Consider the following 72089-nt stretch of genomic DNA (forward strand, 5'->3'; position numbering starts at 1 on the left):
TGATCTCGAAATAGTAATGGATATGTCTACAGAAGAATTTATATTATGATTTCGAAGATTTATTCTCAAAGAGGCACCCATGTTCAAATATTGATTGACAATGCGTCACAATTTAAAGCTGCATGCTACTTTATTGAAAAAAATCTGGTGCAAAATGCTTCAAAGTGTAGAAGTACAAACATACGTAACAAACTCGAGTATAAATTGGAATTTCATTTCCGAAATTGCTCCATGGATGGGAGGTTTCTATGTAACACATGTGGATTTGGTAAAAAAAATGTATTCCGCAAAATTTTAGACCGACGCCTTCTAACATTAATTCAATTACAAACATTTGTTAAAAAGGGTGAAGCGGTTGTAAACTTCAGAACCCTAGTTTACGTCGGCGATGATGTCAATTTAAACATTGTATTAACTCAAAGTCATTTTTAACAATTTAACCCTAGTATCGGTATTCAAGAGTCGCATATAGATGTTAAAAATACATTTTTTATAACGCATTACAATCCAAATGATCGCTTTATGAATGTATGGAAAAAGATCGGAAATTACTCAACATGTTTTGGGTTATATCGCGCAAACTAGTTGTTAAATCTTTGTGAAAAAACTAAATAAAAAAAATTATAACGGGTCGAGTACAATCACGTATTGAGCCATGTGTTTGAAAAAGTATTACTAAAAGGGGATTACCCTAGGGGAAACTGAAAACTTGGGAAAATAGTAAATTTGATCCCAAGTCAAGATTGAAATGTACGCTAAGCAATTAGAAAATTAATATTATGAAGACGTAATCGAAGATGAAAGTACTTTCAGTTTGTTAGCTGATTAGAGATGGAAATCAAGACAAGACACAGTTTTTTAACACAATATTGCACTATGAAAAAAGCATTTAAACGTCCACTCAAACTTTTATTGTCTTCAAGTATGAATTATAAATTGACTCATAGTACTTAAAATGATAAATTAATTGAATACCACCAAATATCTTACCCGACCGGAAAACAGTAGAAAGTACTAAAATCTTAATAAAAAAAAACAACAAACAATTAAATTGCTAACGATTAGAAGTCGTTTAAGAATGTCACTTGCAAGATGTATTATGTATACATAAGTGGAACATACTTGCCAAAAAACATAAGTACATTGACAAAAGTTAAATGACTCAATTTTTATTGAATAAAACGTATGAAATTTTTAGTGCACATCTTTCAAATCTACTTCTTTGCCGCACGATTTTCACATGAATTTCATGTTGTAGTTTTCACTCTAATACTATGCTCTGCCGTTACAAATATTGCACATGAATTTTACCGTTAATATTTATGTCAAGAAAGGACATAAAAAAGCAAAAAATGCATGTGTGCTATTGCGATACATGCAATAAAAGTTATAAAAATATAAGAAATTTAAAAAGGCATATTAAAGAAAAGCATTCATTCTTAGAATATTGGAACTGTGCTGAAAAAGAGTGTTCGTCAAGATTTATTAGAAGGAGTTACCTTAGCAAACATCTGATCTTAAAACACAAATATGGAGCAGACTTGGCAAAGGATGCAGCGTTACGTGCAAAGAGAGGAGAAAAACAGGACAATGAATATGATGAAGACGTGGGCGAAGATGAGAGCATTTTCAGTTTGTTAGCTGATAGAGATGAAAATCTAGAAGAGATACAGTTTGCTAACACAATATTGGATTTTGATCTGACTCTTCTGCAAAGGGATGGACATTTTATCCTTTGTGATAAAGATGAAAAAGAAACACAAGTAAACGACTGTGAAAAGAATGAAAATGATAAAAATAAAGAAAGTGTTAATAATAAAATGATATACGAAGACGAAGACGTAAGTTATATACAGATCATTGTATGGGATAAAGATAAAAAAATACAAGTGGAAAAAAATGATGATGGAGAATGTGAATTTAACGTAGACTACTAGAGGATTGAGGACAGAATTGAACTGAAACAAGTTGGAACAAATGAAAATGACGAAATTGACATAAATGACTGTGAACAGGAAAGAGATTGCATTGATACGCAGCAAAGAAGTGAAGAAAGTGATCATGATTCTTTAGGTGACACCTTTAGTGCTAGTTAGATTTAAATTGTGACGTTGGTAAAAAAGACAAAAACAACAACGATTTTGATAGTTAAGTTAGAGATTTCATTTATAGTGAGAAAAATTGTAGGAAATGATGTAGTGATTCTAAGCAGTGATGATGAATGCACAAACGTAGTGTCATTTAAAGTAACAAAAGGACATAAACTTTGATATTAACTTTTACAAAGAAGACGACATACATTGGACAAAGCGAAATTGAGACACATATGGGTGCCGATCAAGAACACTATGATGTCTTTGTGTAACAAAAAACTTTGTTCAGGAATGTCGCGAAGACCGCGAAAATAAAATCATGGTTAATTTTATTTCTATCCGTCGACTTGGCACTGAATTGCCGCGGAATTATTGTAACCGCCGTGTTTGTCACCGGTTTATGTTTCATAATATGTACACAATTTTCATTTATTTAATTATTTTTACGAATATAAAAGGAATTGTTATCTTATATAGTTAGCTTAAAGTAAAATAAAATCAAACATATAAAAGTTTAAGAATAAGTAATAGAAAGAGCACCGAAACACGAGGGTATCTGATTTGTACGAGGGGGCGTAGCCCCCGAGTATAAATCAGATTGCCGAGTGTTTTGGTGTTCTTTCTCTTTTGTATCATAGTCAAACATAAAAACACGTTCCCTGTTGTCACAATTTTAAACCCCGGGAAAAAGTAACCAATGATCGAGCATCTGAATATAATATTTCTGCAGCTTTCCCTTTCTCTGCCGTCACAATATGTAAACCCCAGCAAAAATGAGCCAATCAACGGACTTGATCTGGAGTGCGGGTAACTGATACCTGCACTCCAGTTACCGCACTGTGCATGTATATGTATACGATTTAACTCTGACACCTTTTCAACAGAAAGGTCCCCAAACTATGATACAAAAGTTAATTTTAATTCCAGCGTAGTAAAGATTGCTACAAGAATTCCCGGAAGGTACTTAAAAATACAAAACATGTTAAAACATGTTAATCTTTGAAGACATTAACGGTAGAATATTTAAAGGTAATAATATTATGACAGTAAATATTCAAGATTAAAGAAATCAATTATATTGAAATATCACTATTACTGAGAATCGCTACGCATAGCTACATTTATATGAAATTTGTAGATAAAAAAGAAATAAACAAAACGAAGAGATTCAAGTGCATCTTTTAATTGTTTTTTCTTTAATAATGATGTTTCAGTACTCCGCCAAATTAACACGTTGAGCGTTATACTTTGAAAATTTAAAATCATTTTCTTGTGCCAATTTAAAAACTTTAATTTATTAATTTATTTAGGTTCTTTACTTTTGTGCAGATTGTCCTTTATCCTATGATACCGGTCATAAGGTATTCGAACAGTTGAACAAATTTCAACAAAATTTTATAAAAAAATGAACAACAGTAAATTAATTTAAATTTTCAGAATCAAAACCTTAATGCGATCTTTTCTGTCGATGATGAACCGGAACTTTACACATCCGGATCTAAACTTCTCGTTGTTGATGAAGCAAAATTTATTTGAGTTTTATTTAATGTATGACGGCCCTAATGGGCACTATAAGGAACTGAAAAATTGAGATCATAGGTCAAAAAAATACCTTAAAGTACACCTGTATGCAAAATTTAAACAAACTTTACTTTACAGAAATCTAGTTATGACCACTTTTCTGAACTGAAGCTATCTAGAGTGTTATGAGGGCCCTTTATCAAATGAGGAACCTTTAAATAATCTGCAATAACATCCTAATGAAAAACATTTTCCCATTAATTTTTGATAAGAAACAAAAAGTACCATTCAGCTTACAATCCATATAAACAAAATTATGGTGTCTACTCAAAAGTTTTGAAATATGTATCAAAATATAACCCTACCCCACCCATTGTTACACCTGTTTGACCATTTTCCTACGTACGGAGCCTTATTTTAAAAATCCATAAAAAAATTCTAAAATGGGTGCCTGTTTTCAATGTTTCCCATTTTTAAAGAAGGTTATTGGTTGATCTTGTTAAATTTTTATATTAAATACTTTTACCGTCTACTTTTGGTTTTAGTACAATTTGAAAATGCAAGGTACAATATTTGTTACTAGATTTAGCATTATTTAGCCAATACATACCTATATATCAAATAATCAAAAAGAAACACTATTTTCTTCCAAAAATGGATATGAGAGATACATAAATAATGCTAAAAGAAAAAAAGAAAGAAAAATAAAAGGTTGACCCATCTGGGGTTTGAACCCATGGCCCTCAGTTTCAATGTAGTTATCAGTGGTTCTAGCCTATTTGAATACTCTCAGGGCGGAGGTAGGGCATTAGGATGGTCATACCTTAATATCAAAAATAATTCCTGTTTTCATATTAAAAAGGCTGACAAAGAAATGTTTTTTAATAAAGATTTGGATTTATTAAATATTTCATCTAGTACATATTAATTCCTGTACTTCTCTGCAATTAAAATTAAACAGAAGTCTTATCAGCCAAAAATAGAAATTGGATCTATAATTTATGATTCAGCAAGGCAATTGTTTTACTAATGCTCGATATAGTACATCACCAAGGATTTTGTCTGTTGTTAGGCGCATTTCGAACATCAACAGTATAAAGTTTCATTGCTGAGGCAGGTAAACTTCCCCGTTATCTACGTGGAAAAACGCTTTAACTTCAAAATGCAGCTAGAGTATTATCGAATAGTAAATCTCTTGCTAGAAATCATATTTGTAAAACAAATTAAAGCGAAAAATGTTTGGACAAATCAAAATAAATTAAATATGCGACGTTACGCGGCAATATCAATAAAACAAAATACTCAAAATCACTTCAAAGCTTGAAATATAGAGAAACTTTATTCGTTTTATATGTAAGATAGGAATAAATTTTATTCGTGAACACCAGATTTTCTAATTGCTTATGGTGTTCACTCATTGAAATATATTTCAATCTTACAGACAAAACATAAAAATATCCTTTATGTATTGCATTAATTTACAAACGTCATAGCGAGATATTAGAAAAATTACATGAGTATAAATTTGCATCAAATGAAAAATATACTACTTTACTGATCAGGCTACCATTTACTTCACAAATCGGGGAAAGAATAGTAATAATTATTGTGTTCCGTTATGACATTAAGTTATTTATTGATAAAACGCCTATCAAAATGAGTAAAATATTATTTGAATTCTTTTGTTCGTTCAGAATTGGTAACGTGAACCAAATGCAGACATAAAACATGCCGACCAGACCTTGAACTGCAGCGGTTTTGTTATTGGCGTTACTAACGTCCTTTCTCATTCTCCCTTTTGTTATTAGCCGTCTTTGTATCCACAATCTGTTGACAAAATTTAATGATTCTAGTTTTAAACCAAACGACATATTTCTTAATTTATGCAATTGGCCACTGCTGCTCAAAAACTTTTTTGTTTAACAACTTGTTGTCCAAACGATGTAGAATTTCAGAAATGTCTGACATAATAATCAATTCACGCTGAACGATATATCCACATTTATTTAATGTGAAAATTTTATTTATTTTCAATGATTAATAAAGAGCACAAAGTTTGTGAAGGAGATATCAGTTCACCATAAAAGTAAAACTTACTTTAAGAGGTTAATACAACCTCTCGAGTAATGAAAACAAAGTTTGTGTTGATGAACCAAAGAAAAAGACAGCAACAGTTTTAAAAAGGTTGTTGCATAGTTGTCACAACATTGATACAACAGTTACCAAGTCCGGAGGAAATGGAAAATATCAAAGTGTTACAGCAAAAGCCCTAAAGTGGCCAGAAATCGAAAATAGTATGTTTATATAGTGTTTCAAGGTTGTAACAAGGTTGTTACAGCATTGTTAAAATTTCACGAAAGTGAGAATGAAATGAAAATTTCATAAAAAAAATGTTACATATGTTACAGAATGTTACATATGCTACAAGTCTATAAAATTGCCAGAAATTGGAATTAATAAGGTGTTATAGATGTTAAATGGTTGTTTCATCAGTTTTACAGCATTGTTACAAATGTTGCAAGAGTTGGGAGTGAAATGAAAATTTCGCAATAATTGTAACAAATGTTTCAGAGTGTTTAAAGTGCTACAGCATAAGCCTTCAAAATGGGCAAAATTCGGAATTAATAGTAACATAGTTGTTACAACATTGTTATAAACAAATGTTACATGAGTTGAGAGTGAAATGATAATTTCACTCATAATTGTTACAAATGTAACCGGTTACAAGATGTTACAATGTTGTAACATAGTTGTAACAGCATTGTTAAAGTTTTACTAGTCTAAGAGTTGTTACAAATGTTACAGGTTGTTACAAGCGTTACAGCAAAAGCTTTTAAAATTGACACACTTCGGAATAAATAGGGTTACATGGATGTAACAAGGTTGTTACATAATTGAAAGAGTATTGTTACAAATGTTACAAATGAAAATTTCACACATATTTGTTACAAATGTTACAAGTTGAAGCAAGTGTAACATCATAGGCCTGTAAAATGGTCAGAAAACGGAAATATATGGGTTCCATATATGTAGAAGGTTGTAACAAATGACAATTTCACTCATAATTGTTTCAAATATAACAGGTTGTAACAAGTGTAACAGCATAAGCCTTTAAAATGATAAGAATTCGTATTTTAAAAGGTTACATACATGTAAAAATGTCCTTTCATAGGTGTTTCAACATTGTTACAAATGTTACGGAATACGGGGCTGGAAATCATAATTTCACTCATAACTGTTACAGATGTTACATGTTGTTACAAGTGTTACAGCATAACCCTTTAAAATGGTCAGAAAATGGAATTAACAGGTTCACGTTGATGTTATAAGGTTGTTACATAGTTGTTACAGCATTTTTACAAATGTTACGAGAGTGAAATGATAATTTTACACATAATTGTTACAAATGTTACTAGAGTTGTAATCGAAATATATCAGAATCAGAAATCTGAATATATAGGGTGACATAGTGTTACAAGAGTGTTACATAGTTGTTACAACATTGTTACAAATGTAACGGGAGTTGAGAGTGAAATAGAAATTTGACACACAATTGTTTCAAATTTTACAGGTTGTTACAAGTGTTGCAGCATAAGCCTTTAAAATCGCAAAAATCGATATTAATAAGGATACATAGTTTTATAAGGTTGTTACATAGTTGTTACAACATTGTTACAAATGTTACGAGAATTGAGAGTGAAAAGATAATTTTACAGATAATTGTTAAAATTGTTACAAGTGTTGTAATCGAAATAGGATAAACAATGTGCTCAACATGCATGACAAGAAAATCAAGCAAAATGTTTACAAATGTTACTAAATTTATAAGCGTTACATATGTGTTACTAAGTGTTACGCTCGTAACAAATGGCAAGTGTTTCATTAAATTAAGCCTATTCTTGCCTACGTGTATATAAGAAGGTGATTTTTTGCTTTCCGGTTAGCTGTAGAATAGGTCAGGCGAAAAGTTATTGTTTAATTCAGCATTCCAATGTGTCGTCTGCTGAAAATCTCCCTCCCTGAAATATACATTGTCTGCTACAAATCTCTCCCTGAAATAAACACTGCCACGTGCTTCTGTTAACTACTGAAGGTTCATGACCTGTAATGATCACATGGCTCCTCTCAGGGAAATTCAATTTCAAATTTGACAGCCAGTACTTTTTTCCAGAAATACACTTAACAAAGTTATATTTTGAATAATTTGGTCAATCTTTATCAAAAATATCAATGCCTACAAACATGCCAAGTGTTGTTTTAATGCATTTGGTAATTAATCTTAAATCTTTGAAAAAGAGTCCCTGAAGTGAAGCATGCATAAAATTAATAAGAAACCTGCCCTAGCGTCATCTGCTGGCCAAAGAGCAGGACTTGCCTTTCAGCAAATTCTTTAAAAAAATAATTTCCAACACTGTAAAGCCGTTGTTTCTGGTGGGCGACCCAGGGCCATCATGGCCCTCTTGTTTCAAAATCCAGGAGAAACATGCCAATGGTATTTCAGTGTCATTAGGAGCTTACTTGTATCCTTTGTAAGTGTTAACAAATTATTATTATTATCATTATTAATTAAACTATATCTTTCTTAAATACATTTTTAATTATTTAGTTAATAAGATGCTTTTTCAGATGTCTGTTGATATTGTTAAAACCATTGTATGAAATATTGGCGATGAAAAATGTTGAATTGTATAAAGAGTGAAACCAGAAGATGCGTACTTATTTCTTACATCCACTTCCCAGAACGTTCGCCTGTAACATGAGTAACACATGGGAATTAGATGTCGTGCATAAGAGTCAGTTATTTCAAAATCCATCTTCTGTTCAAAATCAAAGTCAAACATAATGTTCTGAAAATAATTATTCCATGTTTTAATGGATGGACTTTGAAATAATAATGCTTAAATATACTGTTCATCAAGAATAAATGTCAATAAGCGGAGCGAGCAGTCCAAAGACAAGTTTAAAAGTGGTCATAATTCTATAATGAATTGATAGTCATATCAAGGCAATGTCTGTTTGCCATTTTATGATAATTTGACTTTTTAAAAAAAATTGTTGTGATTGATGTTTCCGAGGGATCACTCTGTTTCCAGATTGTTGTACTTCTTAAACGCAAGTGTCAAGTATCGTGTGGCAGCTGTAAAAAGCTGCCCCGTACTTCACTTCGGTGTTTTTATATTTTTTTGGTCCTTCGGGATCATGGATGACAGCACTATTGTTTTAACGGGGCTGGCCTCCAGATGACAGAAAAAAAAAGAAAATGCTCTCGTATTTGAGAGTTTTTGGTAATATTTATAAAGAAGGCTTTGAAACTATGATCCTGATCCTGAACACAGTAAAAGTATTGCTTCTAAGCTATAGCTTTCTCCCATTCAGAAAACATTCGTTTTATTTTTTGTTTTTACTACGTGTACATAATGAGAATCCCTGCCCCCGGGCGGGCCAATTTTTGACATTTGAACAACTTTGGTAGAGGACCTATAGATGATATTATATATCAAACATCAAAGCTCTATGCCTTGAACCTTCAGACAATTTTTTTTCACTATATGTACATAATGAAAATCATGACCCCGGGGCGGAACCAATTTTGACCCCAGGGCTATAATTTTAACAATCTTGCTAGAGGTTCACTACACAATGTTTCATGCAAACAATCTTAACTTTATCCTTTGTAAATTTAGAGAAGATGATTTTTTAAGTTTTAACTATATACATATAGGATAAACCTATGGCTCCCAGGGGCGGGGCTAATTTTGACACAAGAGGCAAAATTTGAACAACTTTGGTAGAGTACCTTTAGATGATATTATTTAACAAATATTAAAGCTCTAAGCCTTGTACCTTCAGACAATAAGATTTTGTTATTTTTTAATTATATGTATATATTGAAATCAATGACCCCCAGGCCGGGGGCAATTTTGACCCCAGGGCTATAATTTGAACAATCTTGCTAGAGTTTTACAACACAATGTTTCATGCAAAATATCTAACCTTTAGCATTTGTCAATTGCTAGAAGAACTTTTTTAAAGTTTTTACTATATACATTTAAGGAAAACCAATGACCCCTGGGGCGGGCCGATTTTGACCCCAGGGCTATAATTTGAACAATCTGGGTAGAGGTCTACCAGACAATGCCTTATGCAAATATCTAAGCTCTAAGCCTTTTGGGTCTTTACAAGAAGGTGTTTTAAGTTTTTACTATATGTACATATAGCGAAAATCAATGACCCCGGGGCGGGGCCGATTTTGACCCAAGGGCTATAATTTGAACAATTTTGGTAAGGGTCTACCAGATGATGCCTTATGCAAAATATCTAAGCTCTAGGCCTTTTGGGTTTTTACAAGAAGGTATTTTAAGTTTTTACTATATGTAAATAGTGAAAATCAATGACCCCCGGGGCGGGGCCAATTTTGACCTTTGATCTTGTTAGAGGTCTACCAGACAATGCCTTATACAAAATATCTAAGCTCTAGGCCTTTTGGGTCTTTACAAGAAGATTTTTTAAATTTATTCTTATAATTCCTTTTGGTTGCCATGGCAACCAGATTTCTGCATGGAATGAAATTCTTTGAAACAACTTTGGAAGCCCTTCCTCCAAGGAACAATCCTGCCAAGTTTGGTTGAAATTGGACTAGTGGTTTTTCACAAGAAGATTTTTTAAGTTCACTATGTAATCTATAACACACACACACACACACACACACGCACGCACACACGCACGCACGCACACACACACACACACACACCACACACACACACACACACACACACACACAGGTGAATCGCTATATGCATATGCCATCGCATCGCAGATGCTGCGGTGGCATAAAAATGTAACAATATTGAAGTGAACTTAAGTTTTAAAGGTGAACAAACAAATGTGCATCTGAGCAACAAAATACAAAATATCGTTAACAATATCTTTATCCAACACATATGTTAGCAATGTGGACACTCTTGACTAACACTTTAATGTCGAATTCATCAGATTTGAACGAAAGAAAATTTATTCCATTTCAATCATGTCAAGTGCTGAATGGCAAATGTAACATGTATTGTACTTAATTCCAGTGTTGTTATATTTGTATATGGAACTTTTTACGGGATAATCATATATATTTTGTATCAAATTTATTATTGAGCAGTGTTTAGTCCAGTTCTAGACTAACATGAGAGATGTTGCAGATTTCATTTACTGTCATGAATGAACGCAATAAAATGAGGCATAGAATATTCACAGTTTCATTTTAGTTTTGGAGTTCTCAGGGGATCCCTCTTTATTTGAGATTTATAATTAGATATTCAAAAACTGTTCCATGAACAATATGTGCTTTCAATTGTGTCGTACCTAAACACCAGACTGTGTACATTCTTACATACATTTTCCTTAAAATAACTAAGTGAAAAGAGATTTGAAAGTAAAGAAAAAAGATACTTGACTCAAACAGTGGATAGAGATTAAACTATGCAAAGGTAAATTACCTTGTTGTTTAAAAAAATGAAAGCCTTTCCTTCCTGTTAAGATTGACTGGATTTGAAACGAAATGCAGTGTTTGCATTTTTCTTTTTCTAAAAGAGAATTACCATGCAAGATTTAACACTTTAAGTTGAACGTGCTCTTATTTATTATTTGGTTAAGGTAATTATGTACAATGTTTATACCTTTAATTGTCTTTAAAACTTAACCAAACAATCATTCGGTGCTCATTCTGATAATTTAGTTTATTATGATTTTTTTGTACTAATATTACTGTTTCATTGACATTACTCGTATTATCTTCTTAATTTTAATATTTCCAGGTATCGGTTATTACGTGTTCTACATTGTTGCTTGGTTGTCTGTTTACTTTTCATGACAGAAACGTATTACGAAAGAAAAATGAAAAATAAATTAAAAGAAAACCCAGATTCAAATGAATTTATAGGACTGAACTCTTTACATGCATTGAAACAATTTAAAAAGAAAAAAGAAATTGCATTTCTTAAAATACCCAAAACGGGATCAAGTACACTGGCATGTCTTTTTGTAAGGTTTGGGATTCGGAACAACTTAAAAATGTACCTCCCTCGTTCTACCTCATTAAATGAATATCAGCAGACTTATCTTATGCAGACAAATTATACATGCAATATTTTTGTCATTCATACTATTTATAACAATAAGTTTTTTCGTACTGTTGTTCCAAATTCTGTTATAATTGGACTAGTTCGCGAACCTGAACACAGATTTATCAGTGATATATTTTTTCGCCATAAATTTAAGAGTTTAAGATTTAAATATGGATTATCTGAAAAGGAGTTTATCGAGAAGATTTTAACAAATGTTGCTTCATTTGACCTTACAAACGTGCTAGCATATTATTTTGGAATACAAAGAGAAATTCAACTTGAATTTATTCACAAATGTTTAAAACAATTAAATGATGAATTTCAACTAGTTCTTATAATTGAAAAATTAAATGAGTCGTTGGTGTTACTTAAAAGGCTCCTTCATTGGTCTTTTGTTGATATTATCTACGGAAAAAAGAAAGTTAACGAATACCAAACTAAGTCGCTAAATGAAACACAAAGACAATTATTTCTTTCTTTAAATAAGATAGACTTTATGATTTATAGGTTCTTCCTAGAAGAACTAAACAAAAAAATACTCGATGCGGGAGATGATTTTATAGATGAAGTGAAATGTTTCGAAGACATTTTAGAAAAAACGACAACATTTTGTGACAATGAACATCATGTGAATTCAAGTTTGCCTTTTCCAACTTCACCCTGGAGTCACCCGTTCTTAATCCGGTTTAATGATTGTGACATGATATTTAAACATGATATGGGCTTCTTTAAGAAAACTAATTCGGACAAAGATGCTGCATATGTATTCTCTCCGTAGTAAATATAAGTGATAAGCGGTATTTTTGTATACCGAAACGGTATCATTTCTCTTATAAACGGAAAGAAATGCAATCTATAAAGCCCATATGATAAGCTTCAAATGTATTTTTATTATGCACAAAAATCCAAAACAGTGTATGATGCTGCCAATCTTACCCAAGTGTTGTTCATTATATTCTTTTAAAAGCTGATAGAAATTTTGCTTCGTAATTTGTGTTTCCTTGAAATGTTCTAGAATATAACGTACACTTATTATTCAATGTAGAATTTTCATTCACTAACATTAATAAAGCAAATCAAAATACATGAAATTACATTTAAGGGGTAATGCAAATCAATCAAAATGAACATCAACAGATAGAAAAAAATATCAGTAAATGTATACGAATTAGGTAATATGATATTAAAAGTCTTACTGAAGTCCTCGAATATCTGTAAATCTTCTTTTCAATGTTATTTTTAAAACAATATAACATGATAACGATTTAACAGAATACCAAACTAGCAAGCCGCCAAAACTATTTGTCTTTTTGACCTTAAAAATACCTATTAGCCGAAGTGATTGCTTTAATTGCAGACACATGGTGTTTTGATTATAAGACTACTACAGAACAAAAATTTAAAAAAATTGACATATTGTTTGTTACCCAATCATAATCATATTCATCATAATTATCATCATTAAATTATTAATCAAACTGTCATAAATAATTTATAGTTCATGTTAAAGTTTTAAAGTATAACCAGACGGGTTTTAATTACGAAAGACCGGTCATGACATTTTAACTTCTTAAATTTTCGGGTTCAATTTACGAACAGACTATTAAAATTTCATAAATATTCGGGTTTATCTTCAAGAACTCATTCTTTCAACTTCTTGACTTATCGAGTTCATTTTTACGAACTCACTATATCAACTTCATGAATTCTCGGTTCATCATACAAAATTAACGAATCTTTGATTTCAATCTCATGTATCAAAGATTGCATCTTCATAAATTTACAAGTTCAACTTTTTAAATTCACAATTTAAACTTCACTATTTTAACTTTACATATTTAACTTATTGAATTCACATTTTGAACTTTACGATTTGAACACACCTTCTAGGAGATGAAATTTTGAATTATTCATGTGAAATGGTGAAGCTCAAACCATGATTTCAGAAAGTCCAATTCATGAGGTGTAAATCGTAAATTTGTCAAGTTAAAATCATACATTGAAACAAGACGTCGAGAATTCATGAAAATGAAACAGTGAAAATCAAACGATGGTTTTCCAAGTTGAATTCGTAAAGTTGAAATCATGACGTTATGAGGTTAGAATCGTGAATTTATGAAATACGTATGTTAAGACGTGCATTCACAAAGATCAAATTGGGAATTCGTTAAGTTGAATTGTCTCCACTGATCTTTTGTAATAAATAGTTGAATAAAACTTATAGCTCTTTGAATTTGTCCTTCATCAGTAAGGCAATAGTTCATTTGTTCAAGTACTTATACACACAAATACATAAATAAAAACAGTACTCAATTATTTCAGTAGACTTTTAAACGCTCATCACACTATGTTGAACGTATATATTTAATGATCCAGTATAACACAGAAAAATGATACTTTTTAAATTTCTTTTAATAAAATCAAAGAAGTATGATTTTTCTGTCAGTATTCAATATAGAGTTTCCAACAGTCCAATGTGAACCAGAAAACAACACTTATAAGACCAGCATATATAATTATTTACTTATTCTGTCGCATATTTTGACACATTTTATTAAGTTTAATTAATCTTAACAGCCTTATGCTACCTTATATTTTAGCAAGGATTTGAAGTCAGATTTAATAGAAACACTAAAATTGTCATAGTCACAACATTTTACAAAAAAAAATATTAAAGTTGAAACAACAAGTTGCAGAAACAATGGCAACCTTGACGCAAAATACGCCCGTCACAAAAGCTTTTGTCTGAATTATGGGCATTATAGATATGCATACAGGAGATATGCTCTAGGCGATAACCGGATAATATCTGGATATTTAATAATCTCTCGTGTCAATCATTATATAAATATTAACCTAAATTACATATGTCACACTTGTAGTCATGATAGTTATTATTTATGTTTCAATCTATCCATGATGACTAAATGGTCCCCATACACAAACTTTAACCTCCCTATGTGACATTGACTTGGGTAGCAGGGATGTGTTTTATGTGCACAACAATGGTGAACATTTGTGCTAGGTTGCATTAAAACCCCTCGCTGAATGTGGACATTTTGCTCCGAACAAGCATTTTTCAATGACCTCTAGTTGTGACCTTAACCTTTAACCTAGAGGTATGGTTCACGCTCGTAACACTGCTTCTCATAGAAGTGAACAGTTCTATGAAGTTTCATAAGAATCCCATCATGCGTGGACGACGAAACTGAGAAAATAAGAATCCCTAAATAAAGTTTAAGACGGTAAAATTGCAAATGTTGCAGGTTTGATTGAGCCTGTTTATGGACGGTACTGTCAATAGCAAACTACCATCTATGCCCCCTAGCAACAGCTTCAGCAGAATTCAAAATAGTAAAAATTTGAATTTAGAAACATCCGCAGATGTGTTCATACGGCGGTTATCATTATCATTCAATGTGACACAGAAGTGCCGTTCCATGAAAAGCGGCGTTTAGCTCAAATGTAATAGAAAAGCGTGTGCCCTTAAGGATAAAACAATGGGCGAAACTAAAAAATGGAATTTAGAAAAAGGAACATTTGTCATGAAGCCTGCATATCACAGATAAGACGTCAAAGACAAATTTAAAAAGCAAGCAACCTTTAAGTTAAGTGAATCAATTTATTCAAGTAGGAATATGAGTCAAATTGTTCAAGTAGGAATATTGGAACCACCCAACTAGGCCGAATAGTAAAAACTAAAAATACCACAAACATAACAACACCGTCGTATCGAACGATCCTTAAAGATCGGATATATAACAGCTCTGATTGAATGTACGACTTTTTACAGCCTCCACACAGCCCAAACAACGCAGATGTGGCGATAAAATAGAGAAAATAAGAATCCATAAAGAAAGCCCAAAACGACAAAATTGAAAAATGTTGCAGGCTCGGTTTGATTGAGCCTGTTTATGGACGGCACTGTTAAGTGCAAACTAGAGATATGCTCTGGACAAAATTTCAACACTTTCATATTTACACATTTTTATCTGAACTTTGACCCGTATGAGTGAAATTGACCTTGAGCACAGGGACCTAAATCTAGCACGCGACACTCTGCCTTACAATGATAAACACCTGTGCCAAATAATATTGAAATCACTCTATGCATGTAGTTTTGCTCCTGGGTTTTATCTAATCTATATATGTTGAACTGAGTTCATTTATTCAAATTGAGAAAATAAAAATCCATAAAGAAAGCTTAACACAGCAAAATAAAATATATTGCTGGCTCGGTTTAATGACGGTACCGTCAAGTAAAAACTACCGTCAGAGGTTCTAAAGCCTGCATATCACAAAGACAAAGTTAAAAAGAAGGCAACATGTCTTAAGGGTGATTCAACATTATTCATGTAGGAATATCGGAACCACCCAAGTAAGAAATGCCTTGTAGTTAAAACTAAAAATACCACAAACACAACAATATGACGTGCTGAACGATATCTCTAAGGATCAGAAATATAACAGGTCTGATTGAATGTACGGGCAACATTTTACAGCCTCCATACGGCACAAACAACGCTGATGTGGCGATAAAGTAGAGAAAAAAAGAATCCCTAAAGAAAGCACAACACGGCACAATTGAAAATGTTGCAGACTCGATTTGATTGAGCCTGTTCGTGGACAGTACTGTCAAGTGCAAACTACCTCCATGCCCCGTAGTACCGGCTTAAAAGGATTCAACATTTAAATATGAAATGGTAAAATTTTGGATTTAGAAACATCCGCAGGTGTGTTCTTCATACGGCGGTTATCTGTTTCGGCTAAACGGGAAACAATGGGCGGAACTAACAAAATCGAATTTTGAAAAGGTATCAGAGGTTATGAAATAGAGAAAAACAGAATCCCTAAAGAAAGCCAAACACGGCAAGTTTGTTAAATGTTGCAGGCTAGGTTTGATTGAGCCTGTTAATGGACGGTACTGGAAAGTGCAAGTGTTCATACGGCGGTTATCATGTTATCAATGTGACACAGTAGTGTCATTCCATGAATGTAAAAACATTTTTTGACTTAAAGTCATGAACCTTTACAGTTATGTTTTACAGCATGTGTGGTTGCGTACCTGGATTTAAGATTTAGTCAGTATTATATAGTTATTGTCATTGATATAATGATTTCCCTGGACAAAGTATAAATTTGTATTTTTTAAGTTGTGAAGAAGGTAGTTAAAATAATATAAGCCCTAGATGCAATACTTTTTACAAAAATGTAGGTAAGCATGTGTAGAAGATTTTCACTGGGAGTTTGTTTGTTTAATCATTGATGTAGAGTAATTGTCCTTAATCTAGTAAAAACTGTTCCAAAATGCTGTGTCACATGTACTTCTTAAAGTTTTTGAGCAAGAATCAACAAACATTTTAGGAATGTTGATCAGCATATCAAGCTGTGCGCCCGGAGTTTATTTCGGGATTCATACAGTTTTGTTATAGTTATTTCCCTTGACTGAAAATTAATTTTGCCATTTTCAACATTAAGTAACGCGTAGCCCAAAACGTTTTAACCTGGAGTCATGAAACATTTCTGGAATGTTGGCCAGCATGTAATGTTATTCACTTGAGGGGTCGTTTTGTGGATTCATTCAGTATTTGTTGAGATTTTTGCCTTGACTAAGACTTAGTGACAGATATGCAATATTCAACGTGTGTTTTACGTTACTCAAACAAGAGGGCCAAGATGGCCCTAGATCGCTCACCTGACTCATCGAACTCATCCGAACAATTACCTAGACAAGCATCCTGACCAAGTTTCATGACAAATGAGACTAAAATGTGACAGCCTAAGTGTAAACAATGTTTTTCCATATTTGGGCGGTGTGTTATTTTAATATTATTTGAATTTATCAGAAATTTTGGCTGTTTTCTAACTCAAGTTCAAATTTGGGTCATCTAGGGTCACTTACTGTGTCACAAAGCCAAATGTGGATATCACCTACTAAACACACTAAAGGTTACATTGTCAGTCAAAAAGTCCCTAGACATTTTTCAGAAAGGTTGTTTAGATGATTTATGGGTTGTGCCAGCTGAAAATAGTTTAACCGTACTTCACTCCAGTGTTGTTTTATTTTTCAAGTCCTTCGAGATCATTGATTCCAGTACTTTGAATTCTTGAAAATCGAGTACCGCTCTAAAAAGTTAGTACCTAGTCGGTGTTAGGGTGTATGAGGAATGTTGCAATTTTCATTTCCCTTCATGTACAGACTCAAGCAAACCGAGTCTGCTCGGATTTCTTAAGATAAGAATTGATTGTACCACTCAATCATACACTTTGCAAACTTTGCAAACAAGCTATAAATCAAAGGTGTTTATAATATATAATGTTGCATAGAATTTAATATTAGATGTTTGCCTTTAATATTTCATTGTGTCATAGGGTATATATATTTCTTTATTACATTGCACTGGCGTATAATTAACCTATACTTCCAATAAACTATCCTAGATTATATCATTTTTAAATATACACACATACAAACACAGAGCAAATTATATCAGTTTTACATGGTACTCATACAAGGTGTCATATGCAGTTGTTTGTATTAAAAACTCCTTTTCGTTGAATTCGATTTACTTTTGCACGGGTCAAGAACCAATCGTAACTCCTTCCGCCTTTCTCCGCCATTATTCAAAAAATCAAAACAAAAACAAAGCCATTTTTGTGCTATATAATATTTACCATTTCTGTATTTATTTATATAATTACAGGATCGTATCTTTTGTTGCGTTATCATTCACTTCAACCCCAAATTTCCATGATACTGCCTACCTGGTTGAGCTGACCCGCGACAATTGCACCTTAAATATGAGACAAATGAAACCACAAATCTTTTACATGGTCTAATCACTGTAAACCTCTTTTACAGGCTGAAACTTGATATTCTTGAATATTGTAACCAAATCTACTGTTCGTTCGATTTAGCTAGTAGTTAGTAAAATCGCTTGTACTTTAAATATCTTTTTAACTAATTCGCTGCCACCATCCAAGATAACTTGGAAATTTATTCTGAAATAAAATAAGCAAAACTTGCTACTTCTAATACTAATTTTTTTTACAGTCCATCAACACAGTCAAACATTTCACAAAGTCCAAATTACAATGTATGATATAATGTCAGATATGAATAATTATAATATTTTAGATCCAAACATAGTTTATTTGTAATGAGATATAACTTTCAACAGGATACACTGGTGCGAATTACACAATTTTAACTTAAGTAAAAAAGCCCCTATTTTTTAAGAACACCAGCTATATATACTCAAGTATTATATAATTAACCGGAAATGTAAAATTAACCATCTGAAATATCAGTTTAACCTGGAATAAAAGATTAACCCCAAAAATAGGAATATGTATCTGACTTTTTTGGTCAGTTTTAACTGAAAAGCATATAACATAATAACTATATTTAAGAAATAATATATCCCAAACAGTGATTTTATCGCTCAATAACATCACTGTTTGGAGTTCGGATGCGAGGAATTATATCACGAGGGCGTAGCCCGAGTGATATAATGATGCGCATCCGAACGACAAACAGTGATGTTATCAAGCGATAAAATCACTGCTTTGGATATATTATTTCGATTCTAACACGACATTAACAAATAAATGTTGCGGTACATGATAGTTAAGCAAAATTCCGTCTGATTTGTTTCCGAACTTATTTTCAGCGCGTCGGATTTTTAGTGGTTACGTCACGTGTATAATGATTACGTCACATGTCTAAATATAGAACGTCAAACTGTGCATCTGTTGCATAATAACACACACTTTCTGTTCTTCTATGTTCAATAGGGAAAAATGCGGGTCGTGTTAGAATAACCTACATTAAGATACCTGAAGTTTCACTAGGTTAAGAGACATTATTATTTAGCTTCTAATCACTGTTCAATTACTTCCACACAGATGCAACTAATTACTTAACAATGGCTGGATACAGATACCGTTTTGCAATGTACCCCGAAATCTCAGGTTTTTACTGTTATGACCAATTGATATAGAAGGTACCTGAGGGAATTAGCAAACAAAGGTTAACCTTCAAATAAAGCATTACAATGTATAAACAATACTTTAACAGTTTAAAAATAGTCTTACATATAGTCAAATTAAGATAGCCATATAATAGGTAAATCTAAAATTGCAACACTGCCCCCTCTTTGGATTGGAGCCTCCTGGCGACAAATAAGGGAAATACAAACAAAAGCAATAAAGTATAAGTTATATATCTCACATTCCAAAATAATCATTCACTAATATCTAATATGAATATATATGTTTCACAAATTGAATATATATGTTCCACAAATTTTCTTTCTTTTTGTTATTATAGTTATTTTTATATTATCCATGTCATTGAACTCACTGCGTGTATGCTTGAAATAACTGTTTATAACATATTTATAAAGAAAACACGCAAAACAAAATATAATCTTAATTTAGAAAACTGTCCGAAAGTTTGTAAGTTTATGCTGAGATTTTTTTTACGCCACTGTGATCAATTCCCATCCAATGCCTTACTGCTCTTGACAGACGAGCGGCTTCCACACTGCATTTCACTGCTTTTGTAAAACAAGTCTGACTATTGTTTAAACGCTTGTAATGTGGCCTCTGCCATCAAGACCACATGGTTTTTTACTTTTTTATTTTCCATGTTTGCCTTTTCTTGATCACTAAAAAGTGCCTGAAACAATGTTTGCTGATATTTTAGCGAGTCATATAACTCTTGGAGGATAGTGTTTGTCGATTTCGTTACCATTGCCTCCATGTTCCTCTGGTGTGAAATAAAGCACTCTTTTAGGCGAGCCATCTTGCTGCAGCAGCTGCTGCATGCTTCACTCCTTTCACCAAGAAGTGGAGTCTCCGACCTTTTCTTCTTGCACCTGCTCTTCGCACAGGGATTCTAATAAATTTTCATTTCCCTCAATTGAAGGTGGAGAGACTGGATTAAAATTTGAATTATTTCTAATGGCATTTTCCATCTTACTTAAAGTCTCTTGTAAGTCCAAGTTTGTAACAATTTGTTGTTTAATTAAATAACTGATATCCGCTTCACTTAACTTAACTTTATTCTGTCCACAAAAATGGTTGGTTTTGTCCGCAAAGCATTAAATCCGGCTTTCTTTCACATCAACAAACCTACATTGACTCCTTTTCTTGTGGTTATAAGAAAAACAACGTTTCAATAATCTAAGTTCACTATCGTACATTTTTTTACAAGTCAAACACACATAATTTCCAAAGTAAAAAAGTATATATGTTTGAAAATGTCTCCTTATTTTTTGTAATGTTTTAAATTGCTTTTTGCAATTTCCACATTTGTACATTTCGTGATATGTCTTTCTTATATATGTTATGAAGGGTCTTTGACATAATTTTATAATATACATTCGATTTGTTATGCTTCATCATGTCTTCATTCTGATGTACATGAGCCCAATCTGGTATTGAATCTGCTAGAAAACTTTTTAATCTATCATGATACAATTTTTGACCTTTTCTGATTTTTAATTTCAAATAAGAGGTTACTTATTTTTCTTTTAATTATGAAAGGTCCTTGCCAGATTATTTGTTCTAACATTTTAGAACGGCCAATAGTTTTGGTTTTTGTCTAGGCAGTACACAAAATCTCCGACATTGAAGGTGTTTGTATGAACCCTGGAATCGTAATCTCGCTTTTGCCTTTTAACTGTAGCCTTTGTCGAGCTGCGAGCTAAAGAGTAAATTTTCTTAAGCTTTGCTTTTAATTTTTACACAAATACACTAGGTTTTTGTTCACCTGAATTTTGGAAACATCCATATCGTAACTGGACAGGAAGTGTCACTTCCCTTCCAAACATAAGTTTATTTGGACTTTAACCTGTTGAGCTATGTTCACAAGAGTGGTATGCTGAAGTTATAAGCTGTAAATCCATATCCCAGTTACTTTGATTTTCATCAATATAAGTTATTATCAAATTATACAAGCTCTGATTAAAGCGTTCACACATTCCATTTGCAGAAGGATGAAAGTCTGATGTCCTAGTTTGGTTAAACTCCAAAACACGACAAATTTCTTGAAATACTTTTGACTGATTATTGGAACCTTGATCACTCTGCAGATCGAGACTTAGTCCATAGCGGCTAAAATATTCATACACTATTTTGTTTGCCAATGTTTCTGCCTTTTGATCTGGTAAAGGATAATATTCAACAAACTTAGTGAATTGATCCATGACGACCATCCTTACTAACAGGTAAAGGTCCCACAATGTCAGTACAGACCCGGTCCATTAGATATGACACAGAATATTCAGCAAGGCTATATCTCCCTGGCCTAACTGGTCTATTTCGTGATGCACAAGTTATACAATTGCGTATTACGTCTTGAATATCTGACTTCATGCGACACCACCAAAAAGAGTTTTTAATCTTTGAAAGCGTTCTATCAATGCCTTAAAGTGCTGACAATGGCATGATTTAAGAACTTAACCACAGGTTCCGAACTGCTGGTTACTCACTGGCAATAGCATCTCTTGATGGTTTTAGGCCTTTTTCCATCCAAACGATGAGACGAGATAAGTCTGGGTCCTCCCGCTGCAAACGGGACATACTCTCTGGGGAATGATCCAAGACAAGTGAAGGTTTGAACTTCTGGCTAGTGACACTAGGGTCATTGTCATTCATAAAAAATGACTTACTTACCGATATGTTTCCTTCTTTCACCTCTTTCGGAGATACTTTCGTGCCATTCTGAAACAATTCAAGGTGGCTTTCCCCCACCCTGAGACGACGTATATTACTGATATACATAAATGGCCAGCGCAGCCCCTTAACTACATTTTTCACCTTATTTGATCCTGTTGTCACAACCAACAACAAAAATTGCAGTAGTACGATGAGTAATCTACAAGTATTATTAACATTCCATTGGGTTCTTTAGAAATAGTAATGTTTCTAGTAAACAAATGAACTACATCATCGATTCTAGCAAATTCTGACCACTCTTGGTGACGTTTTATACATGTTTTGCATCCTTTACAAGGCAGGTTTATCAAAACTGTGTGCTGGTCATAGCAGTCACATTCACCTGGAGTACAGGGTATTGTACTTAAACTGTCACTGTTTAAATGTTGACTGCTCTTCCGGTGCTCTATTTTAAAATTGAACTGTGCAAGTACTTCCAACCATCTTGCCATCTGGTCTGTGGGAGATTTAAATGACATAATCCAACGCAAACTTGAATGGTCAGTTCTCACCAGAAATTGTCTCCCTAACAAATGATGTCTAAACTTGTGCATAAATGTAACCATTGCTAACAGTTCACGACGTGTCACACAATATCGCCTTTGTGTCTTGCTCAGAGATTTACTTGCAAACATTATTGGCTTTCTACCTCTTCCTGTGCTTTGTGACAAAACTGCATTTGTGAAAGACATCCGCCAACTCCAGTGTCACTCGCATCCACATCCAAAATGAACAATCCTTGATCATTTGGATATGCCATCCGAAACGAGTGCAGATTTTAAGTCCTCAAATGACAACTGCTGCTCTTCACTCCATTTAAATGGCTGACCGGCCCTCATCAACACATTTTGTGGAGCTGCCCTTGTAGCGTAATATTTAACGAATCTCCTGTTGTAAGAGCAGAATTGAACAAAAATTCTTACTTCAGTCAAGTTCTTTGAAACTGGCCAATTTTGAATAGATGATACTTTTTCGTTAGTTGGCCTGATATCTTCATCACTCACAGTGAATCAAAAAAATTGAACAGAAGTTCTAAATAGGTTACATTTTTCCGGGTTCAACTTCAACTTAGCAATTTTCAGACGTTGAAAGATTTCTCTTAGTCTACTTAGATGTTCTTCAAAAATTTTACCAAAACAAATTATATCATCCAATAGATGTTTTCCATTGGATTTTCCAGAATAACAATTCCATACATCGCTGAAATGTTGATGGCGAATTCGAAAGTCCCATGGGTAAGGTTTTATATTCATATAACCCATTCCGACTTGTACAAAAGGCGGTTTTCGACCTATTTTTCTTATCAACCTCAATTTGCCAACATCCGCTAGCTCAATCACAAGTGCTAAAATAAATTGAACCATCTAAGGAGTATAAACACTCATCAAGTTTCGGCAAAGGATAAGCATCCTTTACAGTTGCTTCATTTAATTGTCTGTAGTCTTTACAGGCCCTAGTGCTTCCATCACGTTCCTTTACAAAATAGAGCGGGAAAGACCAAGGGTTGTTACTTTCCTTGATGATTCCTGCACTAAGTTGTGGTTGGATTATCTTCTCTTCTTCCTCGCAAACGCTTTAGGTATCCGTCTTGGAGGTATTTTTATAGGTTTTGAGTTTCCCGTATGTATTGTATGTTTCACAACATTAGTTTGACCCAAATCACTCGGTCCTGTTGAAAATATTGCCTTAAATTCCTCTAACAGCCTGACTAACTTGACGTTTTGTTGTTGCGTAAAACTCCAGTGTCACCATTAAAAATGTCACCATCTTTAATTTCTTCTACAAACCCCAAAGTTAATTCCTTTCCAATGGTAACATTTTCCGGAGATGTGTTTATAATCCGAACTGGTATTGAATGTCCTTTTTTTATTCTGTCACCATTAAATATTGAATTTCCAATAATAATGTCCCTTTTAGTGGCACCTTCATGCACAGTGAACTTAACAAACTGACCTATTTTGAAGTTAACATTTGCACTTAAAGTCTCCCCGGGAATAACGCATTCAGATTTGTGTGGTAAACATATGTTCTCAGCACATGTAACTCTAACTGCTCTGAGCGGAACATTTTCAATAAGAGTTTCACACTTCTTTCCGGCAAGTTTCAAACCATTTTTATTTAAATTATAATCAAAATGATGCAAAAAGTCTAAGCCCAAGAGGCCATCCTCCCTGATTGCTGCTACCAGTATATCCCATTGAAAGCACTCTTTTCCTGTTTTTAGACCTATTGTGACTTTTCTGTCCACCTGTAAAAGTCCATTGTCAGCTACTTCAAGTCTTAAAGCCTCAACAGACGGTAGGATTTTGAAGTACAACACCAATTAAAACTAAGATGCAGAGGCAAATCTTAATGTGTGAAGGCTACTATTTCTTGATCTCGGAAACCTTATGTCTAGATGTAAGGGATAGGACATGTTCTATTTTGAAAATCTTGTCGTACAGATTTTTACAGACCTCCCACAATGACAAGTAATAGATAACCAAATTATCTCCTGATAATGGGTGTAATGAATGAAGTTCGAGAAAAATTAGGGCTAAAAGGTAAACAGAGTAGTAAGATGGTGTAAATATGATGTTGAAAAACTCTTCAGGAGACCCAAAGTTGTGTTATGTTCGAATCCCAAATTATTCCGAAAATGATTATGCCACGGTATTGAATTGTTCTCTAATTAGGGGAGGTGAGGTAGTTTGTAGGCGGCCAGATAGCTTAGTCAGTAGAGCCACAGTATTTTATTCCGAGGGTCCCAGGTTTGAGATTCGGTCAGGCTTCACATTAAAAAATATATATATTTTTTTATAAAATGGAGGTGTTTCAATCATTACTCATGGCGAAAGAAGTATTTAGTGAGTAAAGTATGTAAAGGATAATTGTAAAGGGATCCTTTTTAGGGGAAACCTCAGATGATTCTTACAGTGTAGAATTACCGTCTGAATCAGTTGAAACTGGCTTGCTAGTAGGTTTCACTTCTCGAATCGTAGACTTTTGGGTCCTTCATTCCAATGTGAAGGGATGCCTGCTGATCTTGTAGACCCTTAATAAAATGGCGAATGCTAATTGTCTCTCTAGTTACATCATCAGCTGTCGGGTATCTCTTTATCACTAATTTCCTTATGTCAGAAACATATTCGGCCAATTTTTCTTTCGACTGTAGCTTTCGGTTTTCAAGTTCAGCCAATATGAGGAACTTGTGCGTCTGTCTTTGTATCGACATTCAAGTGCTGCCATTAACTTCATGTATGATGACAGCGTGTCTGTAGTGATCTGGTTGAATGCATATTCTGCGGCCTCACATGTAAGGCTGCTTTGCAATCTGAAAAGGCGTTCCTCTTCACTCCATTTACAGGACTCAATCAGAGCCCTGAATGGCTTGGCAAAACTCTCCCAGTTGCCCTGTCCATCAAAGAGTACCTGGCGCGGCATTGGAATATCATGACCTTTCTTCTGCGTCATGGTGCCCTGAGCCATAGTCCTGTATAATTCATTAGCTCTAGTGAGGTTTCTTATTTCATTATCCTTTTCATTAGTAAGTTGATTTACTTGATCTTGATATTGTCTGAGCAAGATGATTTTTTCCTGCACAGACTCTTGGAATCCTCTTTCCTTTTCATCCTCACTGATTGTTAATTTACGCCGCACTTCATATATTTGTCTATTTGAGAACCCTCCTGGTCATCTGATTCAAGGGTTTGACAATTCTGGCTTTTTCCACCACTTTGCTTTTAAGGTGGCATTTTGTAACTAGAAATATGCCACAATGAATTACACCAAAATAGTAAGAATATTTGAAATTTAATTTTCAAATGGGCACACTAACCCGTTTTATATAAATCACTGATCGAACAGAATAGAACACTATTATTGAGAAAACTACTCACTAGAACTGCTCAACGAATTTTTACGAGATACATTTTCTTCAACTAATTCCCTCATACTGTTGTCTTTTGTTTCTAAGATTTTTTTTAAAGCACTCCAAATATTCCATAATTGAGAATTAAATATTAAATGTTCTTGATAAATTTTCTTGTTCTTGGTGTAACAAGATTATCGTTTTTCTCAAATCTTCAATGTCCACATTTGACATTTTAAAACAGCATAATTGATAATATTTTATCACACTTGATAATAACTAAATACATCCACTAAGTGCACTTATATTTTCTATCGGCATTCTGTTTCATTATAGTCACTTTTTCTTTTTTCTTTTTTACACAACTGCTTAAACAATATCTTAGATATTTTTTGTAATAAATGGTCGTCCCAGAATTATGTGCGGAAAAATATGGGATATTCGGATGAATGCGCTCTTTTGCTTTTCCCACTGGTTTTAAAAACACATTTTCAATATAACAATTTAACATTTGATCAGAAAGAAAACCGTTGGAGTTGTTTCGTTGAATAACCTGTTTCTTTAGTTGTGGGCCCAGCCTATTTATCTCTACGAATGAAATAACTTTTGTTTGAGACGACATTTTCAAATTTACAAATCAATCATCGTTAAAATGTGTTTGAAAACACTGGTCCCGTCAAAGATGTGTTGAAGTCCGTAAATCTAAAATCAAAAATCCTCTAAGTCGTAAATTTCAGAAATCTTTTCGGCCATCGACCCCGCCAAGCGAAAAGACGAAAATTAACAAGTTAAAATGGCGGGGGCGCGGAGCGGAAACACGCTAATTACAGGAATGTAATCGGCCTTACTGTGAGTCTGATAACCATATTGACCTGCCAAATAACGTGAAACGCGATGGTTGGAGAGTTGGAATGCGTGTACTAGATCTGGGTTTTTTGTTGGACAATTTGAAGTGTTGTTCTGTATGTAGGCTCGGACCAGTGCCTTTAACTAACAGAAGTGTTGTTGGTGAGCTTAGGAAAGGACTGAGTGGCTTTCTATACGTCAAGTGTCAGAATATAGACTGTGGAGAAGTCAATCGTGTACCTTACTGCAAAACTCACAGGGTCAAAAAGAGAGGCATGTCATGCTTTACAGCGAACACAAATCTCGGAATAGGTAAGCAGTCAGGAAGTTTGTTTGATTTCATTGTCTTTTATTATTTTATTGAATTAATGTATAACAGATAAACAACATGTATAGTATGCCTATGAGTGTTCATGCTGCGGTATGACTAAATACCAAATATGAATTCATATTCACGAATATGAATGGAAGTACCGAATATGAATATTATTTTCTTAAAATCACCTCTTATGGGATTATTTATTTCAACAGAGACTATAATAAATTCTAATCTTTTGGTTGTAAATTATTTACTGTGACCAAAAACTTACCCGAATAGGAAAATAGGTAGTCTAGGCCTCATGTTTTCATTATATCATTTTTGGAAAATATGGAACGAATATTAGGTCAGAAATGTCAAACTCAAATGTGCATCAATTTATGCTGCACTGAATTAAATCGCCTTTAGCTGAATACGGTATGTACCGGAAAATGGAAAATTACTTTTAGACCCTGTTGATATTTTAAAGGTTAACTCCCTTAACTTTAGTCACGCCATTGCTGTAAAATATCACACATGAATTGTGAATATATTGATATTGGATTTTTTGCAGCTATGATTGACAGTGTTGGTGGTGCAGGAAAAGTGAATAATCTGTTGTCAACACTTAATATCCAGCCAATACACAGGAAAAATCTTAAACACATTGAAAGGAGGCCAGGCAGTTTCGTCGAAGATGTTGCTGAAAATTCAATAAGAAGTGCAGCAAAGGATGCATTTAATAAAGAAATGAGGTGAGAATTCAGTTTCAATTCAAATTTGCTGATTGGTATACACTATATATCATCATTTTTATCTTCAACTCCAATAATATTTCAGCATGTTTTATAATGAAATAAATACAATGTATGTTGTTGATTTTCATTAAGAGCATGTGAATCTTACACTAGTAACCAGGGCAGATGGGAATTCCCAGTCTGACATGCAAGGAGATATTGTATATTTACCAAGGAATAAATGAAAGTTACACATTCAATATTATTTTCCTTTTATAGTGATATTGCTAATGAAGAAACAGAAGAGGCAGCTAAACATATGGAAGGACTTATAGATGACCTTGGAGTTTGTCCAATGCCTGATGCATCACCATCATTAAAGTAAGTTTCTATGTTGTATTTAAGTGCAACATACATTGATTTAGTTGTACATGATGAATAGTATAAAAAAATCTGGAAAAGAGAGATATCTCGGAAGAACCGAAAAACAGCAAAATTATATGAAAGTTGCAAACTCTGTTTGATTGAGTCTGTTTGTAAGAGATTATGAAATGTTCAGTATTAATGAAACTTGCGCTTTCTAGCACCAGCTTGAGCATTATCCAGTTTTCTACTGATATCCATATTTATAAACTGAAAGTCTGATTTGAATTGTTACCTTTTCTGAAAAGCCTTTTTTCCATTAATTTTGGCTGTTTGCATAATAAAATTTATTTTTTGTTGAATTATTTATAATACCTATTTTGATTTTAGAGCAGTTAAATTTTTTTTTGTACAATTTTGCCATCATGTGTTTTTCATGTAATTAATTTTATTAAGCATTTAGGTAAATTTCTTCTGATACTTTTTAGAGAGAGAATACAACCTACTACTGTGGATTTTGACTCTCCTGCTTCGGAAACTCCAGCAAAACATTATAAAAGAAAATTCCGTACAAGAAATGCTAGTGATGTTGAACTGAAGGCTAAGAAGAAGCTAATGCCCAAATTTCCATGCAAGCGGCGATATGGAATGTCCTGTGCAGTGGATACTGCATGGCAGAAACGTAGATTTGACAGTCAAACAGGTAACTTAATGTGTACAGCTGTAAATACTTAGTAACTGATACATTCTTTATCATGAAAAACAGCGTTTTTTTCACTACTTTGGGAATGGTGCTGGTACCAGGCTGATTGGGGAAAAATGCGCTATTTTTACTTAAATTGGGAAATTTTTTTATGCATTTTTTTCAGCTACAAGTAAGATAAGTCATCATGAATAAAGAAAAAAAAACACTGAAATATAATAATTAATAACAGAAATATAATTCTAATTAAAAGGTATCTTAGCTCTTGAGAGACATAATTATTTGAAATCATCATTGTAGAGAACATAGACGTTTAGCCGTTATTATAATCATGTATAGCTTAGTTTTCTGAGTAAAAAGGATTTTCAGAACAACTTATTTATTAGTGCCAACAAACATTTTGTTGTTTCAGCCCATACTTTTTTCATGAGCAAGTCTCGTTATGGGAAGAAAATTGTGAAGGGTATAGTTAGTCATAGGCAGTGTTCAACGTGCACATGGTGGAGACGAAACAGACCAGGGAAGAAAGTCCGAGAACACAGATGTGTACGTAATCATACCGGAAGCGCGAGGCTGATGGAGAGCACAAGTGGGGAAAAGGGAGTCTTAGAGCTTGCTAATGAAGGTACACCTGTAGAATACATTGAAGGGGATGGAGATACAACTCTTCTAGCAAGACTTAAAAATAATCAGAACATTTCATTGAAGAAAAGATTTGATAAAAACCATATAATGAAAAACATTGGCAAAAGTTTGTATTCTTTACAGTCTCAAAAAGGTGTGAAATTAAGTAAAAACACAATAATTCGTTTACAGAAATGCATTTCATATGCTTTGTCAAAAAATAGTGGTAATGAGGTTGCTCTTCAAGAAAATTTATGTGCTATAGTTCCACATAACTTTGGTGACCATCAGTTGTGCAAAGCCAGCTTTTGTGGACAGTTGAGAACCCCTGATGAAAAGTATGTTCACCGTTCTTTACCGTATAAAACAAATTTAACTGGAGAAGTTTTGCGTGAAAAGCTTGATGAAATAATGAAGCCAATAATACTCAAAGCTAGTCAGTTTGCTGATCTTGGCTCCAGCCAGCAGTGTGAACATGCTAATCGAGAAGTCACTCTCCGAGCACCAAAGAATATTTATTATGGTGGCACAGAGGCATTAGATTTTCGAGTCAAGGCAACAGCTGCCTTCATCAATGAAGGGAGACATTATATTTCTAAGGTACATTTCTTTCAATACAGATTTTCTCGTTATTTTTGAGTTCTGTTGAGTTATCTTTTAAGTTTTTAAGTTGAGTTGCCTAGGTGAATGATCCAATATATATAACACAAACAAGGCAATTTTCTTTTTTATGAAGTTTGATAAGTTAAAATGTGGAATTAAATTTTGCGGACACCCATATTAGATAACAATCTGTCTTTAACAGCCGCATTTCTTGTTTTTGTAAGTTTGTCTGCTCTAGAACAAGACAAGTGTGTTGGAATGATATTGCAAATGTTTTCCAGTGCTTTGAATGAACACAGACATCATCAAAAATGTTATAATATTACACTTCTTTTTTTTGAAGTTCTTTTTTAGTGTGTTTGTACATAAATCAAACAGTTAAAATATGTATTATGCATTCAACTTGATGTCTTCTGAGACTTCATTCTGGATTTTTTTATTTGTTTTCCTTGTTCATGTTTTTTTTATTGTTCTATTTTTATTTGAAATTATTGTTTTTTGTTTGTTTGTTTTTGTTTTTTTTTAAAGCTCTTTGTTGAGAGCTTTTATAATTACTGTTTGTTCATTACAGTTTTCTGGTTCTTGTTCTATGCACAGTTTATAGACATATTCCAATGTCACTTCACAGTCCAATCTTGATACTACACGTTTGGTGTCTTTCCACTGGGTAATTATATATAAATAGTGTTCTATAATCTATATTATCTGTACTCCCAGCTGCTGTTATCTTAAGAAGTTATGTTAATTATTTTTTCTTGAATATATCTACAAATTAATTTCAAGTTGCATTGATTATATATGCAAATAACCACTCATATACGACCTTATAACCTGTCAAAAATCTTTATAAATAATAAAACGTTGACTAAGAGATGTATGTAACAAATATAATATAGTTCCGAATATTATATAGTTCCGTGGTTGACTTTGTTTATTTATGAAAATTCTTTTCCATGTATAGTACATATTCTTCTCTTTATCAAACAGGTGAAAACTGTTGCTGGTATTTCCCCTGGTAAGCATACTATAGATTATGCTGACAAATGTCAGAAAAAAAGACAACATAGTCAAGAAGTGACACAGTTGCCATCGACAAAAAAGGCGCCTTATTTTGAAACAAGAGTGAGCGGTTACCCACCAGGCACATGAAACACTGGAAGGAGTCTCATATCAATCTGGTAAATATATTTGCCCTCACATGATAATTAATATTGAATGGCTACTGGATGTTCGGAAAATTTAACATATTCCTTCCATGAATTTCAGACTGTAAATTGAGGTCTTGCTTGATAAACTTGAAATAAATTGAGTGTTGTTGTGACCAAAGTAATTATTACACTCTCTGTTCTTTTCATTTATGTGTATTTACTGTTTGCTGATAGGCATTGGTCATGATGAAGAGGTGGATATTGAAAGACTACCTGATCCTATTCCACGTGGTGTATTCAAGCAAGTTATACCACATGGACCACCGACTTACATTGTAGCTGATCTGGAAACCACTGGTCTAAGAAAGTGACTTTCTTTCAACCTATAAATTTAGCAAATCAGATGGAGCACAGGTCTCTAGATCAACCTTCTAGTTCTTTGGTATTTGTTATGTTTTAAAAAAATACATGAAGTATTGTGAACTTGGATAGAAAACTGATCTTATTTGTTTTATTCAATGGTTATTGTTACCTTTGAACATAATTTTTATAGTAAATTACGATCATTTATTTTTCAGTAAGGGGAGATCAAATTCCGCACATCACCCAGGTAGCTGCTGTTGAAATGTCAACTGGTTCTACATTCAACAAGTATGTTATCCCAAAAATTCCTATCACATCAGCTGCAGAGAATGTTACCAAAATTATTATGGTTAATGAAAAGGTGATGGCAGTGGATGGTGTGACAGTGGAGCCAGTTCCGTTACATGTAGCATTGAAAAAATTTCTTTCATGGCTTGAATCGTTTGACAATATTTACATTATTGCCCATAATGGAAGGCGATTTGACTTTATAGTATTGACAGCAGCATATAAAGTTTGTGGATTGCTACCAAATTTCTTGTCAGCTATCACAGGGTTAGTAGATTCTTTACCTGTGTTCAAACATGTGTATCCAAATAGAACTTCATACAAACAAGAGGATCAAGCCCGTGATCTTTTGTGCAAGGGCTACAATGCACATAATGCAGAAGCTGACGTAAAATGTTTATCGGAGCTTGTGTCCCTGATGGTGTCAACGCAAAATGATTGTATGATTGTAAAAAGTTTTCCACCGATTGATATTAAATACAATATGGACTGTAATAAAGAAAAAAAGAAAAAATTTCCAACTCTCGAAGTACTTATTGCAGCTGGGGTGATGAAGAATGCAACTGCTGACAATATTGCAAGTTCCGGTCTGAACTTTGAACACTTAAAAACAATATTCAGGAGAAAAGGAGAAGATGGACTGTTAAATGTTTTTACTGCGAAAAATAGTGAAGGCCAACCTCGAGTAACCAACGCAAAGAGGACTCTAGAGTCTGTGGTGCCTAAACTTGCAGCTTACTTTGAAAAAAAATGTTAAAGCTCATTTTGTATGTGCAGTATTTTCTAAAGGGTAATATGGTAAACACATAATGTGTTACACTTATGTATTATGATTGTATATTACAGACATGTTATACATACTTTTGGATTGTGTAATGTATTTGCAAGTATTATTTTTATTTTTCATGTTTGGTGTACTCAATCTAAATAAATTTGGAAAACATGTTTATCAAAACTAGACTATATATGAGTTATTTACTACAACACTTTCATAACATTGATGGCATTATTTGTTAAATGTCAGACCTGATTTTTTGTATGGATGGAATATGACTAAATGTTATTTTTAAAAATAGTGAAATGTTAGTGGGTGGGATATAGGCTCATATTGTTCAATTTTTTAGTGTTATTAATACTATTTTGAGCCTTGAAAAGCAGTTTTTTCACAATAGTTTAGCTAAAACATTTGGTATTAAATGTATTACTATTTTGAAACATTAATTTATGATGGAAGCAATCTAGTTATGTTTAAATTTTGATTTTTTGCTACATAAACAAATTTATTCAGATTTTTCATGTGTCGACCAGTGAGCGACAATAAATTTGAAAACTTTTTTTTTTCAAAACTAGACGGTAAATCTTTTTGTAATTTGGTACAAAGCTTTTATACATATTGATATCAATTTCTGGTAAATTTCAGGTCTGTCACTTTATTAATTTTTATGTCGATTTTTTAAAAACGTTCATAGTTTTCTGAGAGTGGTAAAAGCTGGGGTGGGTGGGGTAATGATTTTTTTTTTTTTTCAAATATGTTGAATGAAATCAATATTTATGAAGTATTGTATTGTTAAGCAATATATTCTGTATGACATTAGGCCAGTATGAATGAAATTTTCTTTCAGTTTCAATAAAGAAGAATTTTTATTTATTTACTGTTGGTTTGATTTTTGAAGGTTATGGGTGGGGGTACAAAAATAACAATTACTACCTTAATAAACGGTGAAAGTTTTTATTATTTCATGTGTAAGTGTCTTACCTGATATTGAAAAGAACTAGCATGAAATTTTTTCAAATTGCAATATTGACCATTATGGGGCTCAGACCTTAAACCACAACGTTTTTCAAGTTCCTCAATAATCAGGGCAGACATCGCCTCAGAATTTGCAGACAGGCCAAAAAGTGAGTTTCAATACTGTTAGTGTCTTGGCATAAAAACTGTATGAAGGTAACAAGATTTTCCGTAACTGATACGTCGGAAATTTTATCTGTAATTAATCCAAAGACTGATGCTGCTCTCGTCTTTGACAATACTTAACTCTTCGTAGTTTGACCCAGAGTCAAAACTTTTTCACGTTTAGCTCACCTGGATCTGTGTTCAAAGTATTTTAGACTGTCAACATAATATACCTTTTCTTTATGATTAAAGAAAGGAACAAACTGTCTGTTTGCAATAAACGCTATGATCAGGCAATGTGCACTACTGAATGCATGTTCTCAAATCTCATTTTGAGACTGTTTTTGTATTTCTTTATGGAAATAATATATACTTTTGAAGCATTTAATTTTCAAGTGCTGTAGAATGAAGTTTATTCCTGCTATTGGTACTAATGGCATCTCCTGTTAAACGAACACTTGGAGTTGCTGCAAAAGACCTCTTTTTGTTCTGAGGAATCGTAGTATCATGTGTACGGCACACAATACAGAACATATCCTCTTGTTCCACGTAACAAAGCCACCAATTTTCTTTACTCAGCCAATTATGCTTAAATGTTTTTTTGCGTAAATCTTTGCTGTTCATGCAAACAGATACTAGTACAATAGGTGCACTTACACAGAAATGCATTGTGAACTGATTTTGAGGGTTCAAAAAAATGTCGATACTCTAAACAAAATTATTCCTTTTACAACCGCTGATATTTCAAATCAAAGAATTTTATATTAATAAATTGGCAATATTTACTAAAATGTCAACTAAATATTTGTCTGGCACTGAAAAATACGGGTACTGATTTGGTATTGGAACTGCTGGCATGGCAGTAGACATCTCAAGTTTTATAAAATAAATACACAGTATCTAGATTATTTTGTCACAGAGCTCAAGATAATTTTTTGGCTTATGAGTGTTTACCCCTCAAAATTAAGAATAAAAACCAAGTTTAACTACCTGAGTGATTTTGTAACCAGTTAATTTTGTTCTTTTAGTGTTTTGCACCTAAACATTATTTATGTACAATTAACAATGTGATAATCAATTGTTTCAACCTCAAGTAGCAAAAATAATAAAAGTTAATAATACATGGTTTTTAGTTCATATTATGCATAACTTTCATGTTAGGAAATTCCAAATGAATATTTTGCATTTCATGTTATGTAAAATTCCAAATTTGAGTCAAACCAATTGATTTTTTTCCAATCTGTATGTTACACGTAACCGGTACCTTAAACTAAGGCAAAAACTCCCTTCTTTACTTCCTGCTACTTTCATTTTTAACCTGCGTTGACAACAGAATATTTACTTCTCAATGCAATAAAATAGAAATGTATTGTATATTTATGCTTAAAAGATCGCCTATTTAAAAATCAAAAGTTTATACTTCAGTCCTTCATGCCTGTGTATTGACATACATGAATATTTTTATTTTGTTCAGCATAACTTTGACACATGAGCTCTGAAAGCGATGCTTATTTCAGATTTTCTGTGCGTACATGTATTTCACGCTAATACGCATGTTAACTTGAGCTCTGTTTGTATTTCTACACAATGGCCATATTATTTGCAAATGATAATAAGGAAGTTAAGTCAAAATAATTTGATAAAATTTTCAACGTCAATCTTTTCAAGTTTTTCTTGTAAATAAAGTTCTGAATCCTCCCAAAAGAGGAGATTATAAGAATCTTACACCGGCTGCCGGTACAGACCGGAATATCTAGCTCGATGGTAACTGTTTACGGCCGTAACAAGGCTCTGCTGAGTTTTCCCTAAACAGGTACCCGAGAGCTAGATATTCTCTTCAATACCGACAACCAGTGTTTGTTTCTTTCATCTTGCATATTAAATGTTATTTGTTTTCGGAACAGAAATTACGAAAAACTGATATTTTCAGTACTCTGTTAATTTTATAATAGTAGCGTATGAACTTAAAACTTTATTTATAACGTTAAAATGACGTCATCCTTTGAACGATATTCATTCATAAAAGGCGTATGACAATGATGTCATTTAAAGCATGCGATTTGTCTTACATGGGAGTGTAAGTTAGGGTATTCTAGCACTACACAAACGGTAGACAATCCTGTCTGATATGCAAGAAATAACCTCCCTAAAAGTAAGCTATTGGCATAATCGTGAAAATAATGTAAATAGCAATTATAAAAGTAAATGATTTTACATTTTTAGTACATATCTGTAATTATTTCTAACATTTCACATTGAATACTTTTTTATATAGTCTGAGACACAATGCTTTTCTGCATAAATATAGACAGAGGACATTCGAGTTTTTTATTTGTCCCAGTATAGGATTTATTTTCCTCAAGTGGTTTGAAAATAAATATCTCATTTGTGGTGGTGTCCACGAGATTGATGATTTCTATACCACAAGATGAATATTTATCCTATATTTACAAAATAAACTTGAATGTTCTGTTTACTATATACTTTTATCACAAAAACTGCGGCCCAGGAGTGTAAAAAAGCCATTTATTATAAACGATATTACACTAGTAGTATTATAACACGGTGGCGTGACATCATTGCGCTATATATATACATTGCGTTAAAGCACCCTAATGTTAGCGTTACACTGTAGGTGCATCATCGAAAATGACTCTTTTCAACAGATTACTGTTGTTTATTTATATATGTAATGAATAGAATATTATATTCATGTAGATTCAATATTAAATTTATTAAACTCGTTAAATAAAACAATATAATGCTCGCCAGAGATTCACATAATATGATTTAATTCAACTCGTTCAATAAATTGAGTATAACGTCTACACTCATTCAATATCCTTTATTTTATTTTTTGACATTACAATTTGAAAGAAATACCCTTAAATTTTGGCCGAATTTGAAAGAACGTAGTCTGGCAAGTAACCATTAAAAATGCAGAATATATGCAATTAAATAACTAGTGTTGTTCTGAATTTAGGCAACAAATGTAGCAATTAGACATGTGAATGCTGCAACATGATGATAAGGAAGAAAACAAATCAGGCACATTTTAGCATAATAGGTAAGACAGGATGTATATTTTTTATTTTTTAAAATTGAATTTATATATCCCGATCGCCAATACACAAACTTTAAGGGAAAATCTTTCAAAATACATATTCATATTTTTTATTCTTGTGATAAAGGTTTTTTTTCCATTGTAATTCTTATTGTCTCCTTTGTTGTTTTGATAATGCTTTCGATTTTACTGTTCTTGCTGACTTCCTTTCCGTTAATCATAACACTTATGTCTATCTGTATGTCATCTCTGGTCTTATTCGCAATGAGATCTTTGATGAAAAAAGGAATCCTATTAAGTATATTTTCTGTTGATATGTTCTCATCTGAAAAAGTATTTTTACCTTTAATAGTGAAATCAGAAAAATGATGATCGGACGTTATCGTCTGCTGTATGCTTAGGTTATATTTACACTTATACTTTTTATCTGCTGTATGCTTAGGCTATATTTACACTTACGTAATGGATAAACTATTGAAAAACTGTTATTACTTATTCTTTTTATCATTGATAAATACTATTGCGTTTGTGTCTGTTAAATTACAAATATTTCAGGTGATGAAAGTTTAAGATATCAAAGGTTTTCATTCAGTTTAGATCATTATACTCTTATTCCACTTTGTGCATTATTATAGCAAATACACTTTTATATTCATACTATTTTCATTTGACAAGTTTAATTATAAATTTATTTAATTTTACCGTAAATTGACTACAAATCTCATAACGTATTATTTAACTCAAGTGACTGCCTGAAATGCAATGTATTATTTTATACAATAAATTCAATTTTCAGTATTTATGTAATTTTAATCCTAACTTTTGTTAATCATGACCAGTTGCAGTTTTCAAGTTTTGTATAAGTTATGTTTACACTGAATCTTTTCTTAGTTATCTTAATCAACACTATGATAAAGATAGCAAAGGTTAAAAGATGTATTTGTATTAGTTTACATCGTTGCTTTTTTTCATACTTGGTCTTGCAATTTCAATTTACATAGATGTGACTTCTTAAAGCAAACTACATTAATGATTTTGTGTGTGTGTGCGTGCGTGCGTGCGTGTGTACGTGCCTGTGTGTGTGTGTTTGCATTTTAGTACTTGTTGACGATTATGTATAAGTAAATACTGTTGCTTTTTTACTCAAAAATGAGATAATGAAATTGGTAATTTTAAATTTCTAAATACCTTTCAAAGTCTAGTATTTAGTTAAAACTTCGTTGAAATTAATGTATGTTATCCAAGAACAACATTTCTTCCTTTAAATTATTCTTACCACATCATGCTTTCCTTTTTTGTATCTTTTTCTCTCTTTATCTCTTATTTATATATGCGGATTTTTTTAAATAACTATTTTGTAGATTACTTCATGTCAATACCCGGATGTGCATTTAAATATAGTTTTCCTCTAGTGTTGATATTCTTTCTCCTTTTTCTCAGTCTTGTATCGGGAATAACGTAATGTTTACTGAAAACAAAAAACAACTATACACTAGAAAACTCCATCTTAAGATTGATTCAAAACAAGCAACTAGTATCTCCATTTGCATGACATGCCATCCTCAAATTTGTTCAAAAATTTATAAGAGATACTAAAAGATTGTAATATGTAATATACTAGTTGTCATCACACAAGTTTTTTTCCCATAAATGATGTTCGTACCAAAACGACAAATGAAACATCCGCAAACTCCTCTTTTCTCCATCTTTCTCTTTATTATTTTCTTTCAATTGCATACATGTATTTGTATTTTTTTATTCTTTCTTCGTTTCTTTTTCTTTATAGGGTTTAATTAAAATTATGATAAGCCATGTATTATGTAAACATATTGCTTTTGTTAAAGGAGAGGACTACTATGAGCTATTGTAGCTCTCGGTCCAATTCCTTTCTGCTTAAATTGTAAATTATTAACATGTATATATTATCTGAATAAAAATATGTTTAAACCAAATCAGAAAAATAAAAATTAATTAATTAAAGAACTTTAAAAACAATGTGAGAATTCTTCTCTAAGAAAATGATACATTCTTTATCAATTACATGTATAATTACTTTTTAGAATGTCCGTCATCCGTCGTGTGTCGTCCGTCCACACTTGTTGGTAAACGCTGTAGCGTTCACATTTTTGCCTTAATCATTATCAAACTTATCTATGTAAATGCTCCTATGTCACCTCGGATGAAAAACTAGGTCACCGGAGCTTAAAATTGAAAAATCATGTTAACTCTCTAGCGGATCCAGTTTTGATCTGAAATTGGTCTGAACGTTTGAATATGGGTCACCAGTGCTGAAAAAACTCGTTCACACCGACATTATATGGAAAAACCTTGTTAACATTCTAGTGGTTACATTTTTAAGAAAGTTGTCATCAAACTTAGTCAATTTGCTTGACTATGTAATTCCTATTATGAGTTTGTACATTTTTGACTTTACTGTCATGAAACTTGGTAAGATGCATGTCAAGGTTAGGTAGCACACCACAGTAATGTAAGCCCCAGCTTAGAATGGCAAGGGATTTCTTGAATATAGTGGCTATTCAGGATTTAAATGACTGGTTGTCTTTTAAAATGCATTTTCAGACTGAATTTTGTTTTTGTGACATCTAATATGATCACTGGCAAATTCGAAAACATGGCCAGAAATCACATGCTGTTGATTATAGAAGTCAAGGCTGAATGTTTTTGTAAACATTCCTTTTCATCAGCATGTACGGTAATAACAAAAAAGGTCATTTTGCCGGGGGGTACAAACTTTTAGCAGTAGCTAAAAATCTACAAGGTCGAGCACCAGTTTCTGTGTGATATTTTGCATTTATAGGGAGTAACTAAAGCATAGACGGTGTTTGAATTGAGTTTTATTACCGCCTGCCTATTGCAGTTGGGATAATTTCATTGTAGATATGCAATCTTATGTCATATACATGTATGTTATCAACAAATGTGTTTTCTTTTCCAGGATGTGTAGTTTGGTATCAGAATTGCTTGTAGGAAATTGAAGGCAGGAACTTGAAATTAACTGTGGAGTGCTACCTTATTGCTGTGATTTGTTTGATTGGTCAGGTGAGGGATCTAGGGCCAAGATGGCCCTCTTGTATGTAGACAAAATTGTTTGAAAATTTCATGAATAAGGCTCGATTATCTTACAAGTCAGTAACTGTGGTTGACAATTCCATGATCTGAATAAATGCAATGGAACATTGTTCTTTTGAATTAATTTTTTATATGTATGCCAATTATACCGGGCTTTTTGGATCAATTTTGTTTCTAACATTTTATTTTTTAAGTAATGAAATTGTTCAGTAGATTTCTATAATTCTTTTTTTATATAGGAATACACATGTAGATGGAAAGGCTTGTTTGTACCTGGAAGATTTGGAAGAAACATTCAGATATTTAAGTAAGTTCGCAGTAAGCTGAAATTATTTTCTTTTAATGGTTTGACACTCTGGATATTTTATAACATACCTGAAAATTCGTTCAGTTTTTCGCACTCCTCCTCGTATATGTTGTAAACCTCCTCTGTTGAAATACCAACCACCTGTGACAATAGATGATGAAAGACTCTTTGTCTTTTAGTCCTTGTGGCAATCTTTGCCTTATAAACAGAAGAATACATTGAAATATTTTTTTTGAGAAATATTATAGCGTGAAAACTTTTGGGTATTAATTGGACCAAGTTATTTTCATTAGACATACTTGGAAAGCTTGGACATCCTTAAAAATAATAAATTTCATGGATTTTATACCCTCGGGCATATAGTAATTGAACCATCCATCTGGCTGTACGATGTTAACCTAAAACGGAACGGATCCCGCGATAACTTAAAAAGTACTGAAAATATTTTAATGAAACTTTACATATGGATAGATGGCAGTATGGAGGTTATGCACGTTTTTTGTTATCTTTCTATGTTGAAAATTCTGGTTGCTTTGACAACAAATAGACTGAAACTATGGCAAATTTAACACATAAACTGGATCCAGTGATAACGTAAAAAGTACTGAACATAGAGGATATTGAATCAGCGTAAGTTCAATACTGAATTTATTGCACGAGTTGAATAAAATTATATTATATGAGCCTCTGGCGCGCATAATATTAATTAATTAAAATTGTGTGTGTATGTATATATACAAGAATATGAGCCGGGCCATGTGTGGTTAACAAACACGTTCTTGTTTAGATATGCAGCTTATATGGGACAAAAGCACCAGTCCAAATAGAAAATTTACAGCGAAATCCAATTCCTGACTGTTAAATTCTCAAATTTACACTTAAAAATCCCATACATTTGTAAATTAAAACTTAACATAAACATTGGTGAGTGCCTTCATACTTAAAAGTGATATATGTTAAAAACCAATTTTAACCAGATATAGAGGATATTGAATGAGTGTAAGTTCAATACTTAATTTATGGAACGAGTTGAGTAAAAATATAGTATGCGAGCCTCTGGCGAGCATGATATTATTTTATTCAACCAGTTCAATAAATTCAGTAATGAACTTAATGAATTTCATACTCTATTGATCACATACACTAAAAAAGACCGTTTCAGGTGAAAAAATAGTAATTTTTGGTTTTTCACTGACGCGCCTATAGTATAACGCTTACATTAAGCGCGTCATTACGCTATGTTTAAATAACGCTAATGACGTCACGTCAAAATATATGCACGGCCGTGCAATACCATTTTTACGGTGTCGAAAAATCTGCACGCGTGTGTGATAAGATGATATTTTTACCGAGTTCATTTCATACTTCTTTATAACTGACAATACTGGAAAATTATTTATGTACATTTTGTGACTAATCATTTTTTTTATCAAACCAAAAATGAAAAAAAAAAATGAAAAAAAAATAACATAAGAATTTAATAATACTTTGTTTTGAATTGTATTTTATAAAAAGAATTTCCCATTAAATTTAAGCATATCTTGCAGACAATATTAATTATGAAATGGAAGTTAATGACTTAGCTTTATAATTATTAAAGTTTTTTGATGTTTTAACTGCATGAGATTTAATTTTACCTGCTTCAGTCCATGTGTGCCTACTGCACCAACCAAAAATGGTGTTTTATCTTTCTCAGACATTCCCTCTAAAATTCTAAATAACTGAAATACAGTATGCAATTTATATACATTTTTTACTTAATATTCACAAAATGTTATAATTATATGCAGAACTATTTTTTTACATTATTTATTAATAATTTTTAACTTAATTTTAAATGAATTTGTTAATAAATGTTGTTGAATTGAAAACATAATTCTGCGCTGTATAATTACCAGGCATGATAAATCTGATTTAACTTTGAAAAAAAATGTGCTGATATATTCCATTACAGTTACTGGAATTTGATTTCTGGTTTTCAACTCAGTATCTTAATCTTTTCCGGTAGACACCTTACTAAAAAAAAATAGTGCTTGAAATTTTGCAAAAAAAAAAAAAATAAATAAAAAAATATAAAATCAGCTTCAAACAGTTCAATATTTAAAAGCAGTACATGTAAATTGAAAGTTCTAAATGTGAAAGATAAACACTTACATTATGCGGGAAACTTCCTCCGCTTTTTGTCTTATATGAGGTAAAAATTTCCTGTACAATTTCAAAATTTTCAGCCGAGTAGGATCTGACACACAACACATAGTGGAGGTTCCTCCTCTGTATTTCCTGAGCAATGTAATTTAATAAATACATGTAAAATTGTCTGCTTCTACCGATATCAGAATAAGTCGTGCAAATAATAAGTACACAGAAAGTCTCAGAGAAATCAATTTATTTTACTTCATTAGAAAAGGCAGCCACACACATTAGATTAATAATGTTTAAATAAAGGTTTTAGTGATAAGTACATGCCATTTACCTACAAAAAACAATTAATAAACTGTAAATGTTAAAAGTTTGTAATTGTAGGGCTAACCCTAAATCTAAACATAAACGTAAACAAAGAGGTGTATTAAGTTGTATACAAAATATGAATTCACAAACTCTTTTTCATGGCATACTGCATAAGATGAACAGATCATTCATTCAATTATCAAATGAAATATTTGCTTGAAACTATAGGCATCAACAGAGCAGCAAATAATAGATGCTTTTGAGAAATATGATTATGGGGTAAACCATATTAAATATTGATAGGAAATTCTTTTAGGAAATTCGTGGATTTGCAGGAAGAAATATTTCATATATTGTTTAAAATTTCAGTGACAGTCCCTAAGAAGCAGGATTTATAACATTATTTTCTAGTACTATTGCTAATAAAAGAAACAGAAATTAAAAAAGTAGTAATTCAGGGCTCTCGTTTGGAATATTATGGGCCCCATTCCCCAATTTAAATAGCATTTTGTCCCCCTAAAACCGAAAAAAGTCACCCTTGTAAAAAACATCCACGGCCATAGGAAGTAGATGTATTCAATGTCATGTCACTGGTAATAACCAAATATGTTATCATAGCAGCTTATTATTGATAAATCTTTTAACTGAATCTTGTTTTGCCCCGCCTTATCGAAGAAAATAGGGAGATATAGAAATAGGCTCCATCCGTCTGTACATTTGTCTGTCCTGCCGTCTGTGCGTCCGTCCGTCACACTTCCGTGTCCAGTTCAACACTTTGTCATTTATCAAAGGAACTTGGCACAAATGTTTGTTATAATAAGACGATGTGGCATGCGCAACAACCAGACCCCTACCTGCAGGGTCAAGGTCGCACTTGCTTATTCAAGGTCAACATTGTCTTTTTTAGGGTATATGTTGTGTCCGGTCCATAACTTTCTTTTCTTTGTAGGGATTTTGTAAATACTTGCCACAATTGTTCACAATAATGAGAAGATGCGTCATGCGGAACAACCAGTCCATAACTTTTTAAAAATACTTTGTACAAATAACCACAGTGATAAAACGATATGTCAGACGCAAAACATGCGTCCCTACCCCCAAAGTCACACGTAGAGGTCAAAGATAAACATAGTCTGTTATAGGGTATATTTTGCTTTTATGTCTGATCTATAACTTATTCATAGTTCAAGGGATTTTGAATGTACTTGGCACAAATAATAACAAAAATAAGACAATATGTCATGTACAACACTTGCACCCGTACCTCCAAGGTCAAGGCCACACTTAGAGGTCAAAGTCAAACATCATCGATTTTTAAACTCCGTGCTTCAATTTATTTCTTTGATAAATTCATTGTAGCATTTGCAGATCTACAATTATCATAATTTTGCTCTGAATGTCCTGAGACCCATACCTCAATCTTTTGAAATAGCACAATTTTATGCTTTATATAAAGCTTCCCTGGGGCGGGGGACATTGGTAACAAATTTTTGTTTTCACTTGCTTTTATTGAATTTATTGGTTTCTATTAAAATTTCCCCTTGAATGAAAAAGTATTTGAAAATCATGGGAAATTGTCACCCCACCCCAATTCCCAAACCTCCCCACCCATCCTCTGCATGGACCCTGGACACAGTCCAAAAATGCTGATGAGAGCCCTGTATTCAAATATCTGAGATTTGCATGGACACGCACCTTCGAGCATAAAATTCCCTGCGAGGTTTCTGCAATATCACGACAGTCACAGTCATTTTCTTCGCTGAATTTCTTGAATACCTCCCTGCAGCACATCACTCTTTCCTTACAAGATTTATAACATTTTTTGTTAATTAAATCTTCAAACTATTGTATCCATTAACTATAATATGTTAACTATTGTTAACAGATCTACGTCCTTTATAAGATGTACTATGCTCATCATGCATACAATAATTATATGCAATAGGTTTAACCTTACAGTGGAACAAATTTACCAGACGTTAATGGTTAAATGTTTCAATTTTGCTTGTTATTAGCTGACGTTTGTTTTTAATGGCTATAACCTGGTTATTTTAAAATGGTTTGTCTTCAAAATTTAACATGATAATATTTAAGGATATACCTTTAAGTTGACAAGACACACCTTTACCTTCATTTATAAATGACCTCGGCTTTGAAGTTCAAGATATTGAATTTTTCCATATTTTGCTGTAACTGGCTCTAATTTCTTTTTATTAATGAATGTGTTGTCCTTATATTGTAGCAGGACATTCTTTAGGATAAGACCTACATGCATTTTAAACTCAAAGTGACCTTTGCTTTTTCTTGAAATTGAACTTGATGGGTAAATGGTTGAATTTTCAAATTGCTATTACTGAATGTAACTTGTTAATTTATCGATGTATTATCCTTATACTTTGACAAAACATAAAATTGGTGTTTTAATTTATATGCTCAATTAATTAAATTAAAAAATCATTACAAGTACATTTATTATGCATTCCATAATTGGAAGTCACATATGGTGCTTTCCTCTTTTTTTAATTGTTAAAAAAAATTAAATACTCTTTAAATCATCCTTCTGGTAACAGCCATTTTAAGTTTCTACAATCCATAATGTCTTTATATAGCAATTTAGTTAGGTTGTGTAAATGAATATATATAAAAAAATGATTATATTAAAAAAAAATACACATAATTATGTATTTTATAGAGTGGACAAAACCTCTTACCTGGAATATAACCTCTTTAGTTTTTCCAATTCTGTTGTGGGTGTTGGCATCAAATTTCCCCTCCACCTGTGTCAGTCCAATATATATTTCAACGTTTATGTTGCTTTAAGGAAGAGGAACAAATGAATGTGTATTAACGTTAAAGAAGAAAGACAGCTTTCGGTATTCTTCTCTCTTTTTTTATAATGCGTTAAAACAAGTGTGTTTAATTATTTTGTGGATGATTTTGGTACCGAATATGGGTACCATTCACCTCTTAATGTCATTTGTATTTTCCCATATATCAAAAAAAGAAATCCCCACAAAATTTTATAATAAATTAACTTTTTGTTTTATTTGTTAGTGTACATAAAAATATACTAGTTATTGACTTTAATGGTAGGAAAATTACTAACTATTGAAACCAATGCTATGAAATAGTGTAATATGTAAATGTGAAAAAATACACTTAAAACATAATATAATAAATTACTTTATTTCCCCTTAAAACGACACAAAATTCCCTTTCCTTATGGTATGGGTACCTGTCCACAAAATGTGTATAGTACCCTGTTAGTCATAGTATTGGCCGTGACAATTTGTTACTATAACAACACAATTTAAGTAATCATCTCAATTGAATCAGAATATTTTACATAACGCTCATCGAATTTAGCACTGGCCTGGTTGCCCATGGCAAGTGAAACTTTTTAGAAAATTTAGTTAAATATCAGCCATTTTTTTCCCCTGAATTGTGAATGGGTCCGGTACCATAACAATTGTGAAAACAGTTTCTTAACAAATTGTGAATATTTTTATTAAGATTGTTAATATCTTATTAAGCAGTAAGAACTTATTAAATTTTGTAACGTAGTATTTACCGTTACGAGACATTTTGATTTATGTTTACAGAAATTACCAGACACTTGTTTCAGTATTGATTCCTCCAAAGAAGTTTAGTATTTAAACAGTACGAACATTTAAAGGGCGAAAGCACCGGAAATCACGGCTGGCTAAACGCATTTTAAGATAAACAAAGCACAACAGGCATAATTTTAGCATCATGATTAGAAGAGAGGTAATATGTTTATGAAGGCGTAATTAATCAGAATTGTGAAATTTAATCAGAGTCGGAACCAGTCTGAAAGTTGTGAAGGTCCATTTGTGATTGTGAATGTGTCCTTTATTCGGTATCACTTATATAGGGAAAAATCGCTGAATATATTGTAGAATAAATTCAAAACTGGAATACGGGCTTATAAATTCAAAATCTTAATTTTATTGACTGCATAAGCAGAGCACAAGGCGCTAGATAAGCATCTTTTAATCATTCAAACCAGATAATTTTCACTTAAACTAAGATAAATTTCAAATGTTGTTTTTCCAAACAAATTGATTTTCAATTTCAATCATTTAAAAATGTGATGAAATTGCTGAAAAGTGTTCATCACAAAGTTTTCATATTTCATTTACTGATTGGTCATAACTAGTAGATGACTCCTTTTCATTTTGGTGTCACTAGGTCAAGGTCATAGGGGCCTTAATAGTCATAATGGTTTCCGCTCACTATTTCGGTTACAAGTCATCACAGTCTTCATATTTCACAAAAAAGACCTTTAATCGAAATTGGGTTGTCTTGTGTGAAAAACTAGGTCACAAGAGCTAAAAATTAAAAAGTCTTATTAACACTGTACATGCTACAATTTTGATCCAAATATCCCGGAAGTTGTTTTTATGATTGCTAGGTAAACTTCGAATATTGCCCATTATGTTTCATTGGTGACTTTGTCATGAATGCATGCTAATGCAGTGTTTTTTTTACCTTATATAAGCGGTACCCAATAACGGACATATTCACAATCACAAACGGTCTTTCACAATTTTGCAAAAAATTCACAATCTACACAAATTAAGCTTACAAATTCGTCTTTTTCGAATTTCTTTAATAATTGTGATCAATTTGTCTTTGTGTTGATGAATTGTTTTAAATCAAAACGTCATCTTACGTCCAAAATGGCAAAACTATATGTTAAACCAGGATCTGTCAATTAGATAAAACCCGAATTAATGGGAAGTTTGGGGCAGTATTTCTGATAATTTAAAGTTTGTTGACAAAGATTTTTCAAGCTCAATGAATTTAAATGAATCTTTGAGTCGTACGGTTACCGAATAATGAAAGACATTTTTTAGCGAACTGGTCCAATTTTTTGAAAATTCTGCTCAAGGGTTACATTGCAAACAAATCTGTTGTAAACATCCGTGTTCACAAAGTAAGCCATTTCGTAAATGCTCAGAAGTGCTTTTAGTACTTTGATTTTTACATAATGCGTAAATGCTCAGAAGTGCTTTCAGTACTTTGATTTTTGTAGTATACTATTTTCATGCCGAACCTCAGTTTTATACTTAATACAATGTAAATTATTGCATACTCTTTTTTGTAAAATTCAGAGTTATCGCGTGAAATTACTTACTTCAGTATTTTTATTTTTTGCTTAAATTTCTTGGTATCATTTCAAGCATTTTGACATATTTTTCATAAAATTCGGTCCAGTAATAAGAAAGTTAGATTTTTGTGATAAAGTGCAAATATATTTATGTTCAATAGATTTGATTAAACGGGCCTGTATATTTTGTTATACATGCGCTCTGGGATGCAAGAAAATCGTGAAAGTTATGTTTCACGCTTTTTCCAATCGGGGGTAACTATGCATATATATTGAACGATTTTAAATCCTCTTTGGGGACTCGCATTCAGACGTGTAAAGACGCACAAGGTCATTATGACAGACAAATTTATTCTTGTGGTGTAAATTTTTAAGCTTGCGCAAGGTAAATTTTTCTTTTCTTGTTGTTTGATTTAGTAAATTTTTGTTATTTCAGATCGTAATTCAGTTAAATTATTTATTACAAATTTGTTTTATTGAAATTTTATTTTTGCATTTTGACAGTAGTTTTTCGTTCTCTTTATGACTCTCGTGTTTAATTCATTACTTGATAATGGTAATCTGTTTATTATCATTGAAAGTTGTTGTTATGTATGGAAGGCCGTAAACGCCTTGAGTGCACGTTATTTTATCATGCATATGTTTCATTTATACTTACTAAAATAAGTTTTCTTGATCATGTTCAATACAGTAAAAGTCATGTATAATTAAGACTGCTGCAGATGTTCTTTTTATATAATTCTTATTTCTTTAAGTAATTTTCATATCACTTCATCATCATTTTTTTTTTGTACAAAAAAAATATGGCTTCGATTCAAAGAAGGATTTCGTCGATGTTTAGGTGGCACCCGGTCTGGCTTCATGTTTTATATCTTACAACGTGCTATGATATATAATCAACGTTGAATTTATTTTACCAGTGTGCATGGCGTTCCATAAGGGACATTTTATTTTTAGAAGCTTTGTTTATAGGAATCCGACAAAGGTCCGGCTATTCCAAAGGGACATACTTATACCCTTATATTTGTGTACCATGGATATATACCATGTTTTATATTTTGTTGCTTCTACTCGGATGATTCACTTTCAATTTTGTATCACGCATGTATTCAACATAGCGACGATAGTGGACATTGTGACGTAGCGACGCAGTCTTGGATCTACACTCTGTAGACAGAACAAAATCGATCTTCCTGCTTTGAATGGGCCACATCTGGAGATTGTGACGTAGAGACCCCACATCCACAGTCTTGGATCTACACTCTGTAGACAGTACAGAATCGATCTGCTGCTTTGGATGGGTCGCATCTCGAGCTTCAGTGTATTTGTTTTGAGTTAGGCCACCGGAACAAAGTGACAAAGTGCTATTTGACAAGACACTGAACTTTTATTTATTTTGTTTCTCGTTTCATTCACTGCTTATCATTTAATTTCATTTATAAATATTTATTTATTTTTTGTAAATATTTATTTAAATAGTTTGTACTGAGGTGTGCTTTGTTTTGTATTATTATTATTATATTATTATTATTATTATTATTTACCAAACTTATATAGCGCCCTTTTCATATACATGTTCAAAGGCGCTTTACAATGATATAAACTAATAACTAATTACAGCAATACAATTTAAATACTAAAACAGCATTCACATAATAAATCTACGACATAATAAGAACAAGAATATGAGACAATCAATTAAAATGTGGTATTTACCGTTTTACAATGATATAAAAACTAATAACTAATTACAGCAATACAATTTAAAATACTAAAACAGCATTCACATAATAAGTCTACGACATACTAAGAACAAGAATATGAAACAATCAATTAAAATGTGGTATTAACTTAGTCGTTTAGAATTAAAATAATTGAATATCGACAACATACGATTAAAATATTCTAGCGAAATTTCTAAAACACTAAATTAGAAATAATGTATTTTATAATCAACACCTTAATTATTTGTAACTGTCTTAAAAATATTAGCAGAATTAAAACAAATTTTAAAATTATGGTTGATATCACACAGTAGTCACACAGTTTTCTAAAATCACTGTCTCAGATTATTCACGATAAAACATAGGCTTGTTTGAAATAGTGTGTTTTAAGTGCACGTTTGTATGGTAGTTGTGATCAGCCTCTGGTCTAACGTAGTCCATAATTAGACAATCCGGTTATAGTGTAACAGATGAAAAATGCCCTCAAAGTGTTGTAAAGTCTTTGTGAAATATCTGAAAAAAGGTCATAGAAAAAGAGGGGAATATAGAAATAGTCTCCGTCCGTACTTCTTTCCAACATTTTTGTCCGGAACATATCTCAAAAAGTATTTGAGGTATCAACATGAAACTTCTTAGGTGGACAGATCATATTGAGGAAAAGTGCATTGCACAAGAATGATAAATCTATCCTGCATAATTATGCTCCCCGATTGGTGAGCATATCGTCGCAACTTTGTTCGTCCGTCCACTTTTCTTGTCCGGGACATAACTTTGAAACAACAAGTGGTATCAACATTACACTTTGTAAGATAAAGATCTCATTGAGTAGATGTGCAGTGCACAAGGAACGTAACTCTGCTTTGCCTAATATTTGAATTTTTCCCCTTTGTTTATTTTTACACTTTGAACTTGTCCGGGACATAACTGTAAATCTATATGAGGTATAAACATGAAACTTTGTAGTTAGATAAATCTCATTGACTAGGTGTGCAATGCACAAGAATCGTAACTCTGTTATGCTTAATTTTTTAATTAATGCCCTTCGTTTAGTTTTACACTGAACTTTGTCCGTGACATAACTCTTAAACTGTAAGAGTTATCAACATGAAACTTTGCAGATCGATATATCTCAGTGAGTAGGTTTGAGTGCACAATAACTGTAACTCTGCTTTGCCTAATCTTTTATTTATTCTCTTTTTTTATACACTTTGAACTTTGTCCGGGACATAACTCTAAAAGTATAGAAGATATCAACATGCAAATTTGTAATTAGGTAGATAGGTGTTATTGAGTAGAAGTGTAGTGCTAAAGAACTGTAACTCTGCCTTGCCTTATTTTGAAGTTATTGTCATTTTTTTTTTACTTTTTTACTTTTGTCCGGGACATAACTCTAAAACTATTACATATATCAACATGAAACTTTGTAGGTAGATAAATCTTAATTGATAGAAGTGCAATGCTAAATAACCTAAACACAGCCTTTTCTAATTTTGGATTTATTGCCCTTTGTTCATTTTTACAATTTGATTTTTACCCGTAACATAACTCTGAAAATATAAAAGATATCATCATAAACCTGTATAGATAAATAGATCTCATTGAATAGATGTGCAGTGCAAAAGAATCATAACTCTGCCTTGCCTAAAATTGGAGTGTTTCCCATTTGTTCATTTTTTATACTTTCCTGTATCCAAAACCTTCTAGGGGAGCATCACCCGGTTCTACCGGTTCTTGTTTTTTAGTTACGCAAATTTTCATGAAAATTTGAAAATGTAATCAACAGTTTTCTATTGTAAAACTATCGAAAGAATGCAATTTACACATTATCAATGACACGTACAACCCATGTTAATTACCATAAAGAGGTCAAAATATGCAAAAATAGCCGTTACTGCATTAGTATCGCAGTAGAAATATAGTATTAAAATACTGAAAAATTGGTCATTAATCGCACATAAAATGTAAATTATTGCAAAATTTTTTAACTTTTATACTTTTCCTAAATTCTTAATACATTTTTCTCAGGTTTGATTTTATCGAAATATGTTTGCTCATCTGGATGTGTGCAGCTTTAAATTTGGTCCATAGCATGAATCAGAAAGCCTTTGATGTATCAACATGAAACTTCATAGGTGGATATCAGTTATTGCCATTTGTTATTTTCAACCACTAAAATTCACATAGTATCACTTCAGCCGTCAGTTTTCATTCTCAAAAGACCTCTTAAAATTGAATTATTCTGGTCTTCTACATATACATTCTTCGAATGTGTACGTGGGATGGCCATGCTAACATTTCTCTTGTTCATGTCAGACAGCGGGTTTTTTTTTAGGAAAAGTGGAAGACCCTGGACGCTGGTAAGGAGGGGAAAAATGTCAATTTGGGGGAAATTATGACGTTATTCATACTATTATATACTAAACTACATAGTAGAGAGTGACAAATATATATGTTTTCCCCTTAAAAAACCTTAATCATCATGCAAAATATTCTTTGCAGTATGACATCTTAATATGTACATGTATGGTGGTGAATGGTTTTTATACTTTCATTTTTGTATGAAATTCAATACAGTGTATGAATAAGAGTGTATCTGTGACACTCTTTTGCTCCATACTAGTCATTTTTATAATAAAAAATACAAATTATATTACTTAACTAAAAATAACCAAGAAAATGACAATATTTTGGTAGCATCTGATTTCCAGAAACAGTACCGTTCAGTACGGGATATAGCCAAGAAAAAAATGGCAGCCTCCATGTTGAGACTTTTTTTGCAGTTTCTTGCAACGTTTTTGGTTATTTTGGACTACAATTGGTGGGTTATCCTTGATTAAATGGAGAAAATTAATATTTTAAACCATTTAAATATTTAATCTGATCCACTTTAAAGGGAAAGTAGAATTTTTGGGAAAAAAACTTGGCTATTTACAGGGAGGAAGACGCCGACTATTGGTGTCAATTTGTTAGTGAAAAAAAAACCCTGAGACATAACCTCGTGGTAAATGGCTAATATTTCAAAAAATGAGACTATGCTGCTTTATTACTTATGAGTTATTATTTATGTTATTTAAATTTTATGTTTCATTATTTTACTGGAAACAATTGTAGTCATCATTTAGAGGAAATTCACCCTAATTCAATGCTGCTAGCAGGTGATTTCCACCCAAGGCAAACATGGTATATGATGATATTTCATCTTCCTTGAAATCGTCAGGGGCGCAAACCTTTATATGAAAGAAATGTTGATGTTGAGATTTATATTTTGTAAGTGAATTTTGGCTAATAACTAAGCAACTGGTAAATTAAGTTATTTTCAGATACTAACATTTTGTTGTTTTAAACAATCATTAATTTCCATTTTATTATACACACATGTTCGTCATTCAAAAGAATTAGGATCCTGGTTATTGTTCTGATTGGACCTTTTTCATGTTTTCGTGCTATAAATTATTCCATTTTTGTCAAGTTCTCTCACCAAGAGGTTACTATGTCTTGGTTTAATGGAATTAGTCGGACGAGTTTATTGTCCTGAAACGAATAACGAGTTAATTTTTATACATGATCAACCTAATTTAGGTATTCATACAATGCTTTAAAAATGTGTCAGATGAACATGTGATTACAGTAGCACAATGTTGATGAATTATGCTCGAATATACTAAAAGAATTGGGATCCTTGTTATGGTTCTGATTGGACATTTTTTTCATGTTTTCGTGCAATAAATTAATCCATTCTTTGTCAAGTTCCCTCACCAAGAGGTTACTAGGTGTTGGTTTAATTGAACTAGTCGGAAGAGTATATTATTCTGAAATGAATAATGAGTTAGATTTTTATACATGATAAACTGATATACCGAATTTAGGTATTCATACAATGCTTTATAAATGTGTCAGATAAACACATGATTACAGTAGCACGATGTTTAATGAATAATGATCGATTATACTAAAAGAATTGGGATCCTGGTTATGGTTCTAATTGGACATTTTTTCATGTTTTCGTGCAATAAATTAATCCATTCTTTGTCAAGTTCTCTCACCAAGAGGTTACTAGGTGTTTGTTTAATGGAATTAGTCGAAAGAGTATATTGTCCTGAAACGAATAATGATTTATTTTTTTATACATGATAAACTGATCAACCTAATTTAGGTATTCATACAATGCTTTATAAATGTGTCAGATGAACACGTGATTACAGTAGCACAATGTTGATGAATTATGCTCGATTATACTAAATGAATTGGAATCCTGGTTAGGGTTCTGATTGGACATTTTTTCATGTTTTCGTGCAATAAATTAATCCATTTTTTGTCAAGTTCTCTCACCAAGAGGTTACTATGTGTTGGTTTAATGGAATTAGTCGGACGAGTTTATTGTCCTGAAACGAATAACGAGTTAATTTTTATACATGATAAACCTAATTTAGGTATTCATACAATGCTTTATAAATGTGTCAGATGAACACGTGATTACAGTAGCACAATGTTGATGAATTATGCTCGATTATACTAAATGAATTGGAACCCTGGTTAGGGTTCTGATTGGACATTTTGTCACGTTTTCGTGCAATAAATTAATCCATTTTTTGTCAAGTTCTCTCACCAAGAGGTTACTATGTGCTGGTTTAATGGAATTAGTCGGACGAGTTTAGTGTCCTGAAACGAATAATGAGTTAATTTTTATACATGATAAACCTAATTTAGGTATTCATACAATGCTTTATAAATGTGTCAGATGAACACGTGATTACAGTAGCACAATGTTGATGAAAGATTGTCGATTATACTAAGAGAATTGGGATCCTGGTTATGGTTCTGATTGGACATTTTGTCATTGTTATGTGCAACATATTACATGTCTATAGTTTATCTCAAACAAGTTGGTATTTCCAATATTATCATTGATCTATTTTTAGAACATATAACAACATGTGTGTAAATAAGATTTAACAAGAACTTTCTTAACTGTTGTAAAAAATTCTAGATAATCATTCATGCAAATATGAAAATAAGATATTTATATGGAAATGATTTATACCAACATAAAAGATTATTGAAAGTAAGTGTAATATGAAAATATAATCTAAATTTAGTAAAAGATAAGTATGTATTGGATACAGTACGAGTTTTTCTTCGAAAGTGTATTCATACAAACGTAAGAAGGTAGCTTGCTTGGATAAACAACAAATCCTAGGCGAAGCCGATGACATATTGTTGTTTGTCCTAGCGAACCGTCTTCTTTACGTCTGTAAGAAGACACTTTTGAAGAAAATACGGGTAACTGTATCCGCCTTATACGACGTCTAAGTGTATAGAACAGATAAATTAATAAACGCATTTAATTATAAATAAATCTAACTGAAATTAAATGTATGTTCACGTTGAAAATATAAAACTATAGAAAATATTTGCATTACCTTTATGCTTAGGGCAGTGAAAGGTGTAGGTAAACTTGTACTCGCACGGAATTTTCGTGCACTTATTTCAATCGGACATAATTCACTTTTATTCCTGATTAACAATGTTAAAATGCCTGCCTTCATAAGTGAGATTAATTAAGTCATTCAACACTGAAACAGTCTTTGAGCATGTTTTGCGTCAATGTTAAATGGATAACGTGTTAGACCCCAAATTTGGTAAGTTTCTGTATTTACAAGCTTAGCTGAACACAATGTTCAAATGGATATGGCCGATGATTTTTTTGTGAGTTGGGATAGGAAGTAAATGTCATGCTAATGTTGCTGTTTTTTTATAATGTCAGACGATGTACCCAAAAAATGATAGAGTTTTAGCATCATCCAACAAACTATTGTTAGTTTCGTCAATGCTAAAATTAACAGTAACTTTGTTCCTGGAAATGGCCATCCAATTGAGATTTGATTCATTGCTACAACTTTCAGTCAGTTTCTATGGTGTCCTGTTTGAGGCAGTTAAAATATCGCCTATTACGATTTAAGATTGATTAAATCTCTTGTTTACGCTCGACTATTCGCATAGTAGAAGAGCTATTGTAAATATGATTTTTTACAGAACTATGGCCCCTTGAACTTAAACAAATTATACATTATTCAGGCTCTTGTTTTACTATCAAGCACTGAAAACAGTCGAGCGCACTGGCTCTAGTTAATAGATAAATAGCGAGATTTAACATTCTCTTTTGAAGAACTTTCACTATAGATACTAGTTCTGTAAATAGGTTACAGTTCAGGCAAAAAACATGCAAAAATTAAGGTTAATCATCGCCAAGAGTTTTGCATTTTGATTCGCACGACGATTAAAGTATGAGAAAGTATAACCATAAGACAAATTCAACGTTGCATGGCGCGTAAAGTTTCTTGCAAGAATGTAAAATCTTGCTACTTTATCTATAAAAGTACAGAAAGGCGGGGCAAGACTATAAGAAAGATATATAACATACCAAGATGAGTCCTTAAACTGGCCCAAACAGGACACCGTACACTTCAATTGTATTAACCCCACTGGGGTTATTTAATAATATCACCTTACAGACGTAAGAAGACACGTTTTGAATAGCTCTGCTGGGGGTATAGTCGTACATTTGTATATATAACTTTATTGTTTTAAGTGCTTAAATTATATAGACGGGTTTGATTTTCAGAAAAGACGCTCCGATTAGAGTCTAACAGCATTTTTGTACAAGCAGGTAGTCAATCCTTTTTACATAATTAGGGTACACTGAATCCATTTTTAGCTCACCTGAGCTTGCTCAGGGTGAACTTTTAGGATCGTTGAATGTCCGTCGTACGTCGTCTGTCGTCCGTCGTCATTATCTTCCACACTTGTTCGTTAACACTCTAGCGGTCACTTTTTTGCCTCGATAATCATCAGTCTTTGTCAGGATGCTTATCTTGTTGATAGCTCGGATGAGTTTGAACATGAATCATCTAGGATGAAAAACTTGGTTACCGGAGCTAAAAATAGAAAAACATAATTAACACTCTAGCGGTCACAATTTTTGCCTCAATCATCATCAATATGAAAAACAAGATCAACAAGGAAAGGCGGCGTTCAAACCTTGTCAGGATGCTGACCTAAGTGATAGCTCAAATGAGTTCGAACATGGGTCATCGCGGATGAAAAACTAGGTCACCGGAGCTAAAAATAAAAAAAACCTTGTTAACACTCTAGCGGTCACATTTTTGACTCAATCAAACTTGGTCAGGATTTTACTAATACATTGTACTTTTTCTATATGTTTGATTTTTGTACAATAGAAAAGCTATCCTTCTTTAGATAAGAAAATTTTATGGTATCTAAATTGTTCCATGTTGTACTTTTGCTTCGCTAATCAAAGGCGAAAACTCGAAAATGCGACTAAGTAGTTTTGTTGTTTTTTGTTGTTGTTGTTGTTTTTTGAGGGGGAGGGGGGTCTTTTATCTTTTTTGCCCAGCGCCCATTGCACTTTGTTGTTATTCCATGTATTCGTAAAAATAACAATATACATGTTTATAACAGAAAGAAATTGATATTTTAATCTGTTCCGATACATCCCATACAAAAGTATAAAGTGTTTAAAAGATTTGTCTGAAATGTCAAATTGGCCGAAGTGTCCAAATATCTGGTTCGAAATGTTCAATAATCTGTTCCAAAGTGTCCCAAAATCTGGTTCGACGTATGCGGTAGGAAATGTCCATTGTCCTGAATGTCCCATTACCAACTCAACCACCATAAAATTTGGTGCACAATTTTTTCAAGAGTGCAAGCAAATACCTACTGTATTAGAAGTCTGTAATGTGATTGACTCTGCCTGAGAACTGGATGTTGAAACCTAAGTGTCCCTCCATAACATACATGTAAATAAGACATAAATAAAATCATTAAGTAAAGCTGTCACAAAGTTATACATGTAATCACAACAGACATGCTAAGTCACCTTCAAAAATATTCCCATAACTCTATAATAAAAAAAGATAAGCCAGCTCAGGCTTGGTTAAACACAAATATATATTCAAAGGCATAACCCGTAATACCCCCCCCCCCCCCAGTGCATGGTTAATATGACTATCATCACCTATATTTGATTTCTTTTTCGACTAAATTCTTAGATTTGTGTCCAGTTTTCAAGCATCATGGCTTGAATTTAGCATAAATAATATTGTAAATCCCCCTAAAACCCAAATTTTAATAATTTTAAATAGAGTCCTGAAGATCTTTATAATGAAATCTTAAGCTCCATTTACACTGTCCCGGTAAAGCCACGGTATCGCTACGGTGTCTTAAACCGGTGAACCGAGGGGTTCCGTGGTGTTTTTCTGAAAAAAAAATCAAATTGCGTTTACACATCCCCAACAGAGCTTAGATGTATTCCCGGTTCAGTAGCCGATATAGCACCGGATATATGCAGTATAAGAGCGAAGCTTACTCAGTGTATTATCGGTTGATCCTGGTGGAGACCCGACTTGACACGGTTTCATAACGGTCCATCCCAACAATCGCCGATTTCGCCCTGGTTAAGCTACGGGTGAAACGCACTGTCCCAGTGACGCCCCGATAATGCGCCAATGCTTCCCGATTTAAGTTTATGAGAATAAAATTGCTTGACGACGTTGACATCAGTCATTTGGTAAAAGACAGCAGAGATGCCACCCAAAGGAAAAGGGAAAATAGTTTGGAAAACTGTGCTTACAACGCCCGCCTACAAAGGTTGAGGTACCTTTGGAAACGACTCAGGAAGTCAGTAAGGAAAGCTCGCCTTAGAAGAAATAGCAGAGAATGGCCATTCTTCGTCTTTACTTAACAAAATCATCCAAAGTTGCACTTCAAGTGTTTATAAACATGTTCTTAAAATTGCCTGTTATCGGCATGAGGTCGTGACACCATCGTCTATCACCGATGTATAACCGGGAGTTGCCAGCAATATCCGAGACATTACCGGGTCCAACCGGAGCGTTGTCGCCCCTAACCAAAATGTACCCTGTCTCTACCGCAGCTCTGCCTGTTTATACAGTTTTGACTTTGATTAACATGCATCATGGTTTTCTAAGGTTTGTGACAGTATTAATGCTGTATAGATGTAAGACAATGTATTATGATTTTAATTATCATATAATCCATGTGTATACATGTATATTATACAGTCTCACCTTATTTATATAAATATAACATCAATAATTTCAAGTGTATGTTAAACATATAGGAATCCAATTAACATTAATACTTGGATGGATTTCTAAAACTAGCATAAATGGAAAAACTATAATATATGGTATAACAGTCAGCATTGTTCTCAAATAGGCTAAGTATTATAATAATGGAGTTGTGTCTAAGTATTAAATACATGCATAACTCTTATACAGAAACAAATACTGTCCATCTTTTAACCTTAATTTTACCGTTAGCGGAACAGAAAATTGTTTGATCCCGTGCTCTGGCCCTGTCAATTCCAATCAGTCAATATTAACATTTTTACAACAAAACATATTAGAGTTTTAAGCCAAGTTTTTGACAGTGACCTCCAGTTATGATTTTACACGCATGTCAAGGTAAATGTGTAGTGTTCTAAACAAAACGATACCTAGGAGCCATTTCTTATAACAAGCATATTGATTAAAAATAAATACGGTAATCAGACCCTTAACTGGCTCATCAATTACCACACTGCAACAGTTAAACATGGCGTTCCATGTCTGAATTATGTACTGTCAACAGCAATTATAAGTGTTTTTTCAAGTGTTTTAAAGATTAAATTAATCATTTAGACTTTGCTAACATGTTTTCAAACACCCAGTTTTAATATTTTACAAATGGATTTAACAAACATAATGGAATAAACACTGATAAAGATGCATACACAAGGAAAATATACATGTGGGAAAAGGTTGAAGCGTACAGACTTGAACATTTTAAAAGGATGAATGTCAAGCACTATACCAGAATGCATATTTAATTTATGGTACATTGCCAAATGCTTTAAATGACAATGTAATTAGGATCAAGTCTGACGAAATCTACAAATAAAATGCAGAGCGACAAAGTTACAAAGTAACCAGCATAATATACTGGCATTACACCAATCAAATTCAGATAAAATGACTTTAAAAGAACATTAGATATGTTTGCCCATGTACAAACTGCACACTGTGAAATTCAGTCAAGATATTCATAGTTTTATGTATACTGGTATATATAGGTACTGGGGTACTGGTAACACTATGTAAATGACCAAACTGTCAAAAAAACTTATCTGATGAAATGAGTCTATTAGTTTATGACTTTACTGTACTCGGCTGTATTTTTCAAACAGTGTAAATAAAGCGATTTATTTTAGTATTTCTTATTGAATTGGAGAGTATTCGACCATTTTGATTTTGTAAAGGAAAGTAACATACTGCATTATAGGAATTAATATTTTTGACTCTGGTAACTAAACGTTAAGCACTTTAACGGTTTTTTTAACTAACAAAAAATTCAACATAGCTCTGAACAACTCAATTATTGGTATTTCGTTTGTTAACGAAAATGTTAAAATTTAATAACTGTTAAGTTAATTTGTTGTTAAAGTAAACAAAAATTTTGAACAACTGGGCCATTAACTTGAAGTTGAAATATCAATGCTATATCCCAATGCAAGTATTCTTTTTAGAGTTTGATACCTCTGATAGGTAGTTTTACGTAATTTTATCCCTTTTTATGCAAGAAAGCTTCAGGAGACTAGTTTTTATTTACTTAATAATCTATCTATTTTAACAAAATAATGGTTGTTATTTCATTGAATCTTTTAACAAGGTAATAAATTATTATTGGTAGACAAATGAAACATTAAAAACTGTAAGTGAAGCTCAAATTTGGCTTCAGACTACTTATTTACCAAATAGTTAAGGTAGCGTAATGGTTTAATTTTTACAATTGATTACCTGATTCGTTCATTTCGTTTTATATTTTAAGTAAATAAATTTTTTTAGCTAAAGTTACACGCAAAATTAATTTGTGGCAAGTTAAAAATGTTTATCATTCACAGGGAAGTTCATCCGGTTTAACCGGATGGGACTTTTGGTTTACCCTCCGTTCGTCTGTCTGTCCGTTCGTCTGTCAGTCCATCAGTCAGTCGCTCAATTCGAGCGTCTATAAAACTGGATCCCGCGATAACGCAAACGCTTCCAAAACAATTTTAATGAAACTTGAGATATGGATAGATGACAATCTTGAGATTATGCACGTTTTTCTTTTCTTCCTATGTTGAAAATGTTGGTTGCTATGGTAACAAATATACTAAAAATATGGCTAATTTAACACAAAAACTGGATTAAGTAATAACAAAAAAAGGTCTGAAAATATTGTTATAAAACTTAGATGGCAGTCTGTAGATTATGCAAGTCTCTTTTTCCTTCCTTTTTTGAAAAATTTGGTTGCTGTGGCAACAAATAGCTTTAAAATATAGCAAATATAACAATATTTGTGATTACACAAAAAGTGGAATTTTAATAACAAGTCTGTAAATTATCAAAATACGAAAATCGGTATTTTCGCAAATACGGATTCTGTATGAAGACAAAGAGAATTAAGATTTACTTCTGAATTGCCCATTATCTATAAGAGGAAATTAAACATTTATCAGAATAACATCAACTAGTAAATTAAAGCTTTTACTCAATTTATATTTGCTGGATTTATTTACTTGTTAGCAGCATACTGATTATATGGTCGTGCTCAGAACCTGTAAAATATCGAAAGATATTTGCCATAGTCTTGATCATGTACAACAAATGATGACATTGAAACGTACCCGTGGTCTGCTAGCCCGGACACACTTCAATATCGACACGTGGGTTTTTCTCAAACACACGTAATAGTTTAAGGGAAATAAGGGACACAATGCCTAAAAGATACGGACATCTAAAATGAGATCAACACAACAATTTATCAAATATACATTTTACAAACAATAAAATTCGTATATTGTATTTTCTGCAAATGGCTCTGGCTTGGACTCCTCGTCTTGGGGTCTTGAGTATTCTTCTAGCACGTCTAGAATAATGTATAATATAAGATGAAATGAAATGAAAGGCTTGATAAATATGGTGTCACGTCTTGCCTGTGGTCTGGTAGAAATTATATGGTATATGGGTATCACTATTAATTATAGGATTATGGCTATGGAAACTTGGTCATCAGTTAAGATCTATCATAAATGGAAAATAATGCCATACTGCCAAACTAGATCATTTTTCATAAAGCTCTATATAAATTATTACTGGTATAATGTATTGAATCTTTCTGGTGGCTGGAGATACATCCATATTTAATAAGGTATAGAATGAAACTAAAGTGTGCTCTTGTGGCTATCTATAAAGGTACTGACAATTCTGGCAGATTCGGGCTGCTGTTTATAGTCTCGGATGCTGGGTGGCTAGATTGATGTAGGGTGCCTAGCATGGCAGTATTGTCATCGTCTCCGATGACGTCAACGCCTAGCTCGCGCGGGCAGATATTTAGCCAATGCCAGTCGCCATGTTTAAATTGGCAGCGTGTGGCTAATTGATAATTAAAAATATTAGAAAATAGAAAATATGTTATTTTAAGTAATATAACCAGCGTAAATATTAAAAGGATGAAATTATCTGTGCATAAAGTGTATGTTTTGATGATTTAAAGTCGATGTCATAAAGTAGAGTTAATTACTTTGGTAGTTTCCGGATACGGGTGTATTATGTTTCCTGCTTATTATAAAATTTATCTTGACATATCTCTTGTTTTTTATAGTAATATTCTGTTTTAACAATTAAAATTGTCGTTGTTGAAAACATCCCAGACAAACGGAACAGATTTTACATTACAACATAATGCAAACATTGAGTTTTGTATTAGAGTATGCAGACTCTTCAAAACAAGTAAATGACAGTTTTCAAACTAATATTTATGATTAATTCATATTATTGATATATAATTGATATGATGTTTCAATCGAAATAGTGATTGCTATTATAAAAGAATCATTAGAATTTCGATAATCTGATATTAAGATAGGAAAAAAGAAAAAAAGAGAACACTGTTGAGGAGAGGTATATTATTTATTTATTCATTTATTTATGTATTTATTTATTCCTTCATTCATTCATTCATTCTGTCTTTTACCGCTTATTGTTGTTGTTACTTTTGTGTAATAAATGCACACTTCAAGCGCTACTAAAGCATTTTTTTGTGTACATGTTATGCTATTAACTTACTTTCTTCTTAATGGTCATATGTATAACACCATACGCAAGTTCTTTTTAGAACCTATCATGAACCTATTCGGAAGTGGTGGCAAATTGATACAGTATAAAGTAAATAAAATTACAAATGAATTAAATACAAACTTAAAGACAACATGTTCAATGATGCATCAAGCTTTTCGATTCCTTACTTCCTGACTATTTTATCTTTTATCATTATCATATACCCATAGCAAACATAATTAAACATCTGTTAATTTAATCCTTTTTTAAGATAAGGCATAATAAACAAATCAAAACAAAACACAACATTTGAAAATTTAACCAAATTGGATATTGTTTTATGAAAAAACACTGAACATATATTGTAAAACATTGGTTACGAAAATCTTTCAATCTAAATGATTTAACATAAATGTTAAACTCAATCAAACCGAGTCTGCAATTTTCCTATAATTAAATTTTTCAAAAAAAAAATCTTTTTTCCAGATAATTAAGCCTGTTTTCCAACCCATATTTATAATGTCAAATGATACATGCTTGTGGATTTGCTAAACAAAATGAAATTAAACCAAATTCGAAGCTACTTAAATCGTACAACATTTATTCAAATACCTCCATGCCTGCATAACATCAAGTCAGTGTGCTCGAAAACTTGCAGCGATTTATCCACTCAATTGTTTCATCTAGTCGATTGTTGAATGATTTAGCGGATATATTGAAATAAATGTTTTTCTCAAAAGTAACCAATAATGGTTCGAATGTAATGGCATATTTCCATACATGATGGAAAGCTGACGGGTGTTTTGAAAGTTTTATCAAGTTTGTAACAAGAAATGATTCAAAAACACACATAGTTCTAAGCATTTTTCTATTTAATGAAGTCAAATATGTTTTAGAATCTTTATGAAAAAATGCAGATTCATTATCAATTAACCATATTTTACCATTCGATGACATAAGAGCATTATGTGCAAATCTATTAAGAAATCGGTTTCTAACGCCAAGTCTGTATTTCTTCAACCTTAAAATGAAGAATAAAACGAATATACTTATAATCAAGTAATTCAATTTCTTTGACAAATATTTCTCTTCAAAGTAAATAATTTAGTCTAAGAAAGTATTATTAAAAAACAGACCTACATTATATATGTTTATTTAAGACAAGATATGAAAGTTGTAATAACAGCTTATCGCTTGCATAGTTTGCTTTTAAGAAATGTTATTTTTTTATCAATCGGTCTTACCTTTTCTCCAAAAAATGTTTTGGATATTGTATATGGTGTTTTTGTGCGTGATATAGGTCAATAAAATGATAAAACTTATTAAACAATATATCTACTACAATACGAGTTTTTTACAACATTATTAAATCTGTAAGAATTATAGTTCTTAATTGTAATTTTATTTTATTTATAATCACAGAATTTTCATAGTTTGATTAGTCCGATAGTATTTACTATTAAAGACATTGTTTGACTTTTTCAATTTAAGATAGCTTCACTATTTCCGCCAAACGTAACGTCTTATTTTATTTCCCGTAAAAAGACGTCATTAAATTGTTTTATGGTGACGTCATTAATCGTTTCTTTGATATGTTGTTTTGCCTTGGTCGGAAGTGCTTAAAATTGTTGATGTATTATGTTTATTGATGTTTTCCAACGGAAAGTAGATCATAATCGGTAAGCTAGTTATTTATTATGTATGAATCTCAATAGTAAATTCAATATGTTTTAAATGATGATGAACTTTACAATATTTGCCGTGAATTAAATTATAAACGGAATTAATTGCGGAAATATAAAATAACATTATTATTTGCATAGATTTAAGTATATAATTGTAAAGGTAATATCGTATATTTATGATTTGTATTAACATTATTATTTTAGACGATTTCTTGTATTTTATTTTAAGTGCGTTGTAATCAGTATTTAGTTGGTTTATTTTGTTAATTTCAGAGAATCGCATTATTGTATTTAACATTGATGTATATTCAATGAATGAGAATAAAGTGTTGAAATCTGCGCATGACTATTTTTACGGCGGAAAACATCTACAATATCTTTAGGTTTTATATGAATATACAATACATATGGTAATAAAGTGTCAGTACATATTCTAATTTCGCTAAAATTAAGATCTTTTTTGTACTTTTGGTTCTTTCGAATCTGGTGTTTTTTTATCAGGTGGTTACAGAATTCCCTATTTAAATATTTACTTATCACCCGTAAGTATGTAGCCTGCATTTTAAATTTTCCGTTGACAGCTTATCTGCGATATGCAATTGTCATAACCTCTAATCTTCTTTCAATATTCCATTTTATTTAGTTTTCTATTGTTTTCTCGTTTAGAGCACATGCTTTTTTATTTAGTTTAAACATATTTATTTCCCGAATATTTACATGATATACATAATACAATACAATCAGAATACAAATATATAATATATTCAAAGAAAAGGATGAGAATGAAAGACTAAGTCTTATAAAATTCTTCTCCTTTTAGTGTAACTTTATAATGAGTCGATTTTCTAATATTTTGTACAATTATCAAAAAAGTGGAATGTAAATATTTGTGACGAAGTAAACGTTATATTTATAAGTAATCATCGGGACCATATGCCGCTTTCGCTGAATTTATTGATAACCGCCATATGAACACATCTTTGGATGTTTCAAATTTGATGAATTCTGCTTAAGTCGGTGCTTTAGGTGTGGGGGACTTTTTGTTTGCTTTTTTTATGAAATGAGCTGTAATTATGGTTTGAATTATCCATGAAATATGGTCGCCGTTGTTCGGATTCATGATATGTATATGCCAAAAGAATGCATGTCAGTAAACATAAATGACAACAATTCATGATAAAAAGATAATTAACAATTCGTGATAAAAAGATAATTATCACATTCTTCATTATGGTTAACATTTGAAAGTACCTGTCACAATGCTTAATTAAGTTGTCAAAAATGATCATTGTGCCCCACTGAATAAGCTCCGATATGGAAGTATTACTTCTAAGTGTATTTGTATCATGAATTACATCACTGTTCACTGGCTTCCCTGATGTAACAGCATCTTTTATGACCGAAGGCATGAATACCGTGTGACTGTAAATAATGTTAGCATAGCGATGAAATTACCTTATGGTTATAAATATAATAATGTTTTCACGTTCTTTCAATGAAAACGGAATTTGAAATAATTTATAAAGTATGTAAATAAGAATTTTACTTAACGCATCTGTTTTCTGAAGACAAGCAGACTCGTTTCCTTGAAAAAATGCAGAGTAGCAAGGAAATCATTTACAATCATTTACCAATAAAGGAAGAAAGAGGACGGAAAATTAATCAATTCAGTAACAATGCCTTTCCAAATTGTTTTTTATGAGGTTCTTCATTTAAAACATCTGCTTTAAAACATGCCTGTCGTGTCAAGAAGAAGTGTCATTGTAACTTTAAAGCATGTTTAATAAAGCATGGTCCAGTAATATTGAGTCAGTTTAAATAATGACATTTTCTGTTTTATCGTTTAATTGTTTAGGAATAAAAGTAATATGAAATTTTTAGTCGTAATAAAAAAATACATAGATACAAGAATGTCTCAGCAAAAAAATATTTAAGTGGGCAACAGAAATGTCAGGTTAAATGTAACATTTTTCGTGTTAATTTATTTTATTTATTTTTTTGCAATCGAAATTTCCGAACATCAATATTTTTGTTAACTTTAATTCCTAGCACCAACCTTTTGAGTGAAAAAAGTTACAGCAATATTGTATCATTGTAAAGTTATTTTTTCATATGAATTTATAAAAACGTAAACCACATTAGTATATTTTTTACCTTGTGTCATGGAGCCACCTGATCATTGCAACTAAGTCATGTTCTTGCCAACCTAGTTTGATAAAATCGTTTCCTTTCCACAATGGAGAAGATATATTTGAAATCACTACCTCTGGAACATTGTCCATACCAAGTAAGCGAGATAAGTAGAAAGCAAAGGATTCAGCTGTTAAAAAATAAAGTTTATGAACTTAATTAAATCACGAGTAAACACTTAGATAAAAAATCAACTGAATGTAGCCTTCAAATTATCTTTAAATCACATTTTGGTTTTAACACCTTTGATTTCTTATAACTGTACTTTTACAGTTTATTGATATTCCTTCTTTGTGTTTACATTTATCATTTTTGTGTACAATTCTTTGTCTGTCGATTGCAGCGTAGATTGCACGGAATCAAAAAATGTAATTATGATTTTAGAGTGTTATGCAAGATAAAGGAAAAACGTAATGTCGACTTTGATAGAAGTAAAGATAAAAACATTGATTTCTCCTCATTTCTAGAATTTTTGTTTGATTATATGTTCTTGTTGCTATTGTAACAATGTCCAATGTCGGCTAAATACACTTTTAAATATTGTTCGTAGCTAATATTTACTTAATTAAATAATACAGTTTAAAGTTAAGCTGACTATAATAATTATGCTATGTGACGAATGTTTTAGCTCGTAACAAAAATTTTCAAAATAATCAGAATATTCCAAATGTGGCTTGGGTTCGAACTTGCGATCATCCGCTTACATACAGTGACAGATGTTAAATGATCCAAGTAATCTTTTTGCGGACGCATTTGTCAGATAGTGTATTTATAGTTATGAAGGTAGGTGTGCAGCAGTTGTAATATATTTATAATGACGAAATGGCTTTTTATCAGTTTGTCATTTCGGTTATTTATCGTATTGTAGACCATTCACGTTGTATAAATCAACATACGTGTACTTTATATTTTGTTTTATTTTAATCCAATGCGATGTCTTAACATAAGCTTTTTTGTCCTATTTATTAACATAAAACAATTTTTCTAGTAACAGTGATATTGACCTTGATCTTATCGGGGTCAAAAGCAATCCAAGATGAGATTTTCAAATAGGAGTGATATAAAAAAGGTTTAAATCAAATGCGTATATCATTTATAAGCATAGTTATGGGTGGGAAACAAACTTTCTTTTTAAGTAATAGTGACTTTGACCTTGACCCTTATGGCAATACAGAAATCACAAGTGAAATCTTATTTAGCGGCACCATCTTGTTTGACGCCTCAGTCTTACACAATCTATTAATCATGATTTTTAAAATTGAAATCCTTGTTGATAGCAAACCACCTACATGAGTCATATTCATTTATTGATATCAAATTTGAATATTTGACATTACAAGCCATTGAATTACACTCAAAACAGCTATGAATTATTTCAAAATTATATTCATGTTCTATGTTTTTTTAATTGTGATCTGGTCCCTTTATTGTCCCTCATACAGTTAGATTTCACTTATTGAATCAGCATATTCTAGGGGTGCACAAGTTGTTGGATTCACGAAAATACTCAATCAATCTTACTCTGCAACTATGTATAGATTAATATTTGTTCTCACAGCTCTCGAGTTACCTCTTTTCTTCAAACTTATTTTGGAATATAACCATTAAATTTCTCTTGTACTGTTTAAGTCCTTCATATTTTAAAACGAAATTGAAAGGGATTAAGTCGAACTAAAATGTGTTGATTGTCAAAATATTGGCGGTTGGTAAATGTGTCAATATTTTATAATAATTATGACTTACCATATATCTTTGTGTTTGCTACCTTTCTCTGATGTCTTACACACATTGTGGACCCATCATTAAATTTGGCAATAGCATTGCCTCCATCTCCACATACTGACTGATTTGCATTTATCACCTCCACTACACGTTGATGTGATATTTTTTCTACGAATTGTATGCTGTCAACCTTTTGCATCCCTTTAAAATTATAAACAAGTTTAAAAACAATTGGGTATCGTACAATGGCATTATTTATTTTTCCATAAGTGGCCGTTTACAAAAAAATCAATATATCGACAGCACTAAGTAACATATTATCCCTACTACTCTGCAAAATATGCGTTTAAAATGTTTGTACGCTCGTATTTTAGACAAATATTCCATAGTTATTGTCGTGACGCCTTTTAAAATATATCTCAGAAGATAGGAGTAAAAGGGTAAACGGAAAGCCTGGACGTCGTCCATCATTGTATAACTAGAATTCTTTCAGGACCAAACTGAATGATTTAAAGGAATGCACTTTAAAGGACAGTCCATGAACAGGTTCTATCAAACCGAGCCTGGAACATTTTCAATTTTGTCGCTGTGGGTGTTGTGTGGTCGTCCATGCCACAATCATTGTTTTTCCCGCCCTGTGCAGGTCGATAAACGTCGCCCCATACATCAAAGATGCTATATTTTTATCCCTGAAGATCGTTTAACACGACATTATTGTAAAGTGGTAATTTGAGTTTCTTCGATTTGACATTTTTCATCTAGGATGGTTCCAGTTTCACTACTTTATTTGAATACTGTTTATGATAATCACCCTTAGAATGATATGTTGCCTGTTTTATAAATTTGTCTTTTGACGTCTTATCTTTAATATATACAGGTTTCGTTACCTCATCTCCGCAATTTTTGGTGTTTTCCTTGTGCTTTCGCTTAATACACGTTTGACTGTAATTATTTTCGTCCATTGACTTTTTTTTTAATTAAAGGCATTTTATTCGGGGACTTTGCACCGTTTTCATGGATGTTTCTCAAATGCAAATTGGGCCAAAAACATGATTAAATGTTGAATTCTGCGAAATCCGTTGCTTCTGGGTTACTAGCTTTTTCCTATACCGTCCAACGGAAATGAAAACCGTTTCTCGATGTTTGTTACATGTAATGTGTTTGGAAAGATGCTTCATATTATTACATCTATAGATATGAGTTAAATCAAAAGTTTGTTTACGTAGCATTGATTAGTACCGTCGAGTTCTAAAGAACTTGATATCCGACAATTATTTAAGAAATATAAAAATATTCTTCTTATTTGATTTAGATTTTTATATTGAATACTTGTCAAACGATCTGAATGAAAGAATAAATAATATATAAAAAATCTTACCTTTTGGAACAAATGTCTCTGCATAATCACTCCAGAAGATCCCATCCTTTAGTAAAATAAAATTTTTGGATCTTGTGTTTTGGAATTTCATATTCAAATATACTTTTTTGAAATTATCATTTTGTTGAAAAGAAATACATACTAAACAAATTAAAACCATGCAAAGTAAACAACATAGTTTAAAGCTAAATATCATATTATTGTTCATAATGAAATGAAATCAACTGTGAAATACGAAAAACATGTGTGGTTTGATCAATGTCATACATCATAAATACATTGTAACAGCGCCAATATGTACTATAGGATTTTTGACATGATTTAAGTTGTTCAAATCATATACATCTTCTATTACAAGGATGTCAAAAGATTGTTTTAAGATGTGTGTATTGCATGTCTGTGAGCAGTAGGCAACGGTAGACACAATATACTGACGATAGATCCTTATAATAACAGAAACAAGTTAAGTCATGTTGCCTCAAGTGAGGTGGACCTAAGTTGTCATAATCAATTATTACAATGTATCTTGAACATTGTAAGTTTGCCATTACACTTATTTCTATTATTTGTTGCCATTCTATTGGGGGTACCTCAATCCTTTAACAGGTTTTGGAATAAACTGTCTGTGCTTTTGTGAACAGTCATCACATGTTTTAAATACAAAACTAAAATGGGTGAAGTATGTCGTAAATATGCTGAGTTCTAGTCCAATTAATGACGTTTGATTTTATTTCTCCTGTACAATTTAATCGTCAACTATGTCAAAAAGACATATTAGAAAATTCTCTATGGGTAATTGACAATTGTTAATCATAAAACTCTTTCAAATTTGAATCAAGGTTTATAAATATGCTTTTAAAAATACTTAAGTGATTTTGCTTTTAAATTTGAGAAGAAAAATGAGTATGAAAATAATGATAAAGCACTCTCAACATATAATATTAACAGGCTATAAATATCGCTCAAATAGCTTAACTCGGTTTCTGAATTTCGTTTTTTACCATTTTTATGTTTGCACGGTAGCTTGCACTTTCAAGTATCGTGTCTTTGAAGGCTCATTCAAATCGAGGCTGGAATATTTTCCACTTTGCCCTCTTTGGTTTCTTTACTACGTTATCCTCTATTTTATCCGATGTCACAGTAATTCGAAATGGAAACTTCTATTCCAACCTTGTTGATTTGTGAACCTTTTATTTTTCAGATTTTAGTGATGATTCTCTTTTAATTTCGGGGATTTTTCAGACTTCAGAAAATTTTTGTTATACAACTCGGGTTTGTTATCGACATTATTGTTTTAAAACTGCTGTTATTTGTCTAGACATTTTAGATTTTTTTAAGAGTCTACCATGTGCCATTTGGCCACACAATGTAGTTCGGTATAATACAGTAGATTGTTTCAGCGATACATGAAAACTTCAGAATATTTTTAATTACCCAAAACCATGTGACGATGTCTTTTTAGCTCACCTGAGCATGCTCAGGGTGAGCTTTTAGGATCGATGATTGTCCGTCGCCCGTCGTCCGTTGGCCGTCGTCCGTTCACATTTAGTTGTTTACACTCAAGCGGTCGCATTTGTGGCTCAATCATCATCAAAGTTGGTCAGAATGCTTATCTAGTTGATAGCTCGGATGAGTTCGAACATGTGTCATCTCGGATGAAAAACTAGGTCACAAGAGCTAAAAATAGAAAAACATTGTAACCACTCTAGCGGTCACATTTTTGCAACAATCATCATCAAACTTGGTCAGAATGCTTGTTTAGGTTATAGCTCGGATGAGTTCGAACATGGGTCATCTCGGATGAAAAACTAGGTCACCGGAGCTAAAAATATAAAACCTTGTTAACACTCCAGCGGTCACATTTTTGCCTCAATCATCATCAAACTTGGTCAGGATGCTTATCTAGTTGATAGCTCGGATGAGTTCGAACATGGGTCATCTCGAATGAAAAACTAGGTTACAAGAGCTAAAAATAGAAAAACCTTTTTAACACTCTAGC

At 32.3% G+C, this 72089-nt stretch overlaps 2 protein-coding genes across 2 annotated transcripts; both read left to right on the plus strand.

The window, feature by feature from the left end:
* The first annotated feature begins 26210 nt into the window (after positions 1–26210).
* LOC132745513 (uncharacterized) lies at positions 26211–31115 on the plus strand. Its single transcript, XM_060734464.1, has 7 exons — positions 26211–26228; positions 27134–27461; positions 28022–28202; positions 28464–28565; positions 29036–29250; positions 29663–30474; positions 31049–31115. Exons 1-7 carry the CDS (start codon positions 26211–26213, stop codon positions 31079–31081), a joined length of 1689 nt encoding a protein of 562 aa, XP_060590447.1. The 3' UTR covers positions 31082–31115.
* Positions 31116–32212: 1097 nt separating this feature from the next.
* LOC132745521 (uncharacterized) lies at positions 32213–33077 on the plus strand. Its single transcript, XM_060734470.1, has one exon. The coding sequence runs from the start codon at positions 32251–32253 to the stop codon at positions 33031–33033; it is 783 nt and encodes a 260-aa protein (XP_060590453.1). The 5' UTR covers positions 32213–32250; the 3' UTR covers positions 33034–33077.
* Positions 33078–72089: the final 39012 nt, after the last annotated feature.

The sequence above is a fragment of the Ruditapes philippinarum genome, unplaced genomic scaffold (genome assembly GCF_026571515.1).
Source record: "Ruditapes philippinarum isolate M1 unplaced genomic scaffold, ASM2657151v2 ctg246_1_1_1_1, whole genome shotgun sequence".
NCBI lineage: Eukaryota > Metazoa > Mollusca > Bivalvia > Venerida > Veneridae > Ruditapes > Ruditapes philippinarum.

Bases quoted from the DNA above. Each gene is read 5' to 3' on its own strand.
- LOC132745513 (XM_060734464.1), top strand. The intron at 27,462-28,021 runs GTAAGCAGTCAG...GATTTTTTGCAG, and splicing joins GAACACAAATCTCGGAATAG to CTATGATTGACAGTGTTGGT. The intron at 28,203-28,463 runs GTGAGAATTCAG...TTCCTTTTATAG, and splicing joins GCATTTAATAAAGAAATGAG to TGATATTGCTAATGAAGAAA.
- LOC132745521 (XM_060734470.1), top strand. From the start codon at position 32,251: ATGTCAACTGGTTCTACATTCAACAAGTATGTTATCCCAAAAATTCCT.